Source organism: Oncorhynchus nerka, unplaced genomic scaffold (genome assembly GCF_034236695.1).
Source record: "Oncorhynchus nerka isolate Pitt River unplaced genomic scaffold, Oner_Uvic_2.0 unplaced_scaffold_1067, whole genome shotgun sequence".
NCBI classification, from domain to species: domain Eukaryota; kingdom Metazoa; phylum Chordata; class Actinopteri; order Salmoniformes; family Salmonidae; genus Oncorhynchus; species Oncorhynchus nerka.
In genome coordinates, this window is record NW_027040247.1 from 10,180 (window position 1) to 82,268 (window position 72,089).

The 72,089-nt window shown below is 46.7% G+C and overlaps 2 protein-coding genes and 1 long non-coding RNA gene across 3 annotated transcripts in view; 2 read left to right on the top strand and 1 right to left on the bottom strand.

The window, feature by feature from the left end:
• Positions 1 to 9,098: 9,098 nt before the first annotated feature.
• Positions 9,099 to 35,218, top strand: LOC135570164 (N-acylneuraminate cytidylyltransferase-like; the record flags this gene model as incomplete). The annotated part of the gene is made up of 2 exons (XM_065016240.1): positions 9,099 to 9,264; positions 33,420 to 35,218. Coding segments are annotated over 2 exons (381 nt in total), but the record flags the coding sequence as incomplete, so codon positions are not given.
• Positions 35,219 to 68,394: 33,176 nt separating this feature from the next.
• LOC135570169 (uncharacterized) lies at positions 68,395 to 70,393 on the bottom strand. Its single transcript, XR_010463447.1, has 2 exons — positions 70,109 to 70,393; positions 68,395 to 69,914 (listed from the first exon to the last, which is right to left on the bottom strand). It is a non-coding gene; the product is annotated as an uncharacterized LOC135570169 (long non-coding RNA).
• Positions 70,394 to 70,425: 32 nt separating this feature from the next.
• Positions 70,426 to 72,089, top strand: part of LOC135570167 (GTPase IMAP family member 9-like) — a 1,883-nt gene continuing 219 nt past the window's right edge. Inside the window, exons 1-2 of the mRNA XM_065016242.1 lie at positions 70,426 to 70,515; positions 70,628 to 72,089. The exon at positions 70,628 to 72,089 is cut by the window's right edge and continues 219 nt beyond it. Coding sequence (XP_064872314.1) covers positions 70,494 to 70,515; positions 70,628 to 71,205 — 600 coding nt within the window. The 5' untranslated portion in view covers positions 70,426 to 70,493 and the 3' untranslated portion in view covers positions 71,206 to 72,089. The remainder of the gene's footprint in view (positions 70,516 to 70,627) is intronic.

The window sequence follows — 72,089 nt, forward strand, 5'->3', positions numbered from 1 at the left end:
CAGAGAGAGGGAGTGGAGGTACAGATACTGTACATATAGAACACACACACTGCAGAGAGAGGAGTGGAGGTACAGATACTGTACATATAGAACACACACACTGCAGAGAGAGGGGGAGGAGGTACAGATACTGTACATATAGAACACACACACTGCAGAGAGAGGGGAGTGGAGGTACAGATACTGTACATATAGAACACACACACTGCAGAGAGAGGGAGTGGAGGTACAGATACTGTACATATAGAACACACACACTGCAGAGAGGGAGTGAGGTACAGATACTGTACATATAGAACACACACTGCAGAGAGAGGGAGTGGAGGTACAGATACAGAACATATAGAACACACACACTGCAGAGAGAGGGGAGGAGGTACAGATACTGTACATATAGAACACACACACTGCAGAGAGAGGAGTGGAGGTACAGATACTGTACATATAGAACACACACACTGCAGAGAGAGGGAGTGGAGGTACAGATACTGTACATATAGAACACACACACTGCAGAGAGAGTGGAGGTACAGATACTGTACATATAGAACACACACTGCAGAGAGAGGGAGTGGAGGTACAGATACAGAACATATAGAACACACACTGCAGAGAGGAGTGGAGGTACAGATACAGAACATATAGAACACACACACTGCAGAGAGAGGGAGTGGAGGTACAGATACAGAACATATAGAACACACACACTGCAGAGAGAGGGAGTGGAGGTACAGATACTGTACATATAGAACACACACACTGCAGAGAGGAGTGGAGATACAGATACTGTACATATAGAACACACACACTGCAGAGAGAGAGTGGAGGTACAGATACAGAACATATAGAACACACACACTGCAGAGAGAGGGGGTGGAGGTACAGATACAGAACATATAGAACACACACTGCAGAGAGAGGGAGTGGAGGTACAGATACTGTACATATAGAACACACACACTGCAGAGAGAGGAGTAGAGGTACAGATACAGAACATATAGAACATATAGAACACACACACACTGCAGAGAGAGGGAGTGGAGGTACAGATACAGAACATATAGAACACACACACACTGCAGAGAGAGGGAGTGGAGTTACAGATACAGAACATATAGAACACACACACTGCAGAGAGAGGGAGGAGGTACAGATACAGAACATATAGAACACACACACTGCAGAGAGAGGGAGTGGAGGTACAGATACTGTACATATAGAACACACACACTGCAGAGAGAGGGGGTAGAGGTACAGATACAGAACATATAGAACACACACACACTGCAGAGAGAGGGAGTGGAGGTACAGATACAGAACATATAGAACACACACACTGCAGAGAGAGGGAGTGGAGGTACAGATACAGAACATATAGAACACACACACTGCAGAGAGAGGGAGTGGAGGTACAGATACAGAACATATAGAACACACACACTGCAGAGAGAGGGAGTGGAGGTACAGATACTGTACATATAGAACACACACACTGCAGAGAGAGGGGGTGGAGGTACAGATACTGTACATATAGAACACACACACTGCAGAGAGAGGGGGTGGAGGTACAGATACAGAACATATAGAACATATAGAACACACACACTGCAGAGAGAGGGGGTGGAGGTACAGATACTGTACATATAGAACACACACACTGCAGAGAGAGGGGGTGGAGGTACATATAGAACACACAGAACACACACACTGCAGAGAGGGGGTGAAGGTACAGATACAGAACATATAGAACACACACACTGCAGAGAAAGGGGGTGGAGGTACAGATACTGTACATATAGAACACACACACTGCAGAGAGAGAGGGAGTGGAGGTACATATAGAACATACAGAACACACACACTGCAGAGAGAGGGGGTGGAGGTATAGATACTGTACATATAGAACACACACACTGCAGAGAGAGGGGGTGGAGGTACAGATACTGTGCATATAGAACACACACACTGCAGAGAGAGGGGGTGGAGGTACAGATACTGTACATATAGAACACACACACTGCAGAGAGAGGGGGTGGAGGTACAGATACTGTACATATAGAACACACACACTGCAGAGAGGGGGTGGAGGTACAGATACTGTACATATAGAACACACACACTGCAGAGAGAGGGGGTGGAGGTACATATAGAACACACACACTGCAGAGAGGGGGTGGAGGTACAGATACTGTACATATAGAACACACACACTGCAGAGAGAGGGGGTTGAGGTACAGATACTGTACATATAGAACATACAGAACACACACACTGCAGAGAGGGGGTGGAGGTATAGATACTGTACATATAGAACACACACACTGCAGAGAGAGGGGGTGGAGGTACAGATACTGTACATATAGAACACACACACTGCAGAGAGAGGGGGTGGAGGTACAGATACTGTACATATAGAACACACACACTGCAGAGAGAGGGAGTGGAGGTACATATAGAACATACAGAACACACACACTGCAGAGAGAGGGGGTGGAGGTACAGATACTGTACATATAGAACACACACACTGCAGAGAGAGGGAGTGGAGGTACAGATACTGTACATATAGAACACACACACTGCAGAGAGAGGGAGTGGAGGTACAGATACTGTACATATAGAACACACACACTGCAGAGAGGGAGTGGAGGTACAGATACTGTACATATAGAACACACACACTGCAGAGAGAGGGAGTGGAGGTACAGATACTGTACATATAGAACACACACACTGCAGAGAGAGGGAGTGGAGGTACAGATACTGTACATATAGAACACACACACTGCAGAGAGAGGGAGTGGAGGTACAGATACTGTACATATAGAACACACACTGCAGAGAGAGGGAGTGGAGGTACAGATACAGAACATATAGAACACACACACTGCAGAGAGAGGGAGTGGAGGTACAGATACTGTACATATAGAACACACACACTGCAGAGAGAGGGAGTGGAGGTACAGATACTGTACATATAGAACACACACACTGCAGAGAGAGGGAGTGGAGGTACAGATACTGTACATATAGAACACACACACTGCAGAGAGAGGGAGTGGAGGTACAGATACTGTACATATAGAACACACACTGCAGAGAGAGGGAGTGGAGGTACAGATACAGAACATATAGAACACACACACTGCAGAGAGAGGGAGTGGAGGTACAGATACAGAACATATAGAACACACACACTGCAGAGAGAGGGAGTGGAGGTACAGATACAGAACATATAGAACACACACACTGCAGAGAGAGGGAGTGGAGGTACAGATACTGTACATATAGAACACACACACTGCAGAGAGAGGGAGTGGAGATACAGATACTGTACATATAGAACACACACACTGCAGAGAGAGGGAGTGGAGGTACAGATACAGAACATATAGAACACACACACTGCAGAGAGAGGGGGTGGAGGTACAGATACAGAACATATAGAACACACACACTGCAGAGAGAGGGAGTGGAGGTACAGATACTGTACATATAGAACACACACACTGCAGAGAGAGGGAGTAGAGGTACAGATACAGAACATATAGAACATATAGAACACACACACACTGCAGAGAGAGGGAGTGGAGGTACAGATACAGAACATATAGAACACACACACACTGCAGAGAGAGGGAGTGGAGGTACAGATACAGAACATATAGAACACACACACTGCAGAGAGAGGGAGTGGAGGTACAGATACAGAACATATAGAACACACACACTGCAGAGAGAGGGAGTGGAGGTACAGATACTGTACATATAGAACACACACACTGCAGAGAGAGGGGGTAGAGGTACAGATACAGAACATATAGAACACACACACACTGCAGAGAGAGGGAGTGGAGGTACAGATACAGAACATATAGAACACACACACTGCAGAGAGAGGGAGTGGAGGTACAGATACAGAACATATAGAACACACACACTGCAGAGAGAGGGAGTGGAGGTACAGATACAGAACATATAGAACACACACACTGCAGAGAGAGGGAGTGGAGGTACAGATACTGTACATATAGAACACACACACTGCAGAGAGAGGGGGTGGAGGTACAGATACTGTACATATAGAACACACACACTGCAGAGAGAGGGGGTGGAGGTACAGATACAGAACATATAGAACATATAGAACACACACACTGCAGAGAGAGGGGGTGGAGGTACAGATACTGTACATATAGAACACACACACTGCAGAGAGAGGGGGTGGAGGTACATATAGAACACACAGAACACACACACTGCAGAGAGGGGGTGGAGGTACAGATACTGTACATATAGAACACACACACTGCAGAGAGAGGGGGTGGAGGTACAGATACTGTACATATAGAACATACAGAACACACACACTGCAGAGAGAGGGGGTGGAGGTATAGATACTGTACATATAGAACACACACACTGCAGAGAGAGGGGGTGGAGGTACAGATACTGTACATATAGAACACACACACTGCAGAGAGAGGGGGTGGAGGTACAGATACTGTACATATAGAACACACACACTGCAGAGAGAGGGGGTGAAGGTACAGATACAGAACATATAGAACACACACACTGCAGAGAAAGGGGGTGGAGGTACAGATACTGTACATATAGAACACACACACTGCAGAGAGAGGGAGTGGAGGTACATATAGAACATACAGAACACACACACTGCAGAGAGAGGGGGTGGAGGTATAGATACTGTACATATAGAACACACACTGCAGAGAGAGGGGGTGGAGGTACAGATACTGTGCATATAGAACACACACACTGCAGAGAGAGGGGGTGGAGGTACAGATACTGTACATATAGAACACACACACTGCAGAGAGAGGGGGTGGAGGTACAGATACTGTACATATAGAACACACACACTGCAGAGAGAGGGGGTGGAGGTACAGATACTGTACATATAGAACACACACACTGCAGAGAGAGGGGGTGGAGGTACATATAGAACACACACACTGCAGAGAGGGGGTGGAGGTACAGATACTGTACATATAGAACACACACACTGCAGAGAGAGGGGGTTGAGGTACAGATACTGTACATATAGAACATACAGAACACACACACTGCAGAGAGGGGGTGGAGGTATAGATACTGTACATATAGAACACACACACTGCAGAGAGAGGGGGTGGAGGTACAGATACTGTACATATAGAACACACACACTGCAGAGAGAGGGGGTGGAGGTACAGATACTGTACATATAGAACACACACACTGCAGAGAGAGGGAGTGGAGGTACATATAGAACATATAGAACACACACACTGCAGAGAGAGGGAGTGGAGGTACAGATACTGTACATATAGAACACACACACTGCAGAGAGAGGGAGTGGAGGTACAGATACTGTACATATAGAACACACACACTGCAGAGAGAGGGAGTGGAGGTACAGATACTGTACATATAGAACACACACACTGCAGAGAGAGGGAGTGGAGGTACAGATACTGTACATATAGAACACACACACTGCAGAGAGAGGGAGTGGAGGTACAGATACTGTACATATAGAACACACACACTGCAGAGAGAGGGAGTGGAGGTACAGATACTGTACATATAGAACACACACACTGCAGAGAGAGGGAGTGGAGGTACAGATACTGTACATATAGAACACACACTGCAGAGAGAGGGAGTGGAGGTACAGATACAGAACATATAGAACACACACACTGCAGAGAGAGGGAGTGGAGGTATAGATACTGTACATATAGAACACACACACTGCAGAGAGAGGGAGTAGAGGTACAGATACTGTACATATAGAACACACACTGCAGAGAGGGGGGGTGGAGGTACAGATACTGTACATGTAGAACACACTGCAGAGAGAGGGGGTGGAGGTACAGATACTGTACATGTAGAACACACTGCAGAGAGAGGGAGTGGAGGTACAGATACAGAACATATAGAACACACACACTGCAGAGAGAGGGAGTGGAGATACAGATACAGAACATGTAGAACACACACACTGCAGAGAGAGGGAGTGGAGGTACAGATACAGAACATGTAGAACACACACACTGCAGAGAGAGGGAGTGGAGGTACAGATACTGTACATGTAGAACACACTGCAGAGAGAGGGAGTGGAGGTACAGATACTGTACATATAGAACACACACACTGCAGAGAGAGGGGGTGGAGGTACAGATACAGAACATGTAGAACACACACACTGCAGAGAGAGGGAGTGGAGGTACAGATACTGTACATATAGAACACACACACTACAGAGAGAGGGGGTGGAGGTACAGATACTGTACATATAGAACACACACTGCAGAGAGAGGGAGTGGAGGTACAGATACTGTACATATAGAACACACACACTGCAGAGAGAGGGGGTGGAGGTACAGATACAGAACATATAGAACACACACACTGCAGAGAGAGGGAGTGGAGGTACAGATACAGAACATATAGAACACACACACTGCAGAGAGAGGGGGTGGAGGTACAGATACAGAACATATAGAACACACACACTGCAGAGAGAGGGAGTGGAGGTACAGATACAGAACATATAGAACACACACACTGCAGAGAGAGGGAGTGGAGGTACAGATACAGAACATATAGAACACACACACTGCAGAGAGAGGGGGTGGAGGTACAGATACTGTACATATAGAACATATAGAACACACACACTGCAGAGAGAGGGAGTGGAGGTACAGATACAGAACATATAGAACACACACACTGCAGAGAGAGGGAGTGGAGGTACAGATACTGAACATATAGAACACACACACTGCAGAGAGAGGGGGTGGAGGTACAGATACAGAACATATAGAACACACACACTGCAGAGAGAGGGAGTGGAGATACAAAGGTAATGAGATGACTACTGGTGATTCATTCATTGTGTTTTAAAAGATCAAACAGTGACAGACAGGTGTTACTTTATTTTTTACAACGACTGCTACCACAAATTAATGTAATGTCTATGTTGTATTGTCTAGGTTGTATTGTCTAGGTTGTATTGTCTAGGTTGTATTGTCTAGGTTGTAATGTCTATGTTGTAATGTCTATGTTGTAATGTCTATGTTGTAATGTCTATGTTGTAATGTCTATGGTGTAATATGAATTTCCAGGTGAACAAAAAAGAGAGCAGTCAATCAAAAATCTTTCTGGTTTATTACAAGTTGCAACAGGGAGACAGACCCTTTATATCCTAATCATACAGCACCACATGTTCTGTAAACACCAGCCTCTTGGAGACAGACCCTTTATATCCTAATCATACAGCACCACATGTTCTGTAAACACCAGCCTCTTGGAGACAGACCCTTTATATCCTAATCAGACAGCACCACATGTTCTGTAAACACCAGCCTCTTGGAGACAGACCCTTTATATCCTAATCAGACAGCACCACATGTTCTGTAAACACCAGCCTCTTGGAGACAGACCCTTTATATCCTAATCAGACAGCACCAAATGTTCTGTAAACACCAGCCTCTTGGAGACAGACCCTTTATATCCTAATCAGACAGCACCAAATGTTCTGTAAACACCAGCCTCTTGGAGATGGGCCCTTTATATCCTAATCAGACAGCACCACATGTTCTGTAAACACCAGCCTCTTGGAGACAGGCCCTTTATATCCTAATCAGACAGCACCACATGTTCTGTAAACACCAGCCTCTTGGAGACAGGCCCTTTATATCCTAATCAGACAGCACCACATGTTCTGTAAACACCAGCCTCTTGGAGACAGGCCCTTTATATCCTAATCAGACAGCACCACATGTTCTGTAAACACCAGCATCTTGGAGACAGACCCTTTATATCCTAATCAGACAGCACCAAATGTTCTGTAAACACCAGCCTCTTGGAGACAGACCCTTTATATCCTAATCAGACAGCACCAAATGTTCTGTAAACACCAGCCTCTTGGAGACAGACCCTTTATATCCTAATCAGACAACATCAAATATTCTGTAAACACCAGCCTCTTGGAGACGGGCCCTTTATATCCTAATCAGACAGCATCAAATATTCTGTAAACACCAGCCTCTTGGAGACAGACCCTTTATTTCCTAATCAGACAGCACCACATGTTCTGTAAACACCAGCCTCTTGGAGACAGACCCTTTATTTCCTAATCATACAGCACCAAATGTTCTGTAAACACCAGCCTCTTGGAGACAGACCCTTTATATCCTAATCAGACAGCACCAGATAAACACCAGCCCGGAGGCTTGTAGGAAGACAAAACAAAAGGCAGTGACTTGTCCAGCTGCTACAGAATCAACCGAGTTCACACACAATGGCAATACAATACAACAGTGAATAATCAGTGTGTCCTCAGACCTTGTACATCCAGTCTGGTGTCAATCACTATCAACAGATAAGACAATAATCCATAACATTCACTATCAAGTCTAGTGACCATCAACCTGCACCTTGAATGTCACAAACAGAACACTGGGAATGATTTGTATTACAGAACTCTAAATACTGTATGTTAAACATTGTGTTAATCACTCTGAACTGAATATGAACTGATATTTCCTCCTTACACTCAGTCTGTACAATACATAGAACAGAGCTTCCATAAAGAACAGAGCTTCCATAAAGAACAGAGCTTCCATAAAGAACAGATCTTCCATAAAGAACAGAGCTTCCATACAAAACAGAGCTTCCATACAAAACAGAGCTTCCATACAAAACAGAGCTTCCATACAAAACAGAGCTCTCATACAAAACAGAGCTCTCATACAAAACAGAGCTCCCATACAAAACAGAGCTCCCATACAAAACAGAGCTCCCATACAAAACAGAGCTTCCATACAAAACAGAGCTCCCATACAAAACAGAGCTCCCATACAAAACAGAGCTCCCATACAAAACAGAGCTTCCATACAAAACAGAGCTTCCATACAAAACAGAGCTTCCATACAAAACAGAGCTTCCATACAAAACAGAGCTCCCATACAAAACAGAGCTCCCATACAAAACAGAGCTCCCATACAAAACAGAGCTCCCATACAAAACAGAGCTCCCATACAAAACACAGAGCCTAGACATTTGTTTTATTCTGTCTCCTCCAGGTGATCTTGATCTCGTCCGGTGAGGACCCTGTGACCAAGGCCCTGGCTGACAATCTATCCCAGAGAACAGGCTGCGAGGTCAGGCAGCTGGGTAAGGACATCCAGGGTGAGGTCACAGCCATGATGGACAACAGGGATCTGGACTGGAAGGAGGTCGCCTATATGGGTAAACACACTGTTCTTTTCATTTAACAATTTACTACGACTACTACTACTACTGCTACAACTGCTATTACTAATTCATTTTCACTATTACTAATTCATTTTAGTTTTATAGTACAGTTTGTAATATAGTGGAATCTTAACATTCTATTTTGAGTAATACTTTTGCGTTCATGTCAATCAAAACGTATGAAGTTATTTATTTGGAGCCCTTCTGAGATGGAAATCAAATCAAATGTTATTTTGTCACATCCTCCGAATACAACAGGTGTAACCTTACAGTGGAATTATTACATACATGCCCTTAATCAACTATGCAGTTATAATAAATAAAAATAAGAATAATAAATCAAAGTAACAAATAATTAAAGAACAGCAGTAAAATAACAATAGCGAGGCTATATACAGGGGGTACCGGTACAGAGTCAATGTGCATATAAATAACCTCACACTCAACAAAACTAAGGAGATGATTGTGGACTTCAGGAAACAGCAGAGGGAACACCCCCCTATCCACATCGATGGATCAGTAGTGGAGAGGGTAGCAAGTTTTAAGTTCCTCAGCATACACATCACAGACAAACTGAATTGGTCCACTCACACTGACAGCGTCGTGAAGAAGGCGCAGCAGCGCCTCTTCAACCTCAGGAGGCTGAAGAAATTCGGCTTGTCACCAAAAGCACTCACAAACTTCTACAGATGCACAATCGAGAGCATCCTGGCGGGCTGTATCACCGCCTGGTACGGCAACTGCTCCGCCCTCAACCGTAAGGCTCTCCAGAGGGTAGTGAGGTCTGCACAACGCATCACCGGGGCAAACTACCTGCCCTCCAGGACACCTACACCACCCGATGTTACAGGAAGGCCATAAAGATCATCAAGGACATCAACCACCCGAACCACTGCCTGTTCACCCCGCTATCATCCAGAAGGCGAGGTCAGTACAGGTGCATCAAAGCTGGGACCGAGAGACTGAAAAACAGCTTCTATCTCAAGGCCATCAGACTGTTAAACAGCCACCACTAACATTGAGTGGCTGCTGCCAACACACTGTCATTGACACTGACCCAACTCCAGCCACTTTAATAATGGGAATTGATGGGAAATGATGTAAATATATCACTAGCCACTTTAAACAATGCTACCTTATATAATGTTACTTACCCTACATTATTCATCTCATATGCATATGTATATACTGTACTCTAGATCATCGACTGCATTCTTATGTCACTAGCCACTTTAACTATGCCACTTTGTTTACTTTGTCTACATACTCATCTCATATGTATATACTGTACTCGATACCATCTACTGTATGCTGCTCTGTACCATCACTCATTCATATATCCTTATGTACATATTCCTTATCCCCTTACACTGTGTATAAGACAGTAGTTTTGGAATTGTTAGTTAGATTACTTGTTGGTTATCACTGCATTGTCGGAACTAGAAGCACAAGCATTTCGCTACACTCGCATTAACATCTGCTAACCATGTGTATGTGACAAATAAATTTGATTTGCAGGGGAACTGGTTAGTCGAGGTAATATGTAGATGTAGGTAGAGTTATTAAAGTGACTATACATAGATAATATCAGAGAGTAGCAGCAGTGTAGAAGGGGGGGGGGCAATGCAAATAGTCTGGGTAGCCATTTGATTAGATGTTCAGGAGTCTTATGGTTTAGGAGTAGAAGCTGTTTAGAAGCCTCTTGGACCTAGACTTGGCGCTCCGGTACCGCTTGCCGTGGGGTAGCAGAAAGAACAGTCTATGACTAGGGTGGCTGGAGTGGGTTCATCATGCTCAGGAAACTAATATGTAGAAACACATTCATCTTTATGGAAGCTGCCCCTAGTTTGTAAAAAAAGCAGATAACTTCTCCCAAACTGTTAAATCCCGTTCAACTCCCTTCCTTCCTTCCTTCCTTCCTTCCTTCTCGTTCATCTTGACATAATTAAACTTCACCAGACCATGTTTGGGATGTTTGTATACTTATACCCAAATACAAGAGCTGTGTTTTCATAGGAATTGTTGAGGGAAGTGAAACTTTTGGCCGCTTCATTCAGTAACATTAATGCTGATTTTGTCCAATTTATTTTATACCCGGACAAATGTGGATAATAAAGAGGAGATTGAATTTTTGATAGAGAATATCGTCTGCATATAGTGATATGGTATGAGAGGAGGATGTAATCAGTGTAGGAGAAGCCCCACTACATTCTGCCGTAGATGTTGTGCTAAAGGCTCTAGCGACTAAATGAATAACGTAGGGGATAGGCCGTCTCCTTGTCTACATCCCTGAAAAATAGGGAATGGACTTGAGTGTACGCCATTAGTAGAAACCATGGCAACAGTGTTAGTATATAACACACAAACCATATCAATAAAATTCTTTCCAAAACCAAATTTCTCCAAAACAGCCCACAAGTACTGCCAATCAAGCCTGTCAAAGCCTTCTCAGCATCTAGAGACAGCACAGCACACGGCGTGTTCAGCTGTTGTGCTTCATGTATTACATGCATTCATCGTCTGACATTGTCAGCTGCAAGGAGACCTTTCACAAAACCTGACTGGTCCATGTGTATCAACTTATCCAAATACTTTTAATACTTTTCAATACAATTTTTGGTCCGAATTAATTAAATATATCGGACGATAATTTGCACAGTCTGTGTGATCGTTCCCTTTCCTTGGCAGTAGAGAGATTAATGCAGAGTTAGTATGCTCATGAAAAAAAAACCTGTCGATGGCCTAATGAATTTACTCCAATAATACTGGTCCTAAAATTCCCCCAAAATGTAGTAACAGCTCAGGTGGAATGCCATCCGGCCAGGTGTTTTGTTGTAACAGCTCAGGTAGAATGCCATCAGGGACAGGTGATTTGTTGAAACAGTCCAGGTGGAATGCCATCCGGGCCAGGTGATTTGTAGTAACAGTCCAGGTGGAATGCCATCAGGGACAGGTGATTTGTAGTAACAGCTCAGGTGGAATGCCATCCGGGACAGGTGTTTTGTAGTAACAGCTCAGGTGGAATGCCATCCGGGACAGGTGCTTTGTAGTAACAGCTCAGGTGGAATGCCATCCGGGCCAGGTGATTTGTAGTAACAGCTCAGGTGGAATGCCATCCGGGCCAGGTGATTTGTAGTAACAGCTCAGGTGGAATGCCATCCGGGACAGGTGTTTTGTAGTAACAGCTCAGGTGGAATGCCATCCGGGACAGGTGTTTTGTAGTAACAGTCCAGGTGAAATGCCATCAGGGACAGGTGATTTGTAGTAACAGCTCAGGTGGAATGCCATCTGGGCCAGGTGATTTTTAGTAACAGCTCAGGTGGAATGCCATCCGGGCCAGGTGGTTTGTTGTAACAGCTCAGGTGGAATGCCATCAGGGACAGGTGTTTGTAGTAACAGTTCAGGTGGAATGCCATCCAGGACAGGTGTTTTGTTGTAACAGCTCAGGTGGAATGCGATCCGGGACAGGTGATTTGTAGTAACAGCTCAGGTGGAATGCCATCCGGGACAGGTGTTTTGTAGTAACAGTCCAGGTGAAATGCCATCAGGGACAGGTGATTTGTAGTAACAGCTCAGGTGGAATGCCATCCGGGCCAGGTGATTTGTAGTAACAGTCCAGGTGGAATGCCATCAGGGACAGGTGATGTGTAGTAACAGCTCAGGTGGAATGCCATCCGGGACAGGTGTTTTGTAGTAACAGCTCAGGTGGAATGCCATCCGGCCAGGTGATTTGTAGTAACAGCTCAGGTGGAATGCCATCAGGGACAGGTGATTTGTAGTAACAGTCCAGGTGGAATGCCATCAGGGACAGGTGATTTGTAGTAACAGCTCAGGTGGAATGCCATCCGGGACAGGTGCATTGTAGTAACAGCTCAGGTGGAATGCCATCCGGGCCAGGTGCTTTGTAGTAACAGCTCAGGTGGAATGCCATCCGGGCCAGGTGCTTTGTAGTAATAGCTCAGGTGGAATGCCATCCGGGCCAGGTGATTTGTAGTAACAGCTCAGGTGGAATGCCATCCGGGCCAGGTGCTTTGTAGTAACAGCTCAGGTGGAATGCGATCCGGGACAGGTGATTTGTAGTAACAGTTCAGGTGGAATGCCATCCGGGACAGGTGTTTGTAGTAACAGTTCAGGTGGAATGCCATCCGGGACAGGTGTTTTGTAGTAACAGTCCAGGTGGAATGCCATCCGGGCCAGGTGATTTGTAGTAACAGCTCAGGTGGAATGCCATCCGGGCCAGGTGATTTGTAGTAACAGCTCAGGTGAAATGCCATCCGGGCCAGGTGATTTGTAGTAACAGCTCAGGTGGAATGCCATCCGGGCCAGGTGATTTGTAGTAACAGCTCAGGTGGAATGCCATCCGGGACAGGTGTTTTGTAGTAACAGCTCAGGTGGAATGCCATCCGGGACAGGGGTTTTGTAGTAACAGTCCAGGTGAAATGCCATCAGGGACAGGTGATTTGTAGTAACAGCTCAGGTGGAATGCCATCTGGGCCAGGTGATTTGTAGTAACAGCTCAGGTGGAATGCCATCCGGGCCAGGTGGTTTGTAGTAACAGCTCAGGTGGAATGCCATCCGGGCCAGGTGATTTGTAGTAACAGCTCAGGTGGAATGCCATCCGGGCCAGGTGATTTGTAGTAACAGCTCAGGTGGAATGCCATCCGGGCCAGGTGATTTGTAGTAACAGCTCAGGTGGAATGCCATCCGGGCCAGGTGATTTGTAGTAACAGCTCAGGTGGAATGCGATCCGGGACAGGTGATTTGTAGTAACAGTCCAGGTGGAATGCCATCCTGGACAGGTGATTTGTTGTAACAGCTCAGGTGGAATGCCATCAGGGACAGGTGATTTGTAGTAACAGTCCAGGTGGAATGCCATCAGGGACAGGTGATTTGTAGTAACAGCTCAGGTGGAATGCCATCCGGGACAGGTGCTTTGTAGTAACAGCTCAGGTGGAATGCCATCCGGGACAGGTGCTTTGTAGTAACAGCTCAGGTGGAATGCCATCCGGGCCAGGTGCTTTGTAGTAATAGCTCAGGTGGAATGCCATCCGGGCCAGGTGATTTGTAGTAACAGCTCAGGTGGAATGCCATCCGGCCAGGTGCTTTGTAGTAACAGCTCAGGTGGAATGCGATCCGGGACAGGTGATTTGTAGTAACAGTTCAGGTGGAATGCCATCCGGGACAGGTGTTTTGTAGTAACAGTTCAGGTGGAATGCCATCCGGGACAGGTGTTTTGTAGTAACAGTCCAGGTGGAATGCCATCCGGGACAGGTGTTTTGTAGTAACAGTCCAGGTGGAATGCCATCCGGGCCAGGTGATTTGTAGTAACAGTTCAGGTGAAATGCCATCCGGGCCAGGTGATTTGTAGTAACAGCTCAGGTGGAATGCCATCCGGGCCAGGTGATTTGTAGTAACAGCTCAGGTGGAATGCGATCCGGGACAGGTGATTTGTAGTAACAGTTCAGGTGGAATGCCATCCTGGACAGGTGATTTGTTGTAACAGCTCAGGTGGAATGCCATCAGGGACAGGTGATTTGTAGTAACAGCTCAGGTGGAATGCCATCCGGGACAGGTGCTTTGTAGTAACAGCTCAGGTGGAATGCCATCCGGGCCAGGTGATTTGTAGTAACAGTTCAGGTGGAATGCCATCCGGGACAGGTGTTTTGTAGTAACAGTCCAGGTGGAATGCCATCCGGGACAGGTGTTTTGTAGTAACAGTCCAGGTGGAATGCCATCCGGGCCAGGTGATTTGTAGTAACAGTTCAGGTGAAATGCCATCCGGGCCAGGTGTTTTGTAGTAACAGTCCAGGTGGAATGCCATCCGGGACAGGTGTTTTGTAGTAACAGTCCAGGTGGAATGCCATCCGGGCCAGGTGATTTGTAGTAACAGTTCAGGTGAAATGCCATCCGGGCCAGGTGATTTGTAGTAACAGCTCAGGTGGAATGCCATCAGGGACAGGTGATTTGTAGTAACAGTCCAGGTGGAATGCCATCAGGGACAGGTGATTTGTAGTAACAGCTCAGGTGGAATGCCATCCGGGACAGGTGCTTTGTAGTAACAGCTCAGGTGGAATGCCATCCGGGCCAGGTGCTTTGTAGTAACAGCTCAGGTGGAATGCCATCCGGGCCAGGTGCTTTGTAGTAATAGCTCAGGTGGAATGCCATCCGGGCCAGGTGCTTTGTAGTAACAGCTCAGGTGGAATGCGATCCGGGACAGGTGATTTGTAGTAACAGTTCAGGTGGAATGCCATCCGGGACAGGTGTTTGTAGTAACAGTTCAGGTGGAATGCCATCCGGGACAGGTGTTTTGTAGTAACAGTCCAGGTGGAATGCCATCCGGGCCAGGTGATTTGTAGTAACAGCTCAGGTGGAATGCCATCCGGGCCAGGTGATTTGTAGTAACAGCTCAGGTGAAATGCCATCCGGGCCAGGTGATTTGTAGTAACAGCTCAGGTGGAATGCCATCCGGGCCAGGTGATTTGTAGTAACAGCTCAGGTGGAATGCCATCCGGGACAGGTGTTTTGTAGTAACAGCTCAGGTGGAATGCCATCCGGGACAGGGGTTTTGTAGTAACAGTCCAGGTGAAATGCCATCAGGGACAGGTGATTTGTAGTAACAGCTCAGGTGGAATGCCATCTGGGCCAGGTGATTTGTAGTAACAGCTCAGGTGGAATGCCATCCGGGCCAGGTGGTTTGTAGTAACAGCTCAGGTGGAATGCCATCCGGCCAGGTGATTTGTAGTAACAGCTCAGGTGGAATGCCATCCGGGCCAGGTGATTTGTAGTAACAGCTCAGGTGGAATGCCATCCGGGCCAGGTGATTTGTAGTAACAGCTCAGGTGGAATGCCATCCGGGCCAGGTGATTTGTAGTAACAGCTCAGGTGGAATGCGATCCGGGACAGGTGATTTGTAGTAACAGTCCAGGTGGAATGCCATCCTGGACAGGTGATTTGTTGTAACAGCTCAGGTGGAATGCCATCAGGGACAGGTGATTTGTAGTAACAGTCCAGGTGGAATGCCATCAGGGACAGGTGATTTGTAGTAACAGCTCAGGTGGAATGCCATCCGGGACAGGTGCTTTGTAGTAACAGCTCAGGTGGAATGCCATCCGGGACAGGTGCTTTGTAGTAACAGCTCAGGTGGAATGCCATCCGGGCCAGGTGCTTTGTAGTAATAGCTCAGGTGGAATGCCATCCGGGCCAGGTGATTTGTAGTAACAGCTCAGGTGGAATGCCATCCGGGCCAGGTGCTTTGTAGTAACAGCTCAGGTGGAATGCGATCCGGGACAGGTGATTTGTAGTAACAGTTCAGGTGGAATGCCATCCGGGACAGGTGTTTTGTAGTAACAGTTCAGGTGGAATGCCATCCGGGACAGGTGTTTTGTAGTAACAGTCCAGGTGGAATGCCATCCGGGACAGGTGTTTTGTAGTAACAGTCCAGGTGGAATGCCATCCGGGCCAGGTGATTTGTAGTAACAGTTCAGGTGAAATGCCATCCGGGCCAGGTGATTTGTAGTAACAGCTCAGGTGGAATGCCATCCGGGCCAGGTGATTTGTAGTAACAGCTCAGGTGGAATGCGATCCGGGACAGGTGATTTGTAGTAACAGTTCAGGTGGAATGCCATCCTGGACAGGTGATTTGTTGTAACAGCTCAGGTGGAATGCCATCAGGGACAGGTGATTTGTAGTAACAGCTCAGGTGGAATGCCATCCGGGACAGGTGCTTTGTAGTAACAGCTCAGGTGGAATGCCATCCGGGACCGGTGCTTTGTAGTAATAGCTCAGGTGGAATGCCATCCGGGCCAGGTGATTTGTAGTAACAGTTCAGGTGGAATGCCATCCGGGACAGGTGTTTTGTAGTAACAGTCCACGTGGAATGCCATCCGGGACAGGTGTTTTGTAGTAACAGTCCAGGTGGAATGCCATCCGGGCCAGGTGATTTGTAGTAACAGTTCAGGTGAAATGCCATCCGGGCCAGGTGTTTTGTAGTAACAGTCCAGGTGGAATGCCATCCGGGACAGGTGTTTTGTAGTAACAGTCCAGGTGGAATGCCATCCGGGCCAGGTGATTTGTAGTAACAGTTCAGGTGAAATGCCATCCGGGCCAGGTGATTTGTAGTAACAGCTCAGGTGGAATGCCATCCGGGCCAGGTGATTTGTAGTAACAGCTCAGGTGGAATGCGATCCGGGACAGGTGATTTGTAGTAACAGTTCAGGTGGAATGCCATCCTGGACAGGTGATTTGTTGTAACAGCTCAGGTGGAATGCCATCAGGGACAGGTGATTTGTAGTAACAGCTCAGGTGGAATGCCATCAGGGACAGGTGATTTGTAGTAACAGCTCAGGTGGAATGCCATCCGGGGCAGGTGCTTTGTAGTAACAGCTCAGGTGGAATGCCATCCGGGACAGGTGCTTTGTAGTAACAGCTCATGTGGAATGCCATCCGGGCCAGGTGATTTGTAGTAACAGCTCAGGTGGAATGCCATCCGGGCCAGGTGATTTGTAGTAACAGCTCATGTGGAATGCCATCCGGGCCAGGTGATTTGTAGTAACAGCTCAGGTGGAATGCGATCCGGGACAGGTGATTTGTAGTAACAGCTCAGGTGGAATGCCATCCGGGACAGGTGTTTTGTAGTAACAGTCCAGGTGAAATGCCATCAGGGACAGGTGATTTGTAGTAACAGCTCAGGTGGAATGCCATCCGGGCCAGGTGGTTTGTAGTAACAGCTCAGGTGGAAAGCCATCCGGGACAGGTGTTTTGTAGTAACAGTCCAGGTGAAATGCCATCAGGGACAGGTGATTTGTAGTAACAGCTCAGGTGGAATGCCATCCGGGCCAGGTGATTTGTAGTAACAGCTCAGGTGAAATGCCATCCGGGCCAGGTGATTTGTAGTAACAGCTCAGGTGGAATGCCATCCGGGCCAGGTGCTTTGTAGTAACAGCTCAGGTGGAATGCCATCCGGGACAGGTGCTTTGTAGTAACAGCTCAGGTGGAATGCCATCCGGGCCAGGTGCTTTGTAGTAATAGCTCAGGTGGAATGCCATCCGGGCCAGGTGATTTGTAGTAACAGCTCAGGTGGAATGCCATCCGGGCCAGGTGCTTTGTAGTAACAGCTCAGGTGGAATGCGATCCGGGACAGGTGATTTGTAGTAACAGTTCAGGTGGAATGCCATCCGGGACAGGTGATTTGTAGTAACAGCTCAGGTGGAATGCCATCCGGGACAGGTGTTTTGTAGTAACAGTCCAGGTGGAATGCCATCCGGGACAGGTGTTTTGTAGTAACAGTCCAGGTGGAATGCCATCCGGGCCAGGTGATTTGTAGTAACAGTTCAGGTGGAATGCCATCCGGGCCAGGTATTTTGTAGTAACAGCTCAGGTGGAATGCGATCCGGGACAGGTGTTTTGTAGTAACAGTTCAGGTGGAATGCCATCCGGGACAGGTTATTTGTTGTAACAGCTCAGGTGGAATGCCATCAGGGACAGGTGATTTGTAGTAACAGCTCAGGTGGAATGCGATCCGGGACAGGTGATTTGTAGTAACAGTTCAGGTGGAATGCCATCCGGGACAGGTGTTTGTAGTAACAGTTAAGGTGGAATGCCATCCGGGACAGGTGTTTTGTAGTAACAGTCCAGGTGGAATGCCATCCGGGCCAGGTGATTTGTAGTAACAGCTCAGGTGGAATGCCATCCGGGCCAGGTGATTTGTAGTAACAGCTCAGGTGGAATGCCATCCGGGCCAGGTGCTTTGTAGTAATAGCTCAGGTGGAATGCCATCCGGGCCAGGTGATTTGTAGTAACAGCTCAGGTGGAATGCCATCCGGGCCAGGTGCTTTGTAGTAACAGCTCAGGTGGAATGCCATCCGGGCCAGGTGCTTTGTAGTAATAGCTCAGGTGGAATGCCATCCGGGCCAGGTGATTTGTAGTAACAGCTCAGGTGGAATGCCATCCGGGCCAGGTGCTTTGTAGTAACAGCTCAGGTGGAATGCGATCCGGGACAGGTGATTTGTAGTAACAGTTCAGGTGGAATGCCATCCGGGACAGGTGATTTGTAGTAACAGTTCAGGTGGAATGCCATCCGGGACAGGTGTTTTGTAGTAACAGTCCAGGTGGAATGCCATCCGGGACAGGTGTTTTGTAGTAACAGTCCAGGTGGAATGCCATCCGGGCCAGGTGATTTGTAGTAACAGTCCAGGTGAAATGCCATCCGGGCCAGGTGATTTGTAGTAACAGCTCAGGTGGAATGCCATCCGGGCCAGGTGATTTGTAGTAACAGCTCAGGTGGAATGCGATCCGGGACAGGTGCTTTGTAGTAACAGTTCAGGTGGAATGCCATCCTGGACAGGTGATTTGTTGTAACAGCTCAGGTGGAATGCCATCAGGGACAGGTGATTTGTAGTAACAGCTCAGGTGGAATGCCATCAGGGACAGGTGATTTGTAGTAACAGTTCAGGTGGAATGCCATCCTGGACAGGTGATTTGTTGTAACAGCTCAGGTGGAATGCCATCAGGGACAGGTGATTTGTAGTAACAGCTCAGGTGGAATGCCATCCGGGACAGGTGCTTTGTAGTAACAGCTCAGGTGGAATGCCATCCGGGACAGGTGCTTTGTAGTAATAGCTCAGGTGGAATGCCATCCGGGCCAGGTGATTTGTAGTAACAGCTCAGGTGGAATGCCATCCGGGCCAGGTGATTTGTAGTAACAGCTCATGTGGAATGCCATCCGGGCCAGGTGATTTGTAGTAACAGCTCAGGTGGAATGCGATCCGGGGACAGGTGATTTGTAGTAACAGCTCAGGTGGAATGCCATCCGGGACAGGTGTTTTGTAGTAACAGTCCAGGTGAAATGCCATCAGGGACAGGTGATTTGTAGTAACAGCTCAGGTGGAATGCCATCTGGGCCAGGTGATTTGTAGTAACAGCTCATGTGGAATGCCATCCGGGCCAGGTGATTTGTAGTAACAGCTCAGGTGGAATGCGATCCGGGACAGGTGATTTGTAGTAATAGCTCAGGTGGAATGCCATCCGGGACAGGTGTTTTGTAGTAACAGTCCAGGTGAAATGCATTCAGGGACAGGTGATTTGTAGTAACAGCTCAGGTGGAATGCCATCCGGGCCAGGTGATTTGTAGTAACAGCTCAGGTGAAATGCCATCCGGGCCAGGTGATTTGTAGTAACAGCTCAGGTGGAATGCCATCCGGGCCAGGTGCTTTGTAGTAACAGCTCAGGTGGAATGCCATCCGGGACAGGTGCTTTGTAGTAACAGCTCAGGTGGAATGCCATCCGGGCCAGGTGCTTTGTAGTAATAGCTCAGGTGGAATGCCATCCGGGCCAGGTGATTTGTAGTAACAGCTCAGGTGGAATGCCATCCGGGCCAGGTGCTTTGTAGTAACAGCTCAGGTGGAATGCCATCCGGGACAGGTGCTTTGTAGTAATACCTCAGGTGGAATGCCATCCGGGCCAGGTGATTTGTAGTAACAGCTCAGGTGGAATGCGATCCGGGACAGGTGATTTGTAGTAACAGTTCAGGTGGAATGCCATCCTGGACAGGTGATTTGTTGTAACAGCTCAGGTGGAATGCCATCAGGGACACGTGATTTGTAGTAACAGCTCAGGTGGAATGCCATCCGGGACAGGTGCTTTGTAGTAACAGTCCAGGTGGAATGCCATCAGGGACAGGTGATTTGTTGAAACAGTCCAGGTGGAATGCCATCCGGGCCAGGTGATTTGTAGTAACAGTCCAGGTGGAATGCCATCAGGGACAGGTGATTTGTAGTAACAGCTCAGGTGGAATGCCATCCGGGACAGGTGTTTTGTAGTAACAGCTCAGGTGGAATGCCATCCGGGACAGGTGCTTTGTAGTAACAGCTCAGGTGGAATGCCATCCGGGACAGGTGTTTTGTGGTAACAGTCCAGGTGAAATGCCATCAGGGACAGGTGATTTGTAGTAACAGCTCAGGTGGAATGCCATCCGGGACAGGTGTTTTGTAGTAACAGCTCAGGTGGAATGCCATCCGGGCCAGGTGATTTGTAGTAACAGTCCAGGTGGAATGCCTTCAGGGACAGGTGATGTGTAGTAACAGCTCAGGTGGAATGCCATCCGGGACAGGTGTTTTGTAGTAACAGCTCAGGTGGAATGCCATCTGGCCAGGTGATTTGTAGTAACAGCTCAGGTGGAATGCCATCAGGGACAGGTGATTTGTAGTAACAGTCCAGGTGGAATGCCATCCGGGACAGGTGATTTGTAGTAACAGTTCAGGTGAAATGCCATCCGGGCCAGGTGATTTGTAGTAACAGCTCAGGTGGAATGCCATCCGGGCCAGGTGATTTGTAGTAACAGCTCAGGTGGAATGCGATCCGGGACAGGTGATTTGTAGTAACAGTTCAGGTGGAATGCCATCCTGGACAGGTGATTTGTTGTAACAGCTCAGGTGGAATGCCATCAGGGACAGGTGATTTGTAGTAACAGCTCAGGTGGAATGCCATCCGGGACAGGTGCTTTGTAGTAACAGCTCAGGTGGAATGCCATCCGGGCCAGGTGATTTGTAGTAACAGCTCAGGTGGAATGCCATCCGGGCCAGGTGATTTGTAGTAACAGCTCATGTGGAATGCCATCCGGGCCAGGTGATTTGTAGTAACAGCTCAGGTGAAATGCCATCCGGGCCAGGTGATTTGTAGTAACAGCTCAGGTGGAATGCGATCCGGGACAGGTGATTTGTAGTAATAGCTCAGGTGGAATGCCATCCGGGACAGGTGTTTTGTAGTAACAGTCCAGGTGAAATGCATTCAGGGACAGGTGATTTGTAGTAACAGCTCAGGTGGAATGCCATCCGGGCCAGGTGATTTGTAGTAACAGCTCAGGTGAAATGCCATCCGGGCCAGGTGATTTGTAGTAACAGCTCAGGTGGAATGCCATCCGGGCCAGGTGCTTTGTAGTAACAGCTCAGGTGGAATGCCATCCGGGACAGGTGCTTTGTAGTAACAGCTCAGGTGGAATGCCATCCGGGCCAGGTGCTTTGTAGTAATAGCTCAGGTGGAATGCCATCCGGGCCAGGTGATTTGTAGTAACAGCTCAGGTGGAATGCCATCCGGGCCAGGTGCTTTGTAGTAACAGCTCAGGTGGAATGCCATCCGGGACAGGTGCTTTGTAGTAATAGCTCAGGTGGAATGCCATCCGGGCCAGGTGATTTGTAGTAACAGCTCAGGTGGAATGCGATCCGGGACAGGTGATTTGTAGTAACAGTTCAGGTGGAATGCCATCCTGGACAGGTGATTTGTTGTAACAACTCAGGTGGAATGCCATCAGGGACAGGTGATTTGTAGTAACAGCTCAGGTGGAATGCCATCCGGGACAGGTGCTTTGTAGTAACAGTCCAGGTGGAATGCCATCAGGGACAGGTGATTTGTTGAAACAGTCCAGGTGGCATGCCATCCGGGCCAGGTGATTTGTAGTAACAGTCCAGGTGGAATGCCATCAGGGACAGGTGATTTGTAGTAACAGCTCAGGTGGAATGCCATCCGGGACAGGTGTTTTGTAGTAACAGCTCAGGTGGAATGCCATCCGGGACAGGTGTTTTGTGGTAACAGTCCAGGTGAAATGCCATCAGGGACAGGTGATTTGTAGTAACAACTCAGGTGGAATGCCATCCGGGCCAGGTGATTTGTAGTAACAGTCCAGGTGGAATGCCATCAGGGACAGGTGATGTGTAGTAACAGCTCAGGTGGAATGCCATCCGGGACAGGTGTTTTGTAGTAACAGCTCAGGTGGAATGCCATCTGGCCAGGTGATTTGTAGTAACAGCTCAGGTGGAATGCCATCAGGGACAGGTGATTTGTAGTAACAGTCCAGGTGGAATGCCATCCGGGACAGGTGATTTGTAGTAACAGTTCAGGTGAAATGCCATCCGGGCCAGGTGATTTGTAGTAACAGCTCAGGTGGAATGCCATCCGGGCCAGGTGATTTGTAGTAACAGCTCAGGTGGAATGCGATCCGGGACAGGTGATTTGTAGTAACAGTTCAGGTGGAATGCCATCCTGGACAGGTGATTTGTTGTAATAGCTCAGGTGGAATGCCATCAGGGACAGGTGATTTGTAGTAACAGCTCAGGTGGAATTCCATCCGGGACAGGTGCTTTGTAGTAACAGCTCAGGTGGAATGCCATCCGGGACAGGTGCTTTGTAGTAATAGCTCAGGTGGAATGCCATCCGGGCCAGGTGATTTGTAGTAACAGCTCAGGTGGAATGCCATCCGGGCCAGGTGATTTGTAGTAACAGCTCATGTGGAATGCCATCCGGGCCAGGTGATTTGTAGTAACAGCTCAGGTGGAATGCGATCCGGGACAGGTGATTTGTAGTAACAGCTCAGGTGGAATGCCATCCGGGACAGGTGTTTTGTAGTAACAGTCCAGGTGAAATGCCATCAGGGACAGGTGATTTGTAGTAACAGCTCAGGTGGAATGCCATCTGGGCCAGGTGATTTGTAGTAACAGCTCATGTGGAATGCCATCCGGGCCAGGTGATTTGTAGTAACAGCTCAGGTGGAATGCGATCCGGGACAGGTGATTTGTAGTAATAGCTCAGGTGGAATGCCATCCGGGACAGGTGTTTTGTAGTAACAGTCCAGGTGAAATGCCATCAGGGACAGGTGATTTGTAGTAACAGCTCAGGTGGAATGCCATCCGGGCCAGGTGGTTTGTAGTAACAGCTCAGGTGGAAAGCCATCCGGGACAGGTGTTTTGTAGTAACAGTCCAGGTGAAATGCCATCAGGGACAGGTGATTTGTAGTAACAGCTCAGGTGGAATGCCATCCGGGCCAGGTGATTTGTAGTAACAGCTCAGGTGAAATGCCATCCGGGCCAGGTGATTTGTAGTAACAGCTCAGGTGGAATGCCATCCGGGCCAGGTGCTTTGTAGTAACAGCTCAGGTGGAATGCCATCCGGGACAGGTGCTTTGTAGTAACAGCTCAGGTGGAATGCCATCCGGGCCAGGTGCTTTGTAGTAATAGCTCAGGTGGAATGCCATCCGGGCCAGGTGATTTGTAGTAACAGCTCAGGTGGAATGCCATCCGGGCCAGGTGCTTTGTAGTAACAGCTCAGGTGGAATGCGATCCGGGACAGGTGATTTGTAGTAACAGTTCAGGTGGAATGCCATCCGGGACAGGTGATTTGTAGTAACAGCTCAGGTGGAATGCCATCCGGGACAGGTGTTTTGTAGTAACAGTCCAGGTGGAATGCCATCCGGGACAGGTGTTTTGTAGTAACAGTCCAGGTGGAATGCCATCCGGGCCAGGTGATTTGTAGTAACAGTTCAGGTGGAATGCCATCCGGGCCAGGTGTTTTGTAGTAACAGCTCAGGTGGAATGCGATCCGGGACAGGTGTTTTGTAGTAACAGTTCAGGTGGAATGCCATCCGGGACAGGTGATTTGTTGTAACAGCTCAGGTGGAATGCCATCAGGGACAGGTGATTTGTAGTAACAGCTCAGGTGGAATGCGATCCGGGACAGGTGATTTGTAGTAACAGTTCAGGTGGAATGCCATCCGGGACAGGTGTTTGTAGTAACAGTTCAGGTGGAATGCCATCCGGGACAGGTGTTTTGTAGTAACAGTCCAGGTGGAATGCCATCCGGGACAGGTGTTTGTAGTAACAGTTCAGGTGGAATGCCATCCGGGACAGGTGTTTTGTAGTAACAGTCCAGGTGGAATGCCATCCGGGCCAGGTGATTTGTAGTAACAGCTCAGGTGGAATGCCATCCGGGCCAGGTGATTTGTAGTAACAGCTCAGGTGAAATGCCATCCGGGCCAGGTGATTTGTAGTAACAGCTCAGGTGGAATGCCATCCGGGCCAGGTGCTTTGTAGTAACAGCTCAGGTGGAATGCCATCCGGGACAGGTGCTTTGTAGTAACAGCTCAGGTGGAATGCCATCCGGGCCAGGTGCTTTGTAGTAATAGCTCAGGTGGAATGCCATCCGGGCCAGGTGATTTGTAGTAACAGCTCAGGTGGAATGCCATCCGGGCCAGGTGCTTTGTAGTAACAGCTCAGGTGGAATGCGATCCGGGACAGGTGATTTGTAGTAACAGTTCAGGTGGAATGCCATCCGGGACAGGTGATTTGTAGTAACAGTTCAGGTGGAATGCCATCCGGGACAGGTGTTTTGTAGTAACAGTCCAGGTGGAATGCCATCCGGGACAGGTGTTTTGTAGTAACAGTCCAGGTGGAATGCCATCCGGGCCAGGTGATTTGTAGTAACAGTCCAGGTGAAATGCCATCCGGGCCAGGTGATTTGTAGTAACAGCTCAGGTGGAATGCCATCCGGGCCAGGTGATTTGTAGTAACAGCTCAGGTGGAATGCGATCCGGGACAGGTGATTTGTAGTAACAGTTCAGGTGGAATGCCATCCTGGACAGGTGATTTGTTGTAACAGCTCAGGTGGAATGCCATCAGGGACAGGTGATTTGTAGTAACAGCTCAGGTGGAATGCCATCCGGGACAGGTGCTTTGTAGTAACAGCTCAGGTGGAATGCCATCCGGGACAGGTGCTTTGTAGTAATAGCTCAGGTGGAATGCCATCCGGGCCAGGTGATTTGTAGTAACAGCTCAGGTGGAATGCGATCCGGGACAGGTGATTTGTAGTAACAGTTCAGGTGGAATGCCATCCTGGACAGGTGATTTGTTGTAACAGCTCAGGTGGAATGCCATCAGGGACAGGTGATTTGTAGTAACAGCTCAGGTGGAATGCCATCCGGGACAGGTGCTTTGTAGTAACAGCTCAGGTGGAATGCCATCCGGGACAGGTGCTTTGTAGTAATAGCTCAGGTGGAATGCCATCCGGGCCAGGTGATTTGTAGTAACAGCTCAGGTGGAATGCCATCCGGGCCAGGTGATTTGTAGTAACAGCTCATGTGGAATGCCATCCGGGCCAGGTGATTTGTAGTAACAGCTCAGGTGGAATGCGATCCGGGACAGGTGATTTGTAGTAACAGCTCAGGTGGAATGCCATCCGGGACAGGTGTTTTGTAGTAACAGTCCAGGTGAAATGCCATCAGGGACAGGTGATTTGTAGTAACAGCTCAGGTGGAATGCCATCTGGGCCAGGTGATTTGTAGTAACAACTCATGTGGAATGCCATCCGGGCCAGGTGATTTGTAGTAACAGCTCAGGTGGAATGCGATCCGGGACAGGTGATTTGTAGTAATAGCTCAGGTGGAATGCCATCCGGGACAGGTGTTTTGTAGTAACAGTCCAGGTGAAATGCATTCAGGGACAGGTGATTTGTAGTAACAGCTCAGGTGGAATGCCATCCGGGCCAGGTGATTTGTAGTAACAGCTCAGGTGAAATGCCATCCGGGCCAGGTGATTTGTAGTAACAGCTCAGGTGGAATGCCATCCGGGCCAGGTGTTTTGTAGTAACAGCTCAGGTGGAATGCCATCCGGGACAGGTGCTTTGTAGTAACAGCTCAGGTGGAATGCCATCCGGGCCAGGTGCTTTGTAGTAATAGCTCAGGTGGAATGCCATCCGGGCCAGGTGATTTGTAGTAACAGCTCAGGTGGAATGCCATCCGGGCCAGGTGCTTTGTAGTAACAGCTCAGGTGGAATGCGATCCGGGACAGGTGATTTGTAGTAACAGTTCAGGTGGAATGCCATCCGGGACAGGTGATTTGTAGTAACAGTTCAGGTGGAATGCCATCCGGGACAGGTGTTTTGTAGTAACAGTCCAGGTGGAATGCCATCCGGGACAGGTGTTTTGTAGTAACAGTCCAGGTGGAATGCCATCCGGGCCAGGTGATTTGTAGTAACAGCTCAGGTGGAATGCCATCCGGGCCAGGTGATTTGTAGTAACAGCTCAGGTGGAATGCGATCCGGGACAGGTGATTTGTAGTAACAGTTCAGGTGGAATGCCATCCTGGACAGGTGATTTGTTGTAACAGCTCAGGTGGAATGCCATCAGGGACAGGTGATTTGTAGTAACAGCTCAGGTGGAATGCCATCCGGGACAGGTGCTTTGTAGTAACAGCTCAGGTGGAATGCCATCCGGGACAGGTGCTTTGTAGTAATAGCTCAGGTGGAATGCCATCCGGGCCAGGTGATTTGTAGTAACAGCTCAGGTGGAATGCGATCCGGGACAGGTGATTTGTAGTAACAGTTCAGGTGGAATGCCATCCTGGACAGGTGATTTGTTGTAACAGCTCAGGTGGAATGCCATCAGGGACAGGTGATTTGTAGTAACAGCTCAGGTGGAATTCCATCCGGGATAGGTGCTTTGTAGTAACAGCTCAGGTGGAATGCCATCCGGGACAGGTGCTTTGTAGTAATAGCTCAGGTGGAATGCCATCCGGGCCAGGTGATTTGTAGTAACAGCTCAGGTGGAATGCCATCCGGGCCAGGTGCTTTGTAGTAACAGCTCAGGTGGAATGCGATCCGGGACAGGTGATTTGTAGTAACAGTTCAGGTGGAATGCCATCCGGGACAGGTGATTTGTAGTAACAGTTCAGGTGGAATGCCATCCGGGACAGGTGTTTTGTAGTAACAGTCCAGGTGGAATGCCATCCGGGACAGGTGTTTTGTAGTAACAGTCCAGGTGGAATGCCATCCGGGCCAGGTGATTTGTAGTAACAGCTCAGGTGGAATGCCATCCGGGCCAGGTGATTTGTAGTAACAGCTCAGGTGGAATGCGATCCGGGACAGGTGATTTGTAGTAACAGTTCAGGTGGAATGCCATCCTGGACAGGTGATTTGTTGTAACAGCTCAGGTGGAATGCCATCAGGGACAGGTGATTTGTAGTAACAGCTCAGGTGGAATGCCATCCGGGACAGGTGCTTTGTAGTAACAGCTCAGGTGGAATGCCATCCGGGACAGGTGCTTTGTAGTAATAGCTCAGGTGGAATGCCATCCGGGCCAGGTGATTTGTAGTAACAGCTCAGGTGGAATGCGATCCGGGACAGGTGATTTGTAGTAACAGTTCAGGTGGAATGCCATCCTGGACAGGTGATTTGTTGTAACAGCTCAGGTGGAATGCCATCAGGGACAGGTGATTTGTAGTAACAGCTCAGGTGGAATGCCATCCGGGACAGGTGCTTTGTAGTAACAGCTCAGGTGGAATGCCATCCGGGACAGGTGCTTTGTAGTAATAGCTCAGGTGGAATGCCATCCGGGCCAGGTGATTTGTAGTAACAGCTCAGGTGGAATGCCATCCGGGCCAGGTGATTTGTAGTAACAGCTCATGTGGAATGCCATCCGGGCCAGGTGATTTGTAGTAACAGCTCAGGTGGAATGCGATCCGGGACAGGTGATTTGTAGTAACAGCTCAGGTGGAATGCCATCCGGGACAGGTGTTTTGTAGTAACAGTCCAGGTGAAATGCCATCAGGGGCAGGTGATTTGTAGTAACAGCTCAGGTGGAATGCCATCTGGGCCAGGTGATTTGTAGTAACAGCTCAGGTGGAATTCCATCCGGGATAGGTGCTTTGTAGTAACAGCTCAGGTGGAATTCCATCCGGGATAGGTGCTTTGTAGTAACAGCTCAGGTGGAATGCCATCCGGGACAGGTGCTTTGTAGTAATAGCTCAGGTGGAATGCCATCCGGGCCAGGTGATTTGTAGTAACAGCTCAGGTGGAATGCCATCCGGGCCAGGTGCTTTGTAGTAACAGCTCAGGTGGAATGCGATCCGGGACAGGTGATTTGTAGTAACAGTTCAGGTGGAATGCCATCCGGGACAGGTGATTTGTAGTAACAGTTCAGGTGGAATGCCATCCGGGACAGGTGTTTTGTAGTAACAGTCCAGGTGGAATGCCATCCGGGACAGGTGTTTTGTAGTAACAGTCCAGGTGGAATGCCATCCGGGCCAGGTGATTTGTAGTAACAGCTCAGGTGGAATGCCATCCGGGCCAGGTGATTTGTAGTAACAGCTCAGGTGGAATGCGATCCGGGACAGGTGATTTGTAGTAACAGTTCAGGTGGAATGCCATCCTGGACAGGTGATTTGTTGTAACAGCTCAGGTGGAATGCCATCAGGGACAGGTGATTTGTAGTAACAGCTCAGGTGGAATGCCATCCGGGACAGGTGCTTTGTAGTAACAGCTCAGGTGGAATGCCATCCGGGACAGGTGCTTTGTAGTAATAGCTCAGGTGGAATGCCATCCGGGCCAGGTGATTTGTAGTAACAGCTCAGGTGGAATGCGATCCGGGACAGGTGATTTGTAGTAACAGTTCAGGTGGAATGCCATCCTGGACAGGTGATTTGTTGTAACAGCTCAGGTGGAATGCCATCAGGGACAGGTGATTTGTAGTAACAGCTCAGGTGGAATGCCATCCGGGACAGGTGCTTTGTAGTAACAGCTCAGGTGGAATGCCATCCGGGACAGGTGCTTTGTAGTAATAGCTCAGGTGGAATGCCATCCGGGCCAGGTGATTTGTAGTAACAGCTCAGGTGGAATGCCATCCGGGCCAGGTGATTTGTAGTAACAGCTCATGTGGAATGCCATCCGGGCCAGGTGATTTGTAGTAACAGCTCAGGTGGAATGCGATCCGGGACAGGTGATTTGTAGTAACAGCTCAGGTGGAATGCCATCCGGGACAGGTGTTTTGTAGTAACAGTCCAGGTGAAATGCCATCAGGGGCAGGTGATTTGTAGTAACAGCTCAGGTGGAATGCCATCTGGGCCAGGTGATTTGTAGTAACAGCTCATGTGGAATGCCATCCGGGCCAGGTGATTTGTAGTAACAGCTCAGGTGGAATGCGATCCGGGACAGGTGATTTGTAGTAATAGCTCAGGTGGAATGCCATCCGGGACAGGTGTTTTGTAGTAACAGTCCAGGTGAAATGCCATCAGGGACAGGTGATTTGTAGTAACAGCTCAGGTGGAATGCCATCCGGGCCAGGTGGTTTGTAGTAACAGCTCAGGTGGAATGCCATCCGGGACAGGTGTTTTGTAGTAACAGTCCAGGTGAAATGCCATCAGGGACAGGTGATTTGTAGTAACAGCTCAGGTGGAATGCCATCTGGGCCAGGTGATTTGTAGTAACAGCTCATGTGGAATGCCATCCGGGCCAGGTGGTTTGTAGTAACAGCTCAGGTGGAATGCGATCCGGGACAGGTGATTTGTAGTAATAGCTCAGGTGGAATGCCATCCGGGACAGGTGTTTTGTAGTAACAGTCCAGGTGAAATGCCATCAGGGACAGGTGATTTGTAGTAACAGCTCAGGTGGAATGCCATCCGGGCCAGGTGGTTTGTAGTAACAGCTCAGGTGGAATGCCATCCGGGACAGGTGTTTTGTAGTAACAGTCCAGGTGAAATGTCATCAGGGACAGGTGATTTGTAGTAACAGCTCAGGTGGAATGCCATCTGGGCCAGGTGATTTGTAGTAACAGCTCATGTGGAATGCCATCCGGGCCAGGTGATTTGTAGTAACAGCTCAGGTGGAATGCGATCCGGGACAGGTGATTTGTAGTAACAGCTCAGGTGGAATGCCATCCGGGACAGGTGCTTTGTAGTAACAGCTCAGGTGGAATGCCATCCGGGCCAGGTGATTTGTAGTAACAGCTCAGGTGGAATGCCATCCGGGCCAGGTGATTTGTAGTAACAGCTCAGATGGAATGCCATCCGGGACAGGTTTTTTGTAGTAACAGTCCAGGTGAAATGCCATCAGGGCCAGGTGATTTGTAGTAACAGCTCAGGTGGAATGCCATCCGGGACAGGTGTTTGTTGTAACAGCTCAGGTGGAATGCCATCCGGGACAGGTGATTTCCCCTTTTTAGCACCTTTCAGTGCTGACTCCAGTTCCTCTAATGAGATGGGGCGGCCCAGATCCACAGATTGCTTCTCCACGTGCAAATCAAGATTATCTAAAAACTGCATTTGTCTGGTTCAACCTGGATAGAAGATGTATATAACTCCTGGTAAAAAGACTGAAATGTTGCATTACTTTCCTGTGGATCAGAAAGTAAGCCTTTAACCAGGGATTGAATAGATTCTATAGAAGTACATGATTCACTTCGTTTCAATTTTAATGCTAGAAACCTGCTTGGTTTGCTCCTATTAAAATTATAGTTCTGCCTCACTCTATGCATGATGAACACTGCTCTCCTCCTTGTTTAACCACCCTCAAATCATTGCTGACATTATTTGAGTAATTCCTTTTCAGGTTTTGCTGAAGTGATTTTAAATGTTTTCTCCAATAACTTGATTCTATGATTCCTGGCTTTATTGAGGTGAGATGCATAAGATGTAAAGTCTGTGATAAACCCTGTAGTAGCCATCCATGTAAACCTGGGGTCTTCTAGAGTCCTTGTCTTTTGCTAAGAATGCAAATTGAAATTCAGCCACAGACAATTCTTTTTGAAGAAGGGTCATATTAAAATGCCAACGTTTTGTTTTATTTACCTTAAAGCTCACATCCACTTGGGTAACCAGGGGATTATGATCTGAAAGCATCGCAGGAAATATTTATATTGGCATGACGCACATACTTAGAGAATAGAAAACAATCAATTCTAGAGTATGATTTGTGATATGCAGAAGAACAGGTATAATCTTTGATGCCCGGATTCTGAACTGGCCACACAGAGATACTGAGATGTTCCGTCATTGCATTCAACACTAATGATGCTTTAGTCATCCACACTAATGTGTGAATCTATCAAGGTTGAGATCGAAAGCTGCATTCATATCTGCACCTATGACCAATTCGTACTCTGAAAGTGATAACAATTTATTGGTAAGCCCAGCGAAAAAGCTGTCCTCAAAAACAGCGGGTGCATAGATAGACACAAATGCTACTTTCTTGCCATAGACGTGTAAATGGAAGCTAAGCGGCTTGAAGTATCCTTGCTAGTCTTTTCGATAAATAAAGTTATATTCGTTTTAATCAAAATAACAATGCCTTTGGACTTAGAGGCTCCACTAGTCGAAGCAGCAACGCTACGCTATACACCTTGTCCTGTAAGCGATGAATATTACTCGCAAATGAGATTCATGGATAAATGCAATATCAATATTTTTATGATGCATTAAGTCTAAACATTGAATTTTCTTAATTTTTGCCTACATTCAGGCATAAAAGAGTTGAACTGAAAGTGGTTCAGATTTACCTTCGATAAGTACTGTCCCCCACCCGTCGCCAGACCGCCCCTCTGTTACTGAGAAGCGTGACATCCACACAACGCAGCTCTGTAGGTCTCTAGAACTCAGACCTATTCCTCCTAAATAAAACGTATTCCAATCAGGTTTTCAAAAAATAAAAAGTTGAAAGTAGACAAATTCATTGCGAAATTACACTTGTGAAACAAAACCTGGCTACAGTGGTAATTTCTCTCTCTTCTCAACCCTTCATCTCTCTCCATCTATCTCCTCTCATCCCTGCGTTATCTCTTGCCAGGAAGTGATTGTAAGTTCTTCACTGATTAAATAACTTGCCTGCTCCTGCTCTCCCTCTCGGGCGCCAGACTGCCTTCATTTTGCACACCTGTCACCATCGTTACACACACCTACACTTCACCATCGGTCACCATCACACGCAGCAGCGCATCATTGGACTCACCTGGACTCCTTTCATTTGTTGATTGCCTTCCCTATTTCTGTCTACTTCCCTGTGTGTTCCCTGTATCAGTATTGGTGTTGTTTGGGGTGCCAATGTAAATAGATGAATTGTTCAGCAGTCTTATTGCTTTGGGGTGGAAGCTGTTAAGGAGCCTTTTGGTCCTAGATTTGGCGCTCCGGTACCGCTTGCCGTGCGGTAGCAGAGAGAACAGTCTATGACTTGGGTAACTGGAGTCATTGACAATTTTTGGGCCATTCCTCTTTCCTCTAGTATATAGGTCCTGGATGGCAGGAAGCTTGGGCCCAGTGATGTACTAGGCCGTACGCACTACCCTCTGTAGCACTTTACGTTCAGATGCCAAGCAGGTGCCATACCAGGCGGTGATTAACCGGTCACAATGCACTCGATGGTGCAGCTGTAGAACTTTTTGAGGATCTGGGGACCCATGCTAAATCTTCTTAATGGGGGCCTGTTTGGCCCGCCTTTTCCTGTAGTCCAAGATCAGCTCATTCTTAAAATACTTCCATAACCACCTTATGGACACTTAAATATATTTAAAATAAAATACAAATGAATCTCACACCTCCATTTCATCCCTTCATCTCTCCCTCCTACAGGTAATGATGCACCAGATGTTGACTGTCTGAACCTTGCTGGGCTGAGTGCAGTACCCCGGGACACCCCAGTGGTGGCGATCAACGCTGCTAAATACTCCTGCCACAGTGCTGCAGGCCTGGGGGCTGTGAGGGAGTTTTCTGAACACATCCTGCTGCTCAAGAAGAAGGCCAAGTCTCAGATGGAACAGGACCGCATCCACAGAAATACATTCTGAACTCTAGAATGTGTTCTAAAGTCACAGAAATACATTCTAAACTCTAGAATGTGTTCTAAAGTCACAGAAATACATTCTAAACTCTAGAATGTGTTCTAAAGTCACAGAGATCCATTCTAAACTCTAGAATGTATTCTAAAGTCACAGAGATCCATTCTGAACTGTAGAATGTGTTCTAAAGCAGGCATGGGCAAACTTTTTTGCTTGAGGGCCAAACAGATTTTTTGGGGATCGATTTGTTTGTCCAAATCAATTTCTGGGCCAGAAAAAGTGCAGATATTTTAAAATATATAGGTCCATTATAATGTATATAAATATATAGGTTCATTATAATGTATATAAATATATAGGTCCATTATAATTTCTACATCCTTTCTATCTAGTTTTAGACATTCATGACCTGGAGTGTTTGACCAAGAATAATAATTTCCCGCCAAAAAACACTCATTCTAAGCTTCACATGTAAACTGGAAGAGTTGCATTCTCAATTGCATAGTCCTCGCACCCACTCTCCCGTCTCCTTCTCTTCCCTCTGACCTTCTCCTTCAATTGTTTTTTGAGAAGGAGACGAGGAGAGAGGACTTGAGGAATATGCAATTGAGAACATACCCTTGTCATTCATTGTCATGTAAAAAAAGGAGTTGACAAGAAAGCAGTAACAGACTGACACTCAGGATATTGTATTCTAAACTGCATTCTATCAATCAATCAAACCCTCTGAACTCATGCCTGGGCCAAACATTAGGCAAAGTGACAAAGGTTATTGACATCTCTCTACTTTATCTGGAGTTCTAGAAAGAAGTATATTTACTCACTTTCATGTACTTGGCTCAGACTGAAATGTTTTTTACAGGTTGTCAGGTCAGTGTAGTTTGGATTTTATATCACTACAGGTTGTGTTGACAAATACAGTCAGTACTTTTTAATTGTCTTAGTTTTAATGAAATGAAGTATATACACTGAGTGTACAAAACATTATGAACACCTGCTCTCTCTTTGACATAGACTGACCAGGTGAAAGCTATGATCCCTTATTGATGTCACTTGTTAAATCCATCAGTGTAGATGAAGGGGAGGAAACAGGTTTAAAAGTTTTTAAGCCTTGAGACATTGATTGTGTGTGTGCGCCTTTCAGAGGGTGAATGGGTAAGACAAAACATTAAGTGCCCTTGAACTCTGCTAGCTCTGGTAGTAGCTGCCAAGAGGACTGGTTTGTATTGAGAACTGCAACGCTGCTGGGTTTTTCACACTCAACCATTTCCTGTGTGTATCAAGAATGGTCCATGAACACAACTGTAGGAAGCATTCGAGTCAAAATGGGCCAGCACCCCTGTGGAACGCCTTTGACTCCTTGTAGAGTCCATGTCCTGACAAATTGAGGGTAAGGGGTTTTATACACTCAGTATATATGAGGTCTTTAATCAGATTGTTTTTTAATGTATGTTCTTTATCTGTCTTAGAATGAAGTAGGACATTGGTTTGAGTTGCTTTGACATTCTTGTTGGTTTTATTGTTTACTATTGTACTGTATTTTCCTGCAGTTTGTTTGTTAAATGTTATATGATCTCAAATTAAAATAACTAGATTTAATATATTGTGTTATGGAGTCCTTATCTAATGGGACAGTTGACATATACCTTTTTTACCACCAGAGGGTAGCCTAACGCCTCAGTTGAAGGAAACCCATTAGACAGCCTCACGCCTCAGTTGAAGGAAACCCATTAGACAGCCTAACTCCTCAATTGAAGGAAACCCATTAGACAGCCTAACTCCTCAGTTGAAGGAAACCCATTAGACAGCCTAACGCCTCAGTTGAAGGAAACCCATTGGACAGCCTCAGTTGAAGGAAACCCATTGGACAGCCTAACGTCTCAGTTGAAGGAAACCCATTGGACAGCCTCAGTTGAAGGAAACCCATTAGACAGCCTAACGTCTCAGTTGAAGGAAACCCATTGGACAGCCTCACGCCTCAGTTGAAGGAAACCCATTAGACAGCCTAACGCCTCAGTTGAAGGAAACCCATTAGACAGCCTAACGCCTCAGTTGAAGGAAACCCATTAGACAGCCTAACGCCTCAGTTGAAGGAAACCCATTAGACAGCCTAACGTCTCAGTTGAAGGAAACCCATTGGACAGCCTCACGCCTCAGTTGAAGGAAACCCATTAGACAGCCTAACGCCTCAGTTGAAGGAAACCCATTAGACAGCCTAACGCCTCAGTTGAAGGAAACCCATTAGACAGCCTAACGCCTCAGTTGAAGGAAACCCATTAGACAGCCTAACGCCTCAGTTGAAGGAAACCCATTAGACAGCCTAACGCCTCAGTTGAAGGAAACCCATTAGACAGCCTCACGCCTCAGTTGAAGGAAACCCATTAGACAGCCTAACGCCTCAGTTGAAGGAAACCCATTAGACAGCCTCACGCCTCAGTTGAAGGAAACCCATTAGACAGCCTAACGCCTCAGTAGAAGGAAACCCATTAGACAGCCTAACGCCTCAGTTGAAGGAAACCCATTAGACAGCCTAACGCCTCAGTTGAAGGAAACCCATTAGACAGCCTAACGCCTCAGTTGAAGGAAACCCATTAGACAGCCTAACGCCTCAGTTGAAGGAAACCCATTAGACAGCCTCACGCCTCAGTTGAAGGATACCCATTGGACAGCCTAACGCCTCAGTTTAAGGAAACCCATTAGACAGCCTAACGTCTCAGTTGAAGGAAACCCATTGGACAGCCTCACGCCTCAGTTGAAGGAAACCCATTAGACAGCCTCACGCCTCAGTTGAAGGAAACCCATTAGACAGCCTAACGCCTCAGTTGAAGGAAACCCATTGGACAGCCTCACGCCTCAGTTGAAGGAAACCCATTAGACAGCCTCACGCCTCAGTTGAAGGAAACCCATTGGATTAGAAGCCCATTACAGCCTCAGTTGAAGGAAACCCATTAGACAGCCTAACGCCTCAGTTGAAGGAAACCCATTAGACAGCCTCACGCCTCAGTTGAAGGAAACCCATTGGACAGCCTTAACGCCTCGCCTCAGTTGAAGGAAACCCATTGGACAGCCTCACGCCTCAGTTGAAGGAAACCCATTAGACAGCCTCACGCCTCAGTTGAAGGAAACCCATTAGACAGCCTAACGCCTCAGTTGAAGGAAACCCATTGGACAGCCTCAGTTGAAGGAAACCCATTAGACAGCCTAACGCCTCAGTTGAAGGAAACCCATTAGACAGCCTAACGCCTCAGTTGAAGGAAACCCATTAGACAGCCTCACGCCTCAGTTGAAGGAAACCCATTAGACAGCCTAACGCCTCAGTTGAAGGAAACCCATTGGACAGCCTCAGTTGAAGGAAACCCATTAGACAGCCTAACGCCTCAGTTGAAGGAAACCCATTAGACAGCCTAACGCCTCAGTTGAAGGAAACCCATTAGACAGCCTAACGCCTCAGTTGAAGGAAACCCATTAGACAGCCTAACGCCTCAGTTGAAGGAAACCCATTAGACAGCCTCACGCCTCAGTTGAAGGAAACCCATTAGACAGCCTAACGCCTCAGTTGAAGGAAACCCATTAGACAGCCTAACGCCTCAGTTGAAGGAAACCCATTAGACAGCCTCACGCCTCAGTTGAAGGAAACCCATTAGAAGCCTAACGCCTCAGTTGAAGGAAACCCATTAGACAGCCTAACGCCTCAGTTGAAGGAAACCCATTAGACAGCCTAACGCCTCAGTTGAAGGAAACCCATTAGACAGCCTAACGCCTCAGTTGAAGGAAACCCATTAGACAGCCTCACGCCTCAGTTGAAGGAAACCCATTGACAGCCTAACAGTTGAAGGAAACCCATTAGACAGCCTCACGCCTCAGTTGAAGGAAACCCATTAGACAGCCTCACGCCTCAGTTGAAGGAAACCCATTAGACAGCCTCACGCCTCAGTTGAAGGAAACCCATTGGACAGCCTCAGTTGAAGGAAACCCATTGGACAGCCTAACGTTGAAGGAAACTCAGTTGAAGGAAACCCATTAGACAGCCTCACGCCTCAGTTGAAGGAAACCCATTAGACAGCCTAACGCCTCAGTTGAAGGAAACCCATTAGACAGCCTAACGCCTCAGTTGAAGGAAACCCATTGGACAGCCTCACGCCTCAGTTGAAGGAAACCCATTGGACAGCCTAACGCCTCAGTTGAAGGAAACCCATTGGACAGCCTCAGTTGAAGGAAACCCATTGGACAGCCTCAGTTGAAGGAAACCCATTGGACAGCCTAACGTCTCAGTTGAAGGAAACCCATTAGACAGCCTCACGCCTCAGTTGAAGGAAACCCATTAGACAGCCTCACGCCTCAGTTGAAGGAAACCCATTAGACAGCCTAACGCCTCAGTTGAAGGAAACCCATTAGACAGCCTAACGCCTCAGTTGAAGGAAACCCATTAGACAGCCTTAACGCCTCAGTTGAAGGAAACCCATTGGACAGCCTAACAGTTGAAGGAAACCCATTAGACAGCCTAACGCCTCAGTTGAAGGAAACCCATTAGACAGCCTCACGCCTCAGTTGAAGGAAACCCATTAGACAGCCTAACGCCTCAGTTGAAGGAAACCCATTAGCCGCCTCAGTTGAAGGAAACCCATTAGACAGCCTAACGCCTCAGTTGAAGGAAACCCATTAGACAGCCTAACGCCTCAGTTGAAGGAAACCCATTGGACAGCCTCAGTTGAGTTGAAGGAAACCCATTAGACAGCCTAACGCCTCAGTTGAAGGAAACCCATTAGACAGCCTAACGCCTCAGTTGAAGGAAACCCATTAGACAGCCTAACGCCTCAGTTGAAGGAAACCCATTAGACAGCCTAACGCCTCAGTTGAAGGAAACCCATTAGACAGCCTCACGCCTCAGTTGAAGGAAACCCATTAGACAGCCTAACGCCTCAGTTGAAGGAAACCCATTAGACAGCCTAACGCCTCAGTTGAAGGAAACCCATTGACAGCCTAACGACAGCCTCAGTTGAAGGAAACCCATTAGACAGCCTCACGCCTCAGTTGAAGGAAACCCATTGGACAGCCTCACGCCTCAGTTGAAGGAAACCCATTAGACAGCCTAACGCCTCAGTTGAAGGAAACCCATTAGACAGCCTAACGCCTCAGTTGAAGGAAACCCATTGGACAGCCTCACGCCTCAGTTGAAGGAAACCCATTAGACAGCCTCACGCCTCAGTTGAAGGAAACCCATTAGACAGCCTAACGCCTCAGTTGAAGGAAACCCATTGACAGCCCATTGAAGGAAACCCATTGCAGCCTAACGCCTCAGTTGAAGGAAACCCATTAGACAGCCTAACGCCTCAGTTGAAGGAAACCCATTAGACAGCCTAACGCCTCAGTTGAAGGAAACCCATTAGACAGCCTAACGCCTCAGTTGAAGGAAACCCATTAGACAGCCTCACGCCTCAGTTGAAGGAAACCCATTAGACAGCCTAACGCCTCAGTTGAAGGAAACCCATTAGACAGCCTAACGCCTCAGTTGAAGGAAACCCATTAGACAGCCTCACGCCTCAGTTGAAGGAAACCCATTAGACAGCCTAACGCCTCAGTTGAAGGAAACCCATTAGACAGCCTCACGCCTCAGTTGAAGGAAACCCATTAGACAGCCTAACGTCTCAGTTGAAGGAAACCCATTGGACAGCCTCAGTTGAAGGAAACCCATTAGACAGCCTCACGCCTCAGTTGAAGGAAACCCATTAGACAGCCTCAGCCTCAGTTGAAGGAAACCCATTAGACAGCCTAACGCCTCAGTTGAAGGAAACCCATTGGACAGCCTCAGTTGAAGGAAACCCATTAGACAGCCTCACGCCTCAGTTGAAGGAAACCCATTAGACAGCCTCACGCCTCAGTTGAAGGAAACCCATTAGACAGCCTAACGCCTCAGTTGAAGGAAACCCATTAGACAGCCTAACGTCTCAGTTGAAGGAAACCCATTAGACAGCCTCACGCCTCAGTTGAAGGAAACCCATTAGACAGCCTAACGCCTCAGTTGAAGGAAACCCATTAGACAGCCTAACGCCTCAGTTGAAGGAAACCCATTAGACAGCCTAACGCCTCAGTTGAAGGAAACCCATTAGACAGCCTAACGCCTCAGTTGAAGGAAACCCATTAGACAGCCTAACGCCTAGTTGAAGGAAACCCATTAGACAGCCTCACGCCTCAGTTGAAGGAAACCCATTAGACAGCCTAACGCCTCAGTTGAAGGAAACCCATTAGACAGCCTAACGCCTCAGTTGAAGGAAACCCATTAGACAGCCTCAACGCCTCAGTTGAGGAAACCCATTAGACAGCCTCACGCCTCAGTTGAAGGAAACCCATTAGACAGCCTAACGTTGAAGGAAACCAGCCTAACGCCTCAGTTGAAGGAAACCCATTAGACAGCCTAACGCCTCAGTTGAAGGAAACCCATTGGACAGCCTCACGCCTCAGTTGAAGGAAACCCATTAGACAGCCTCACGCCTCAGTTGAAGGATACCCATTGGACAGCCTAACGCCTCAGTTTAAGGAAACCCATTAGACAGCCTAACGCCTCAGTTGAAGGAAACCCATTAGACAGCCTCACGCCTCAGTTGAAGGAAACCCATTAGACAGCCTAACGCCTCAGTTGAAGGAAACCCATTAGACAGCCTAACGCCTCAGTTGAAGGAAACCCATTAGACAGCCTCACGCCTCAGTTGAAGGAAACCCATTAGACAGCCTAACGCCTCAGTTGAAGGAAACCCATTAGACAGCCTAACGCCTCAGTTGAAGGAAACCCATTAGACAGCCTAACGCCTCAGTTGAAGGAAACCCATTAGACAGCCTCACGCCTCAGTTGAAGGAAACCCATTAGACAGCCTAACGCCTCAGTTGAAGGAAACCCATTGGACAGCCTCAGTTGAAGGAAACCCATTGGACAGCCTAACGCCTCAGTTGAAGGAAACCCAGTTGAAGGAAACCCATTAGACAGCCTAACGCCTCAGTTGAAGGAAACCCATTAGACAGCCTCACGCCTCAGTTGAAGGAAACCCATTAGACAGCCTCACGCCTCAGTTGAAGGAAACCCATTAGACAGCCTAACGCCTCAGTTGAAGGAAACCCATTAGACAGCCTAACGCCTCAGTTGAAGGAAACCCATTAGACAGCCTAACGCCTCAGTTGAAGGAAACCCATTAGACAGCCTAACGCCTCAGTTGAAGGAAACCCATTAGACAGCCTAACGCCTCAGTTGAAGGAAACCCATTAGACAGCCTAACGCCTCAGTTGAAGGAAACCCATTGGACAGCCTAACGCCTCAGTTGAAGGAAACCCATTAGACAGCCTCACGCCTCAGTTGAAGGAAACCCATTAGACAGCCTAACGCCTCAGTTGAAGGAAACCCATTAGACAGCCTAACGCCTCAGTTGAAGGAAACCCATTAGACAGCCTAACGCCTCAGTTGAAGGAAACCCATTAGACAGCCTCAACGCCTCAGTTGAAGGAAACCCATTAGACAGCCTAACGCCTCAGTTGAAGGAAACCCAGTTGAAGGAAACAGCCCTAACGCCTCAGTTGAAGGAAACCCATTAGACAGTCTAACGTCTCAGTTGAAGGAAACCCATTAGACAGCCTAACGCCTCAGTTGAAGGAAACCCATTAGACAGCCTAACGCCTCAGTTGAAGGAAACCCATTAGACAGCCTCACGCCTCAGTTGAAGGAAACCCATTAGACAGCCTAACGCCTCAGTTGAAGGAAACCCATTAGACAGCCTCACGCCTCAGTTGAAGGAAACCCATTAGACAGCCTAACGCCTCAGTTGAAGGAAACCCATTAGACAGCCTAACGCCTCAGTTGAAGGAAACCCATTAGACAGCCTAACGCCTCAGTTGAAGGAAACCCATTGGACAGCCTAACGCCTCAGTTGAAGGAAACCCATTAGACAGCCTCACGCCTCAGTTGAAGGAAACCCATTAGACAGCCTCACGCCTCAGTTGAAGGAAACCCATTAGACAGCCTAACGCCTCAGTTGAAGGAAACCCATTGGACAGCCTAACGCCTCAGTTGAAGGAAACCCATTAGACAGCCTCACGCCTCAGTTGAAGGAAACCCATTAGACAGCCTCACGCCTCAGTTGAAGGAAACCCATTAGACAGCCTCACGCCTCAGTTGAAGGAAACCCATTAGACAGCCTCACGCCTCAGTTGAAGGAAACCCATTAGACAGCCTAACGCCTCAGTTGAAGGAAACCCATTAGACAGCCTCACGCCTCAGTTGAAGGAAACCCATTAGACAGCCTAACGCCTCAGTTGAAGGAAACCCATTAGACAGCCTAACGCCTCAGTTGAAGGAAACCCATTAGACAGCCTAACGCCTCAGTTGAAGGAAACCCATTAGACAGCCTCACGCCTTGAAGGAAACCCAGTTGAAGGAAACCCATTAGACAGCCTAACGCCTCAGTTGAAGGAAACCCATTAGACAGCCTCACGCCTCAGTTGAAGGAAACCCATTTGAAGGAAACCCATTAGACAGCCTCAACGCCTCAGTTGAAGGAAACCCATTAGACAGCCTAACGCCTCAGTTGAAGGAAACCCATTAGACAGCCTCACGCCTCAGTTGAAGGAAACCCATTAGACAGCCTCACGCCTCAGTTGAAGGAAACCCATTAGACAGCCTAACGCCTCAGTTGAAGGAAACCCATTAGACAGCCTAACGCCTCAGTTGAAGGAAACCCATTGGACAGCCTCACGCCTCAGTTGAAGGAAACCCATTAGACAGCCTCAACGCCTCAGTTGAAGGAAACCCATTAGACAGCCTAACGTCTCAGTTGAAGGAAACCCATTGGACAGCCTCAGTTGAAGGAAACCCATTAGACAGCCTAACGTCTCAGTTGAAGGAAACCCATTGGACAGCCTCACGCCTCAGTTGAAGGAAACCCATTAGACAGCCTAACGCCTCAGTTGAAGGAAACCCATTAGACAGCCTCACGCCTCAGTTGAAGGAAACCCATTAGACAGCCTAACGCCTCAGTTGAAGGAAACCCATTAGACAGCCTAACGCCTCAGTTGAAGGAAACCCATTAGACAGCCTAACGCCTCAGTTGAAGGAAACCCATTAGACAGCCTCACGCCTCAGTTGAAGGAAACCCATTAGACAGCCTAACGCCTCAGTTGAAGGAAACCCATTAGACAGCCTAACGCCTCAGTTGAAGGAAACCCATTAGACAGCCTAACGTCTCAGTTGAAGGAAACCCATTAGACAGCCTCACGCCTCAGTTGAAGGAAACCCATTAGACAGCCTCACGCCTCAGTTGAAGGAAACCCATTAGACAGCCTCACGCCTCAGTTGAAGGAAACCCATTAGACAGCCTCAGTTGAAGGAAACCCATTAGACAGCCTAACGTCTCAGTTGAAGGAAACCCATTGGACAGCCTCACGCCTCAGTTGAAGGAAACCCATTAGACAGCCTCACGCCTCAGTTGAAGGAAACCCATTAGACAGCCTAACGCCTCAGTTGAAGGAAACCCATTAGACAGCCTAACGCCTCAGTTGAAGGAAACCCATTAGACAGCCTAACGTCTCAGTTGAAGGAAACCCATTAGACAGCCTAACGTCTCAGTTGAAGGAAACCCATTGGACAGCCTCAGTTGAAGGAAACCCATTAGACAGCCTAACGTCTCAGTTGAAGGAAACCCATCGGACAGCCTCACGCCTCAGTTGAAGGAAACCCATTAGACAGCCTCACGCCTCAGTTGAAGGAAACCGATTAGACAGCCTCATGCCTCAGTTGAAGGAAACCCATTAGACAGCCTAACGTCTCAGTTGAAGGAAACCCATTAGACAGCCTAACGCCTCAGTTGAAGGAAACCCATTAGACAGCCTCACGCCTCAGTTGAAGGAAACCCATTAGACAGCCTAACGTCTCAGTTGAAGGAAACCCATTAGACAGCCTCACGCCTCAGTTGAAGGAAACCCATTAGACAGCCTCACGCCTCAGTTGAAGGAAACCCATTAGACAGCCTAACGTCTCAGTTGAAGGAAACCCATTGGACAGCCTCAGTTGAAGGAAACCCATTAGACAGCCTAACGCCTCAGTTGAAGGAAACCCATTAGACAGCCTAACGCCTCAGTTGAAAACCCATTAGGAAACCCATTAGACAGCCTAACGCCTCAGTTGAAGGAAACCCATTAGACAGCCTAACGCCTTGAAGGAAACCCATTGAAGAAACCCATTAGACAGCCTAACAGTTGAAGGAAACCCATTAGACAGCCTAACGCCTCAGTTGAAGGAAACCCATTAGACAGCCTAACGCCTCAGTTGAAGGAAACCCATTAGACAGCCTAACGCCTCAGTTGAAGGAAACCCATTAGACAGCCTAACGCCTCAGTTGAAGGAAACCCATTAGACAGCCTCACGCCTCAGTTGAAGGAAACCCATTAGACAGCCTCACGCCTCAGTTGAAGGAAACCCATTAGACAGCCTAACGCCTCAGTTGAAGGAAACCCATTAGACAGCCTAACGCCTCAGTTGAAGGAAACCCATTAGACAGCCTCACGCCTCAGTTGAAGGAAACCCATTAGACAGCCTCACGCCTCAGTTGAAGGAAACCCATTAGACAGCCTAACGCCTCAGTTGAAGGAAACCCATTAGACAGCCTAACGCCTCAGTTGAAGGAAACCCATTAGACAGCCTAACGTCTCAGTTGAAGGAAACCCATTAGACAGCCTCACGCCTCAGTTGAAGGAAACCCATTAGACAGCCTCACGCCTCAGTTGAAGGAAACCCATTAGACAGCCTAACGCCCCATTGGACAGCCTCAGTTGAAGGAAACCCATTGGACAGCCTCAACGCCTCAGTTGAAGGAAACCCATTGGACAGCCTCAACGCCTCAGTTGAAGGAAACCCTTGGACAGCCTAACGCCTCAGTTGAAGGAAACCCATTAGACAGCCTAACGCCTCAGTTGAAGGAAACCCATTAGACAGCCTAACGCCTCAGTTGAAGGAAACCCATTAGACAGCCTAACGCCTCAGTTGAAGGAAACCCATTAGACAGCCTAACGCCTCAGAAGGAAACCCATTGACAGCCTCAGGTTGAAAAACCCATTAGACAGCCTTGAAGGAAAAACCCATTAGACAGCCTAACGCCTCAGTTGAAGGAAACCCATTAGACAGCCTAACGCCTCAGTTGAAGGAAACCCATTAGACAGCCTAACGCCTCAGTTGAAGGAAACCCATTGGACAGCCTAACGCCTCAGTTGAAGGAAACCCATTAGACAGCCTCACGCCTCAGTTGAAGGAAACCCATTAGACAGCCTAACGCCTCAGTTGAAGGAAACCCATTAGACAGCCTCACGCCTCAGTTGAAGGAAACCCATTAGACAGCCTCACGCCTCAGTTGAAGGAAACCCATTGGACAGCCTAACGCCTCAGTTGAAGGAAACCCATTAGACAGCCTAACGTCTCAGTTGAAGGAAACCCATTGGACAGCCTCACGCCTCAGTTGAAGGAAACCCATTAGACAGCCTAACGCCTCAGTTGAAGGAAACCCATTAGACAGCCTAACGCCTCAGTTGAAGGAAACCCATTAGACAGCCTAACGCCTCAGTTGAAGGAAACCCATTAGACAGCCTAACGCCTCAGTTGAAGGAAACCCATTAGAAACGCCTCAGTTGAAGGAAACCCATTGGACAGCCTCAGTTGAAGGAAACCCATTGGACAGCCTAACGCCTCAGTTGAAGGAAACCCATTAGACAGCCTCACGCCTCAGTTGAAGGAAACCCATTAGACAGCCTAACGCCTCAGTTGAAGGAAACCCATTGGAAAGCCTCAGTTGAAGGAAACCCATTAGACAGCCTAACGCCTCAGTTGAAGGAAACCCATTAGACAGCCTAACGCCTCAGTTGAAGGAAACCCATTAGACAGCCTAACGCCTCAGTTGAAGGAAACCCATTAGACAGCCTCAACGCCTTTGAAGGAAACCCATTAGACAGCCTAACGCCTTAGTTGAAGGAAACCCATTGGACAGCCTCAGTTGAAGGAAACCCATTAGACAGCCTCAGTTGAAGGAAACCCATTAGACAGCCTAACGCCTCAGTTGAAGGAAACCCATTAGACAGCCTCACGCCTCAGTTGAAGGAAACCCATTAGACAGCCTAACGCCTCAGTTGAAGGAAACCCATTAGACAGCCTAACGCCTCAGTTGAAGGAAACCCATTAGACAGCCTCACGCCTCAGTTGAAGGAAACCCATTAGACAGCCTAACGCCTCAGTTGAAGGAAACCCATTGGACAGCCTCAGTTGAAGGAAACCCATTGGACAGCCTAACGTCTCAGTTGAAGGAAACCCATTAGACAGCCTCACGCCTCAGTTGAAGGAAACCCATTAGACAGCCTCACGCCTCAGTTGAAGGAAACCCATTAGACAGCCTAACGTCTCAGTTGAAGGAAACCCATTGGAAAGCCTCAGTTGAAGGAAACCCATTAGACAGCCTAACGACTCAGTTGAAGGAAACCCATTAGACAGCCTAACGCCTCAGTTGAAGGAAACCCATTAGACAGCCTAACGCCTCAGTTGAAGGAAACCCATTAGACAGCCTAACGCCTCAGTTGAAGGAAACCCATTGACAGCCTAACGCCTCAGTTGAAGGAAACCCATTAGACAGCCTAAACCCATTAGACAGCCTCACGCCTCAGTTGAAGGAAACCCATTAGACAGCCTAACGCCTCAGTTGAAGGAAACCCATTAGACAGCCTAACGTCTCAGTTGAAGGAAACCCATTGGACAGCCTCAGTTGAAGGAAACCCATTAGACAGCCTCACGCCTCAGTTGAAGGAAACCCATTAGACAGCCTAACGCCTCAGTTGAAGGAAACCCATTAGACAGCCTAACGCCTCAGTTGAAGGAAACCCATTAGACAGCCTCACGCCTCAGTTGAAGGAAACCCATTAGACAGCCTAACGCCTCAGTTGAAGGAAACCCATTAGACAGCCTAACGCCTCAGTTGAAGGAAACCCATTAGACAGCCTAACGCCTCAGTTGAAGGAAACCCATTAGACAGCCTCACGCCTCAGTTGAAGGAAACCCATTGGACAGCCTCACGCCTCAGTTGAAGGAAACCCATTAGACAGCCTAACGCCTCAGTTGAAGGAAACCCAGTTTGAAGGAAACCCATTAGACAGCCTCACGCCTCAGTTGAAGGAAACCCATTAGACAGCCTAACGCCTCAGTTGAAGGAAACCCCTATTTGAAGGAAACCCATTAGACAGCCTAACGCCTCAGTTGAAGGAAACCCATTAGACAGCCTCACGCCTCAGTTGAAGGAAACCCATTAGACAGCCTAACGCCTCAGTTGAAGGAAACCCATTAGACAGCCTAACGCCTCAGTTGAAGGAAACCCATTAGACAGCCTAACGCCTCAGTTGAAGGAAACCCATTAGACAGCCTAACGCCTCAGTTGAAGGAAACCCATTAGACAGCCTCACGCCTCAGTTGAAGGAAACCCATTAGACAGCCTAACGCCTCAGTTGAAGGAAACCCATTAGACAGCCTAACGCCTCAGTTGAAGGAAACCCATTAGACAGCCTAACGCCTCAGTTGAAGGAAACCCATTAGACAGCCTCACGCCTCAGTTGAAGGAAACCCATTAGACAGCCTAACACCTCAGTTGAAGGAAACCCATTAGACAGCCTAACGTCTCAGTTGAAGGAAACCCATTGGACAGCCTCAGTTGAAGGAAACCCATTAGACAGCCTCACGCCTCAGTTGAAGGAAACCCATTAGACAGCCTCACGCCTCAGTTGAAGGAAACCCATTAGACAGCCTAACGCCTCAGTTGAAGGAAACCCATTAGACAGCCTAACGCCTCAGTTGAAGGAAACCCATTGACAGCCTCACGCCTCAGTTGAAGGAAACCCATTAGACAGCCTCACGCCTCAGTTGAAGGAAACCCATTAGACAGCCTAACGCCTCAGTTGAAGGAAACCCATTAGACAGCCTAACGCCTCAGTTGAAGGAAACCCATTAGACAGCCTAACGCCTCAGTTGAAGGAAACCCATTAGACAGCCTCACGCCTCAGTTGAAGGAAACCCATTAGACAGCCTAACGCCTCAGTTGAAGGAAACCCATTAGACAGCCTAACGCCTCAGTTGAAGGAAACCCATTAGACAGCCTAACGCCTCAGTTGAAGGAAACCCATTAGACAGCCTAACGCCTCAGTTGAAGGAAACCCATTAGACAGCCTAACGCCTCAGTTGAAGGAAACCCATTAGACAGCCTAACGGAAACCCATTAGACAGCCTGACGCCTCAGTTGAAGGAAACCCATTAGACAGCCTCACGCCTCAGTTGAAGGAAACCCATTAAACAGCCTCACGCCTCAGTTGAAGGAAACCCATTAGACAGCCTCACGCCTCAGTTGAAGGAAACCCATTAGACAGCCTAACGTCTCAGTTGAAGGAAACCCATTAGACAGCCTCACGCCTCAGTTGAAGGAAACCCATTAGACAGCCTCACGCCTCAGTTGAAGGAAACCCATTAGACAGCCTAACGCCTCAGTTGAAGGAAACCCATTAGACAGCCTCACGCCTCAGTTGAAGGAAACCCATTGACAGCCTTTGACAGCCTCACGCCTCAGTTGAAGGAAACCCATTAGACAGCCTAACGCCTCAGTTGAAGGAAACCCATTAGACAGCCTAACGCCTCAGTTGAAGGAAACCCATTAGACAGCCTAACGCCTCAGTTGAAGGAAACCCATTAGACAGCCTAACGCCTCAGTTGAAGGAAACCCATTAGAAGCCTAACGAAGGAAACCCATTGGACAGCCTCACGCCTCAGTTGAAGGAAACCCATTAGACAGCCTAACGCCTCAGTTGAAGGAAACCCATTAGACAGCCTCACGCCTCAGTTGAAGGAAACCCATTAGACAGCCTCACGCCAGTTGAAGGAAACCCATTAGACAGCCTAACGCCTCAGTTGAAGGAAACCCATTAGACAGCCTCAACGCCTCAGTTGAAGGAAACCCATTAGACAGCCTAACGCCTCAGTTGAAGGAAAAACCCATTAGACAGCCTAACGCCTCAGTTGAAGGAAACCCATTAGACAGCCTAACGCCTCAGTTGAAGGAAACCCATTAGACAGCCTCACCTCAGTTGAAGGAAACCCATTAGACAGCCTAACGCCTCAGTTGAAGGAAACCCATTAGACAGCCTAACGCCTCAGTTGAAGAAGAAACCCATTAGACAGCCTCACGCCTCAGTTGAAGGAAACCCATTAGACAGCCTAACGCCTCAGTTGAAGGAAACCCATTAGACAGCCTAACGCCTCAGTTGAAGGAAACCCATTAGACAGCCTAACGCCTCAGTTGAAGGAAACCCATTAGACAGCCTAACGCCTCAGTTGAAGGAAACCCATTAGACAGCCTCACGCCTCAGTTGAAGGAAACCCATTAGACAGCCTAACGCCTCAGTTGAAGGAAACCCATTGGACAGCCTCAGTTGAAGGAAACCCATTAGACAGCCTAACGCCTCAGTTGAAGGAAACCCATTAGACAGCCTAACGCCTCAGTTGAAGGAAACCCATTAGACAGCCTCACGCCTCAGTTGAAGGAAACCCATTAGACAGCCTCACGCCTCAGTTGAAGGAAACCCATTAGACAGCCTCACGCCTCAGTTGAAACCCATTAGACAGCCTAACGCCTCAGTTGAAGGAAACCCATTAGACAGCCTCACGCCTCAGTTGAAGGAAACCCATTAGACAGCCTAACGCCTCAGTTGAAGGAAACCCATTAGACAGCCTCACGTTGAAGGAAACCCATTAGACAGCCTAACGCCTCAGTTGAAGGAAACCCATTAGACAGCCTCACGCCTCAGTTGAAGGAAACCCATTAGACAGCCTAACGCCTCAGTTGAAGGAAACCCATTGACAGCCTAACGCCTCAGTTGAAGGAAACCCATTAAACAGCCTCACGCCTCAGTTGAAGGAAACCCATTAGACAGCCTCACGCCTCAGTTGAAGGAAACCCATTAGACAGCCTAACGCCTCAGTTGAAGGAAACCCATTAGACAGCCTCACGCCTCAGTTGAAGGAAACCCATTAGACAGCCTCAGTTGAAGGAAACCCATTAGACAGCCTAACGCCTCAGTTGAAGGAAACCCATTAGACAGCCTCACGCCTCAGTTGAAGGAAACCCATTAGACAGCCTAACGTCTCAGTTGAAGGAAACCCATTGACAGCCTAGTTGAAGGAAACCCATTAGACAGCCTCAGTTGAAGGAAACCCATTAGACAGCCTCACGCCTCAGTTGAAGGAAACCCATTAGGACAGCCTAACGCCTCAGTTGAAGGAAACCCATTAGACAGCCTCACGCCTCAGTTGAAGGAAACCCATTAGACAGCCTAACGCCTCAGTTGAAGGAAACCCATTAGACAGCCTCACGCCTCAGTTGAAGGAAACCCATTAGACAGCCTAACGCCTCAGTTGAAGGAAACCCATTAGACAGCCTAACGCCTCAGTTGAAGGAAACCCATTAGTTGAAGGAAACCCATTAGACAGCCTCACGCCTCAGTTGAAGGAAACCCATTAGACAGCCTAACGCCTCAGTTGAAGGAAACCCATTAGACAGCCTAACGCCTCAGTTGAAGGAAACCCATTAGACAGCCTAACGCCTCAGTTGAAGGAAACCCATTAGACAGCCTAACGCCTCAGTTGAAGGAAACCCATTAGACAGCCTAACGCCTCAGTTGAAGGAAACCCATTAGACAGCCTAACGCCTCAGTTGAAGGAAACCCATTAGACAGCCTAACGCCTCAGTTGAAGGAAACCCATTGGACAGCCTCAGTTGAAGGAAACCCATTAGACAGCCTCACGCCTCAGTTGAAGGAAACCCATTAGACAGCCTCACGCCTCAGTTGAAGGAAACCCATTAGACAGCCTAACGCCTCAGTTGAAGGAAACCCATTAGACAGCCTAACGCCTCAGTTGAAGGAAACCCATTAGACAGCCTCACGCCTCAGTTGAAGGAAACCCATTAGACAGCCTAACGCCTCAGTTGAAGGAAACCCATTAGACAGCCTCAGCCTCAGTTGAAGGAAACCCATTAGACAGCCTAACAGTTGAAGGAAACCCATTAGACAGCCTAACGCCTCAGTTGAAGGAAACCCATTAGACAGCCTCACGCCTCAGTTGAAGGAAACCCATTAGACAGCCTCAACGCCTCAGTTGAAGGAAACCCATTAGACAGCCTAACGCCTCAGTTGAAGGAAACCCATTAGACAGCCTCACGCCTCAGTTGAAGGAAACCCATTAGACAGCCTAACGCCTCAGTTGAAGGAAACCCATTGGACAGCCTAACGCCTCAGTTGAAGGAAACCCATTAGACAGCCTCACGCCTCAGTTGAAGGAAACCCATTAGACAGCCTAACGACAGCCTCAGTTGAAGGAAACCCATTAGACAGCCTCACGCCTCAGTTGAAGGAAACCCATTAGACAGCCTCACGCCTCAGTTGAAGGAAACCCATTAGACAGCCTAACGCCTCAGTTGAAGGAAACCCATTGAACGTCTCAGTTGAAGGAAACCCATTGACAGCCTAACGCCTCAGTTGAAGGAAACCCATTGGACAGCCTAACGCCTCAGTTGAAGGAAACCCATTAGACAGCCTCACGCCTCAGTTGAAGGAAACCCATTAGACAGCCTCACGCCTCAGTTGAAGGAAACCCATTAGACAGCCTAACGCCTCAGTTGAAGGAAACCCATTAGACAGCCTAACGCCTCAGTTGAAGGAAACCCATTAGACAGCCTAACGCCTCAGTTGAAGGAAACCCATTAGACAGCCTCACGCCTCAGTTGAAGGAAACCCATTAGACAGCCTCACGCCCTCAGTTGAAGGAAACCCATTAGACAGCCCATAACGCCTCAGTTGAAGGAAACCCATTAGACAGCCTCACGCCTCAGTTGAAGGAAACCCATTGACAGCCTAACGCCTCAGTTGAAGGAAACCCATTAGACAGCCTAACGTCTCAGTTGAAGGAAACCCATTGGACAGCCTCACGCCTCAGTTGAAGGAAACCCATTAGACAGCCTCACGCCTCAGTTGAAGGAAACCCATTAGACAGCCTAACGCCTCAGTTGAAGGAAACCCATTAGACAGCCTCACGCCTCAGTTGAAGGAAACCCATTAGACAGCCTAACGTCTCAGTTGAAGGAAACCCATTAGACAGCCTCACGCCTCAGTTGAAGGAAACCCATTAGACAGCCTCAGTTGAAGGAAACCCATTAGACAGCCTAACGCCTCAGTTGAAGGAAACCCATTAGACAGCCTCACGCCTCAGTTGAAGGAAACCCATTGACAGCCTAACGCCTCAGTTGAAGGAAACCCATTAGACAGCCTCAGTTGAAGGAAACCCATTAGACAGTTGTTGAAGGAAACCCATTAGACAGCCTCACGCCTCAGTTGAAGGAAACCCATTAGACAGCCTAACGCCTCAGTTGAAGGAAACCCATTAGACAGCCTAACGCCTCAGTTGAAGGAAACCCATTAGACAGCCTCACGCCTCAGTTGAAGGAAACCCATTAGACAGCCTAACGCCTCAGTTGAAGGAAACCCATTAGACAGCCTAACGCCTCAGTTGAAGGAAACCCATTAGACAGCCTCACGCCTCAGTTGAAGGAAACCCATTAGACAGCCTCACGCCTCAGTTGAAGGAAACCCATTAGACAGCCTCACGCCTCAGTTGAAGGAAACCCATTGGACAGCCTCAGTTGAAGGAAACCCATTGGACAGCCTAACGCCTCAGTTGAAGGAAACCCATTAGACAGCCTCACGCCTCAGTTGAAGGAAACCCATTAGACAGCCTAACGCCTCAGTTGAAGGAAACCCATTAGACAGCCTCACGCCTCAGTTGAAGGAAACCCATTAGACAGCCTAACGCCTCAGTTGAAGGAAACCCATTAGACAGCCTTGAAGGAAACCCATTAGACAGCCTCACGCCTCAGTTGAAGGAAACCCATTAGACAGCCTAACGCCTCAGTTGAAGGAAACCCATTAGACAGCCTAACGCCTCAGTTGAAGGAAACCCATTAGACAGCCTAACGCCTCAGTTGAAGGAAACCCATTAGACAGCCTAACGCCTCAGTTGAAGGAAACCCATTAGACAGCCTAACGCCTCAGTTGAAGGAAACCCATTGGACAGCCTCAGTTGAAGGAAACCCATTAGACAGCCTCACGCCTCAGTTGAAGGAAACCCATTAGACAGCCTCACGCCTCAGTTGAAGGAAACCCATTGGACAGCCTAAAGGAAACCCATTGACAGCCTAACGCCTCAGTTGAAGGAAACCCATTAGACAGCCTAACGCCTCAGTTGAAGGAAACCCATTAGACAGCCTCACGCCTCAGTTGAAGGAAACCCATTAGACAGCCTAACGCCTCAGTTGAAGGAAACCCATTAGACAGCCTCAAAGGAAACCCATTGCAGCCTAGCCTCAGTTGAAGGAAACCCATTGGACAGCCTAACGCCTCAGTTGAAGGAAACCCATTAGACAGCCTCACGCCTCAGTTGAAGGATACCCATTGGACAGCCTAACGCCTCAGTTTAAGGAAACCCATTAGACAGCCTCACGCCTCAGTTGAAGGAAACCCATTAGACAGCCTCACGCCTCAGTTGAAGGAAACCCATTAGACAGCCTAACGCCTCAGTTGAAGGAAACCCATTAGACAGCCTCACGCCTCAGTTGAAGGAAACCCATTAGACAGCCTAACGCCTCAGTTGAAGGAAACCCATTAGACAGCCTAACGCCTCAGTTGAAGGAAACCCATTAGACAGCCTCACGCCTCAGTTGAAGGAAACCCATTAGACAGCCTCACGCCTCAGTTGAAGGAAACCCATTAGACAGCCTAACGCCTCAGTTGAAGGAAACCCATTAGACAGCCTTCAGTTGAAGGAAACCCATTGCAGCCTAACGTCTCAGTTGAAGGAAACCCATTGGACAGCCTTGGACAGCCTCAACGCCTCAGTTGAAGGAAACCCATTAGACAGCCTCACGCCTCAGTTGAAGGAAACCCATTAGACAGCCTCATTGACAGCCTCAGTTGAAGGAAACCCATTGGACAGCCTCAGTTGAAGGAAACCCATTAGACAGCCTCACGCCTCAGTTGAAGGAAACCCATTAGACAGCCTAACGCCTCAGTTGAAGGAAACCCATTAGACAGCCTAACGCCTCAGTTGAAGGAAACCCATTAGACAGCCTAACGCCTCAGTTGAAGGAAACCCATTAGACAGCCTCACGCCTCAGTTGAAGGATACCCATTGGACAGCCTAACGCCTCAGTTGAAGGAAACCCATTAGACAGCCTAACGCCTCAGTTGAAGGAAACCCATTAGACAGCCTCACGCCTCAGTTGAAGGAAACCCATTAGACAGCCTCACGCCTCAGTTGAAGGAAACCCATTAGACAGCCTAACGCCTCAGTTGAAGGAAACCCATTGACAGCCTCACGCCTCAGTTGAAGGAAACCCATTAGTTGACAGCCTAACGCCTCAGTTGAAGGAAACCCATTAGACAGCCTAACGCCTCAGTTGAAGGAAACCCATTAGACAGCCTAACGCCTCAGTTGAAGGAAACCCATTAGACAGCCTAACGCCTCAGTTGAAGGAAACCCATTGGACAGCCTCAGTTGAAGGAAACCCATTAGACAGCCTCACGCCTCAGTTGAAGGAAACCCATTAGACAGCCTAACGCCTCAGTTGAAGGAAACCCATTAGACAGCCTCACGCCTCAGTTGAAGGAAACCCATTAGACAGCCTAACGCCTCAGTTGAAGGAAACCCATTAGACAGCCTAACGCCTCAGTTGAAGGAAACCCATTAGACAGCCTAACGCCTCAGTTGAAGGAAACCCATTAGACAGCCTAACGCCTCAGTTGAAGGAAACCCATTAGACAGCCCCAGTTGAAGGAAACCCATTAGACAGCCTCACGCCTCAGTTGAAGGAAACCCATTAGACAGCCTAACGCCTCAGTTGAAGGAAACCCATTAGACAGCCTAACGCCTCAGTTGAAGGAAACCCATTAGACAGCCTAACGCCTCAGTTGAAGGAAACCCATTAGACAGCCTCACGCTTCAGTTGAAGGATACCCATTGGACAGCCTAACGCCTCAGTTTAAGGAAACCCATTAGACAGCCTCGCCTCAGTTGAAGGAAACCCATTAGACAGCCTCGCCTCAGTTGAAGGAAACCCATTAGACAGCCTAACGCCTCAGTTGAAGGAAACCCATTAGACAGCCTCACGCCTCAGTTGAAACCCATTAGAAGCCCATTGAAGGACAGCCTAACGCCTCAGTTGAAGGAAACCCATTAGACAGCCTAACGCCTCAGTTGAAGGAAACCCATTAGACAGCCTAACGCCTCAGTTGAAGGAAACCCATTAGACAGCCTCACGCCTCAGTTGAAGGAAACCCATTAGACAGCCTAACGCCTCAGTTGAAGGAAACCCATTAGACAGCCTAACGCCTCAGTTGAAGGAAACCCATTGACAGCCTAACCCAGTTGAAGGAAACCCATTAGACAGCCTAACGCCTCAGTTGAAGGAAACCCATTAGACAGCCTCACGCCTCAGTTGAAGGAAACCCATTAGACAGCCTAACGCCTCAGTTGAAGGAAACCCATTAGACAGCCTAACGTCTCAGTTGAAGGAAACCCATTGGACAGCCTCACGCCTCAGTTGAAGGAAACCCATTAGACAGCCTCACGCCTCAGTTGAAGGAAACCCATTAGACAGCCTAACGCCTCAGTTGAAGGAAACCCATTGGACAGCCTCAGTTGAAGGAAACCCATTGGACAGCCTCACGCCTCAGTTGAAGGAAACCCATTAGACAGCCTCACGCCTCAGTTGAAGGAAACCCATTAGACAGCCTAACGCCTCAGTTGAAGGAAACCCATTAGACAGCCTCACGCCTCAGTTGAAGGAAACCCATTAGACAGCCTAACGCCTCAGTTGAAGGAAACCCATTAGACAGCCTAACGCTCAGTTGAAGGAAACCCATTGGACAGCCTAACGCCTCAGTTGAAGGAAACCCATTAGACAGCCTAACGCCTCAGTTGAAGGAAACCCATTGGACAGCCTCACGCCTCAGTTGAAGGAAACCCATTAGACAGCCTCACGCCTCAGTTGAAGGAAACCCATTAGACAGCCTCACGCCTCAGTTGAAGGAAACCCATTAGACAGCCTCACACCTCAGTTGAAAGAAACCCATTAGACAGCCTAACGCCTCAGTTGAAGGAAACCCATTAGACAGCCTAACGCCTCAGTTGAAGGAAACCCATTAGACAGCCTCACGCCTCAGTTGAAGGAAACCCATTAGACAGCCTAACGCCTCAGTTGAAGGAAACCCACCCTAACGCCTCATTGAGACAGCCTAACGCCTCAGTTGAAGGAAACCCATTAGACAGCCTAACGCCTCAGTTGAAGGAAACCCATTAGACAGCCTAACGTCTCAGTTGAAGGAAACCCATTGGACAGCCTCAGTTGAAGGAAACCCATTAGACAGCCTAACGCCTCAGTTGAAGGAAACCCATTAGACAGCCTCACGCCTCAGTTGAAGGAAACCCATTAGACAGCCTAACGCCTCAGTTGAAGGAAACCCATTAGACAGCCTAACGCCTCAGTTGAAGGAAACCCATTAGACAGCCTAACGCCTCAGTTGAAGGAAACCCATTAGACAGCCTAACGCCTCAGTTGAAGGAAACCCATTAGACAGCCTCACGCCTCAGTTGAAGGAAACCCATTAGACAGCCTCACGCCTCAGTTGAAGGAAACCCATTAGACAGCCTAACGCCTCAGTTGAAGGAAACCCATTAGACAGCCTAACGCCTCAGTTGAAGGAAACCCATTAGACAGCCTAACGTCTCAGTTGAAGGAAACCCATTGGACAGCCTCAGTTGAAGGAAACCCATTAGACAGCCTCACGCCTCAGTTGAAGGAAACCCATTAGACAGCCTAACGCCTCAGTTGAAGGAAACCCATTGGACAGCCTCAGTTGAAGGAAACCCATTGGACAGCCTAACGCCTCAGTTGAAGGAAACCCATTAGACAGCCTCACGCCTCAGTTGAAGGAAACCCATTAGACAGCCTCACGCCTCAGTTGAAGGAAACCCATTAGACAGCCTCACGCCTCAGTTGAAGGAAACCCATTACAGCCTCACGCCTCACAGCCTCACGCCTCAGTTGAAGGAAACCCATTAGACAGCCTCACGCCTCAGTTGAAGGAAACCCATTAGACAGCCTCAGCCCATTGGACAGCCTAACGTCTCAGTTGAAGGAAACCCATTGACAGCCTAACGCCTCAGTTGAAGGAAACCCATTAGTTGACAGCCTTGACGCCTCAGTTGAAGGAAACCCATTAGACAGCCTCACGCCTCAGTTGAAGGAAACCCATTAGATTAGACAGCCTAACAGCCTCAGTTGAAGGAAACCCATTAGAAACGCCAGTTGAAGGAAACCCATTAGACAGCCTCACGCCTCAGTTGAAGGAAACCCATTAGACAGCCTAACGCCTCAGTTGAAGGAAACCCATTGACAGCCTAACAGCCCATTGACAGCCTCAGTTGAAGGAAACCCATTAGACAGCCTAACGTCTCAGTTGAAGGAAACCCATTGGACAGCCTCACGCCTCAGTTGAAGGATACCCATTGGACAGCCTAACGCCTCAGTTGAAGGAAACCCATTAGACAGCCTCACGCCTCAGTTGAAGGAAACCCATTAGACAGCCTCACGCCTCAGTTGAAGGAAACCCATTAGACAGCCTAACGCCTCAGTTGAAGGAAACCCATTGGACAGCCTCTCGTCACAGTTGAAGGAAACCCATTGGACAGCCTCACGCCTCAGTTGAAGGAAACCCATTAGACAGCCTAACGCCTCAGTTGAAGGAAACCCATTAGACAGCCTCACGCCTCAGTTGAAGGAAACCCATTAGACAGCCTCACGCCTCAGTTGAAGGAAACCCATTAGACAGCCTCACGCCTCAGTTGAAGGAAACCATTAGACAGCCTCACGCCTCAGTTGAAGGAAACCCATTAGACAGCCTAACGCCTCAGTTGAAGGAAACCCATTAGTTGAAGGAAACAGCAGCCTAACGCCTTGAAGGAAACCCATTAGACAGCCTTGAAGGAAACCCATTAGACAGCCTAACGCCTCAGTTGAAGGAAACCCATTAGACAGCCTAACGCCTCAGTTGAAGGAAACCCATTAGACAGCCTCACGCCTCAGTTGAAGGAAACCCATTAGACAGCCTAACGCCTCAGTTGAAGGAAACCCATTGGACAGCCTAACGCCTCAGTTGAAGGAAACCCATTAGACAGCCTCACGCTCAGTTGAAGGAAACCCATTAGACAGCCTAACGCCAGTTGAAGGAAACCCATTAGACAGCCTAACGCCTCAGTTGAAGGAAACCCATTAGACAGCCTAACGCCTCAGTTGAAGGAAACCCATTAGACAGCCTCACGCCTCAGTTGAAGGAAACCCATTAGACAGCCTAAGTTGAAGGAAACCCATTGCAGCCTCAGTTGAAGGAAACCCATTAGACAGCCTAACGCCTCAGTTGAAGGAAACCCATTAGACAGCCTAACGTTGAAGGAAACCCATTAGACAGCCTAACGCCTCAGTTGAAGGAAACCCATTAGACAGCCTAACGCCTCAGTTGAAGGAAACCCATTAGACAGCCTAACGCCTCAGTTGAAGGAAACCCATTAGACAGCCTAACGCCTCAGTTGAAGGAAACCCATTAGACAGCCTCACGCCTCAGTTGAAGGAAACCCATTAGACAGCCTAACGCCTCAGTTGAAGGAAACCCATTAGACAGCCTAACGCCTCAGTTGAAGGAAACCCATTAGACAGCCTAACGCCTCAGTTGAAGGAAACCCATTAGACAGCCTAACGCCTCAGTTGAAGGAAACCCATTAGACAGCCTAACGCCTCAGTTGAAGGAAACCCATTGGACAGCCTCAGTTGAAGGAAACCCATTGGACAGCCTAACGCCTCAGTTGAAGGAAACCCATTAGACAGCCTCACGCCTCAGTTGAAGGATACCCATTGGACAGCCTAACGCCTCAGTTTAAGGAAACCCATTAGACAGCCTAACGCCTCAGTTGAAGGAAACCCATTGGACAGCCATTTGAAGGAAACCCATTAGCCTAACGCCTCAGTTGAAGGAAACCCATTAGACAGCCTAACGCCTCAGTTGAAGGAAACCCATTAGACAGCCTCACGCCTCAGTTGAAGGAAACCCATTAGACAGCCTAACGCCTCAGTTGAAGGAAACCCATTGGACAGCCTCAGTTGAAGGAAACCCATTAGACCTCAGTTGAAGGAAACCCATTAGACAGCCTCACAGCCTCACGCCTCAGTTGAAGGATACCCATTGGACAGCCTAACGCCTCAGTTTAAGGAAACCCATTAGACAGCCTAACGTCTCAGTTGAAGGAAACCCATTGGACAGCCTCACGCCTCAGTTGAAGGATACCCATTGGACAGCCTAACGCCTCAGTTTAAGGAAACCCATTAGACAGCCTAACGCCTCAGTTGAAGGAAACCCATTAGACAGCCTCACGCCTCAGTTGAAGGAAACCTATTAGACAGCCTAACGCCTCAGTTGAAGGAAACCCATTGGACAGCCATTAAACCCATTAGACAGCCTAACGCCTCAGTTGAAGGAAACCCATTAGACAGCCTAAAGGAAACCCATTGCAGCCTAACAGTTGAAGGAAACCCATTAGACAGCCTCGCCTCAGTTGAAGGAAACCCATTAGACAGCCTAACGCCTCAGTTGAAGGAAACCCATTAGACAGCCTAACGCCTCAGTTGAAGGAAACCCATTGCAGCCTCAGTTGAAGGAAACCCATTAGACAGCCTAACGCCTCAGTTGAAGGAAACCCATTAGACAGCCTAACGCCTCAGTTGAAGGAAACCCATTAGACAGCCTAACGCCTCAGTTGAAGGAAACCCATTAGACAGCCTGGACTGCATTACTCCCTTGATTACCTACCCTTTACATACCACTGTTTTGTTGTCAGTCATCAGGTAGTAGTTTATGTTTCCTTGTCAGAAGCTGCTCTTGTTTTGTATCGTTCCATGTTCGACATTATTAAACTCACTAACTGCATCCTGACTCCCTACGTTACAATATGTAAAGACAAGATTAAATCAAGAATAGTGTGATGGGTGACAATATTAGAATATCACTTGTGAATGACATATTATCACTTGCAGTGGTATAAATTATTTAAGTAAAAATACTTTAAAGCACCTAAGTAGTTTTTTTGGGTATCTGTATTTCAATTACTATTTATATTTAACTTTAACTTTTACTTTACTACATTCCTAAAGAAAATAATGTACTTTTTACTCCTTACATTTGCCCAGACACCCAAAAGTAGTCGTTACATTTTGAATGCTTAACAGGACAGGAAAATGGTTCAAAGCACGCACTTATCAAGAGAACATCCCTGGTCCTCCCTACTGCCTCTGACCTGGCGGACTCACTAAACAGAGAACATCCCTGGTCATCCCTACTGCCTCTGACCTGGCGGACTCACTAAACAGAGAACATCCCTGGTCATCCCTACTGCCTCTGACCTGGCGGACTCACTAAACAGAGAACATCCCTGGTCATCCCTACTGCCTCTGAACTGGTGGACTCACTAAACAGAGAACATCCCTGGTCATCCCTACTGCCTCTGATCTGGTGGACTCACTAAACAGAGAACATCCCTGGTCATCCCTACTGCCTCTGACCTGGCAGACTCACTAAACAGAGAACATCCCTGGTCATCCCTACTGCCTCTGACCTGGCGGACTCACTAAACAGAGAACATCCCTGGTCATCCCTACTGCCTCTGATCTGGCGGACTCACTAAACAGAGAACATCCCTGGTCATCCCTACTGCCTCTGACCTGGCGGACTCACTAAACAGAGAACATCCCTGATCATCCCTACTGCCTCTGACCTGGCGGACTCACTAATCAGAGAACATCCCTGGTCATCCCTACTGCCTCTGACCTGGCGGACTCACTAAACAGAGAACATCCCTGGTCATCCCTACGGCCTCTGACCTGGCGGACTCACTAAACAGAGAACATCCCTGGTCATCCCTACGGCCTCTGACCTGGCGGACTCACTAAACAGAGAACATCCCTGGTCATCCCTACTGCCTCTGACCTGGCGGACTCACTAAACAGAGAACATCCCTGGTCATCCCTACGGCCTCTGACCTGGCGGACTCACTAAACAGAGAACATCCCTGGTCATCCCTACGGCCTCTGACCTGGCGGACTCACTAAACAGAGAACATCCCTGGTCATCCCTACGGCCTCTGACCTGGCGGACTCACTAAACAGAGAACATCCCTGGTCATCCCTACTGCCTCTGATCTGGAGGACTCACTAAACAGAGAACATCCCTGGTCATCCTTACTGCCTCTGACCTGGCGGACTCACTAAACAGAGAACATCCCTGGTCATCCCTACTGCCTCTGACCTGGTGGACTCACTAAACACACATGCTTCGTTTGTAAAGATGTCTGAGTGTTGGAGTGTGCCCCTGGCTGAAAAACAAGAAAATGGTGCAGTTTGGTTTGCTTTATATAAGAAATTTGATATAGGTATATTTTAGCAATTACATTTACTTTTGATACTTGAGTAAATTTAAAACCAAATACTTTTAGACTTTTACTCAAGTAGTAATTTACTGTGTGACTTTCACTTGAGTAAATTTCTATTAAGGTATCTTTACTTTTACTCAAGTATGACAATTGGGTACTTTATCCAACACTGATCCCTTGGGATTGATGCCCAGCTTCAGGCAAACAGCGCATGCTTTTCCTGCGACCATTTCAAAGCATATGTAGCCTAGCCCATAGGCCTATATGTTTTGATAAGGTTTAAATATATATATATAAAAATGCATTATAGACTGAAATACTTGAATATTAATGACGCGCAGGTTGACTCATATCCTGCAGTCGCTGTGGTTATATCCACAGGCATTCGGATGCATTTTTCTCTCTTCAGTTAACCCTCCCAGTTAACCCTCCCGGGTTATATTTATTGACCCTGAATCCGAATGCCTGTGGATATAACCACAGCGACTGCAGGATATGAGTCAACCTGCGCGTCATTAATATTCAAGTATTTCAGTCTATAATGCATTTTTTGACAATAGCCTATATGTCAGTGATGATTGGTTACTCAAAACAAAACCCTCAAAAAAGGTATGTATCTCCTTTTGGATTTCCTCTGGAGATTTCGCTGTATCTAAAATGACTGGTGTGTCCACCACATGTATTTTCCTATTTTCATCAATCTGATCTTTTTCACAAGTGTCAGTCACAGAGTCAAATCTGGCTTCAGATTTAAAAGAGTATTTGCCCAGGATGGTGTTTCCAACAGCACTTTTCCCGACTCCAGTTTTTCCAATCATCACAATTCTCAGGTCAGGGCCTGCCAAGATGATAAACCAGTAGTGACTTATTCATTAAAACATGCAGAGAAAAAAAAGAGACATCTAAAATATCACATTGCTTTGCTTGTGCTGGAAGAATACACATTTGTATTCATGAAATTGACAACAATGATGACAGTGAAAAGAAGAAACAAAACAAAATGAGCTGACATGCAATTTACTAATATCATCAAAGGATACAATTACTGTGTTTGATCAAGTAATATGATGTGATCAGTGAAATATATTAAGAAATATCAACAGTAAATATTTAAACAATGATGACAGTGAAAAGAAGAAACAAAACAAAATGAGCTGACATGCAATTTACTAATATCATCAAAGGATACAATTACTGTGTTTGATCAAGTAATATGATGTGATCAGTGAAATATATTAAGAAATATCAACAGTAAATATTTAAAAAGCAAAAATAGGTTATATGTTTGTGCTAAAAGCACTTGACACATATTTTCATCTTGAGTTTAGAGTGAATAGAAGTTAGATTCTCACCATTAGGAACAGTGGGTGGAGAAATGTGGGGTACAGGAGCAGAGGATTCATTACCCATGGTGTCTTTATTCAGATGTGTTTTCCTGTGCTTTCCTGTTTTATCTATCTAGTTCCCCTTTAAGAACCTCCCACCTTGTAATTCAGTATGACACTCAATATAAAATGAAGACTCAAAACTACTTGCCTCGCTCAAATTATTTGCACCAACCAAATATTGAAGACCTAATTTCTTTACTCGTTTCAAGAAGTGGTACATGTGGCAGAACAAAAAGAGAAGAATGTCTCAAAGTAAGTTTAACTTTTGTATCAGAACTGAATAGTGGACATTTTATAATAATTTTACATACATCATTTCTGAATGTTCTGTTTTTGGGGAATGATATAAGACCTATAGCTGGGGAGGACCAGAGATGTCAAGATAGTAAGGTAGAGAGAGGTTACATTGTGGATATAAGTGTACACATGGTCACTGACATTATTCTTTTTAGATAAATATAATGTTCGTGGGAATTTCCCTGCCAATAGTCAAGGTTTTGCTTCATGTTATTTGTCACACTTCTATTTTTACCAGGTAGTCAACAGACTCCAGGAGACAAATACACCATCATCCTGTTGGGAAAGAATTGGAGCCCAGAAGAGGTGCATAGGAAATAGGATCCTAGGCAATGAGGTTTTTAAAAATCACATAAAGGAATGTGAGCAACAAGTAGGCAGATCAACAGATGTTGTTGTTATCAACACCCCAGACGACTTAATTAATGAATAATTTCCTGTTGCAAACCTGCACATTGTTGACTGTATGACACATTCACACCCAGGCCCTGATTTATTCCTGCTTGTGATTGAGGAAGGGCATGCCACACCAAAAGAGATTAAACCTCAAGTTGATCAGCTGAAGTACACCTTTGGTGAACACATGACAGAAAACATGTTAATTGTGTTACCAGATAGTCGTGATCTCAAAGCTTTTAAAAAAGAAAGCAAACTAAAGTGCTGCACCATTGATGATCTACATGATAACCTCACCAAGCTCAAGAAACATCATCAATACCAGTACAACTACCAGGATTCCATGACTAAAAGACCATCCTTCTTGGAGACTAAGAACAAGTCCCAAATTACATTTATCTTAATTTTTGTATTTTTTCTGACTTTTTGGGGGAACTAAAGATATTATTTCTCATTGATTGTAAACTTCAGAGAGTGTCGTGGACATGCTGACCAAAGGTTACTGGAAGTCCCAGCTCTAACACTGAATATAGCAGAAATGGTAAGCCTAGTTACAGTACATTTAAGTCGTATTCTTCAAAAACCAAGGGAAAGTATACAATACAATATCTATGAAATGTTGGAAAGCACCCCCAACAGTTGACTGGGGCAGCTCTAGAAGGGCAGACATTTGAAGAACTGACTTGTTGGAAAGCACCCCCAACAGTTGACCGGGGCAGCTCTAGAAGGGCAGACATTTGAAGAACTGACTTGTTGGAAAGCACCCCCAACAGTTGACTGGGGCAGCTCTAGAAGGGCAGACATTTGAAGAACTGACTTGTTGGAAAGCACCCCCAACAGTTGACCGGGGCAGCTCTAGAAGGGCAGACATTTGAAGAACTGACTTGTTGGAAAGCACCCCCAACAGTTGACCGGGGCAGCTCTAGAAGGGCAGACATTTGAAGAACTGACTTGTTGGAAAGGTGGCATCCTATGATGGTGCCACGTTGAAAGTTACTGAGCTCTTCAGTAAGGCCATTCTCAGTGGCGATTTTAGCATGTAAATCTTGGTGGGGCAAACTACCCAAACAATATTTAGATGCATGCCAGCAAAGCCACTACACAACACAACACTAAACAATACATTAATTGGACTATAACGGTGACAAACGGTGCCCACAAACTATATAAAGCTGTCCCAACAGCAGAGTCCCAACAGCAGTCCCAACACCTTACCACTGCTATACCTGGCTTTTAGCGGAGCCTAGTCTGCCAGCAAAACAGTTAATGCAGCCTCATTTACTGCCTTTTTAAAACCATAGATGATATGTCTGACTTGCTTAAACAAATGTGGTTTCTACTGACAATTGAGATGTACAAACAAGGACATAAGGGGATGATGAGCAGTTAAAACCTCTTAGAGCTACCCCCTACTTTCGTAACATGTGAGATACTTGTATTTTCATTCATGTTTAATATGACTATTTATGTTGTGATCACCGTGTGTTGTCGAATTTCAGCCCGCTACCGTGTTCCGTGTGCAGAGAGGCTAACTGTAATTTCTCTTCATATGACAAGGATTGTAAAGGATTTGCCAGTAGATTGTTGACTTGATTCATGATGATGACTGCAAGCTTGCTAGCTAAGATTTTGAAAGTTTTTGAACAGTCCAATCAAAGCTACTGTAGATATAATGTGATTTGACGTAATTTGATCTGTGGTCAATGACCTTGAACCTTCTTGGATGGGCACTCTATGGCAGTACCCAAGGGGCTTCAATTTTTCAAGCTCTCCCCATAGATTTTGCAGTGATGTAGTGTCCCCATGAGTGACAGAACACTGAGCCATTCACGGAATTTTGGAGCTGCCTTACTCAAGATAGCAAAGAATAGACTGTTTGTATGCGGCTTTATTAACCCACTTATTTATTTATTTTACATTGTTTGCAAACTGATATGTGACACATATTAATGCCAAAATAACATCCAAAACAAGTGCGCCCCACCTGCCCTGAACAACAGGTCGCCACTGGCCATTCTACAGCCAATGTTTGTCTATGGAAATTGCATGGATGTGTGCTGGATTTTAAACACCTGTCAGCAACAGGTGTGACTGAAATAGCTGAATCCACTACTTTGAAGGGGTGTCCACATACTTTTGTATATTTGGTGTACTTCTGTACATTTTCATTAAGTTCAATGCTTTTTAGATTCAGAGAGATGTTTCTTACCACCAGTGTCATAGTACTCGAGACAGTCAGGTCTCAAGACCACATGTTGAGTGTCTCGGTCTTGTCTTGGTGTCAGATACATTTTTCTCGGTCTTGGACAATGAGGACTCCTAATTTCTTCCTGAGACCAGTGGAGTGAAACATGTGTAATTATCAGCTTATATTCAGTCAGCGCAAATATATACACTCCTTTCATGAAACATGGATATATTATCACCTATTGAAACCCGGGATTCCTACTTTACTCATAACATTATCGTCATTTACATTCATAAAAAAATATATTGACTCGCTAGTAGGGAAGAGTGTGGGAAATTGTTGGAAAGTTGCCGCGCTCACTATTAGTAAAGGAGAGACGGGGGAATTGAAACAGTCTTTAGGTATATTATAGGCATGTTTGCGCAGTACAAACCTATTGGACTTAGACCTTCAGTGTGTGACATGCTCGTGATGGTGAAAGGACAGCAACCCGTAATACCAGCACACTCATGTAGGAGAATGCACTTTTGTAAAACACAAAGGTGTAGTGGAGGCTATACGCAGGTATACGCCCTATACCCACTTTCTTTCAGTGGGCATTGTCTATACTCACTTCTTAATCTCTTATGTTGTGTATTGTAAAGAATTGCTATTATGCAGGAGACCAATCTATTGCTAAATACATGGCTATTGCATTGTTATAACTGAGACAACACATAGCAACGCATTTTTCACAGTAAAGCCTGTGGGGTCCCCTACAGGATAGCTCCCACATTACACACATAATCTCCCTTTTAACCGAACACTGTGTGCCCGAAGAAGATTCTACGATGACGGACAGACAACTGAGCCAATGGCGGAAGACTACAGACTACAACCAGCTGAACCAATCCGGAGATCCGATCTTCCTAGAGTCAACCTACTTTCTGTGACGTATATAAGGGCTGTGCTGACTGTTTACGCGCTCTCTGCCTGCTGTTCCAACACGAACTAACGGAAGAGCCGTATTTACGTGTACCAGATATTCTCCCTCTGAAATAAACTGTCGCTTGTCGTACAATTTTAACACCTGGTCTGAATCGATCCTTAACCGGCTCACCCTTCTAATATCCTTTTATCAACAGTATCAAAATTGTGTAGTGGAGGTATACGACTTATTAATATTGTAACACAATAGAGAATTATTGCACAACGTAGCCTACACAATCGCAAAGCACGTGAAATATATTCACATACACGCAGCACACAGCCTAGTTTCAGCTATATATCATCTGCAGGCGGCAGGTAAGGTAGGTAGGAAAGACGTTTCAACTCATGACATCTACCAGTAAATGTTAACTAAGGCAACAATGGGTATGAAAACCAGGTATTGAACAAGTTTGGTCCTTAGTCTTGGTTAGTTGCTATTTGCAATGTCCAATCCAGTCATCATGCGCATTTGCATTAACATTTCTAAATGCTTTCCCAACAAACTAAAATTAAATGTTGACTACAATTTAGGCCTACCTGACAGAATGATATATAATGATGATTTGTATCAAGGGCATTTGTTTTACTCAATTAAATTAAAGGGCAACTACACCCTATATTTTTCCCAGACCTGGTTTAAGCATTGTTGAGGACTTAGAACATAACTTTTTTGTAGTTTTGTTATTTTAAAAGGTGTGATTTTGAGAGTGGACATCTGAAAAATCTATAGGAAAACATGGGATTTTTTTACACAGGGTGCCTTTCCTTCACACAGGACCCACTTCTCCACTACACCACTGCGTAGGGCCGATGGAAATACAGCAGTCCGTTCACTTGGACATAATAAGCCTGTCGGTCCCAATCACAAGAATATAAAAACACAACCATTAGTCTCAGCATTCCACAATCTAAATGTACTATTTCCTATTATTTCCAATTGCAAAAAAAAATCCTTTTTTTCATCATTCTGAATGTGTAAATAATCCAAATGTTTTTCTGAAATATGAACACAGTATGGACATTTTGAGCTCTCATTATGGTGACGATTTGACAATATTACAGTCATGGTCTTGAACTGGACCTTCATTTTTCTGGTCTGGTCTTGACTCTGTCTCACAGTTAGGGTTAACTTTAGGAGTTAGGTTAAGGTTAGGGGGAAGGGTTAGCAAACATGCTAAGTAGTTGCAAATTAGCTCAAATGTAGTAAGTAGTTGTAAAGTTGCTAGTTAGCTAAAATGCTAACGTTGGCTGTGATGAGACTGCTAGACATCCATGTCATACGCCCACCCATCCACCCTGACCTCCAATCGTTTCTGCCTTAAGTAACCTTTAGTCTTATGTAACCATATCAAACATAATAAATCTTACTAATTTGGTTGTCCCGGATTTCCGTTTACTATGATACGTCTAGTCTATGAGACCAGGATGTCTTGCCAGGCAGTCATTGTTAATCGGAATGTGTTCTTAATTGACCTGCCGGGTAAAATAAAGGTAAAATAAATAAAATAAAATAAAAATCAGCTGAAGAGCTAATCAGATCCCCAACATAAAGCAGTATAGCATCAACTGACTCATCAACCACACTACAAAACTACCTCTAGGGGGTCACATTTACCTTACAAAGTCCTCTGAGATATTGAGCTAATGGCTACATCTAATCCTGTTGTTCACCATTTTCTATTGGTGAATACATTCTTCATGTTTGCTTTCCCTGCCCTGTAAAGTTACCATGGTGCATTTCATTTTCATAGTGAAAATATTGCCTATTAGCTTTAAATGATGCTGCTATACATTCTCATTAACATGTCATAAATCGTCAGGACATCCATTTCAAAAGCATTTTTTAAACAACATTTGTTTTGTATAAATTATCAATACTGAAACAAAGACTCCACTGACTGAATATGTTGCTATCGAAGATTTTAATATGATCAAGTGTCATACACATTATTTGCATGTCTGCTTCACACACCGTAACATAATACATGTTTTCATGTGATAACAACATGTAACAACATGTAAAGCAACATGTGATAGCATGAAACTACCCGTGTGAAAACGTGATCATGTGAAGTGTTCCAAAAATAGTTGAAAAAAAAAGTGAAATCGTTTTTTAATGTGAGGGACATAAGAGATTTCTGGACAGTGTCACTGTTTCCTCTGGCTTACCATGAAACGTCATATTTACAATGAATGTCAGCATTTTATTTCCTTCTCTAACAAATGTGGCTAATTCTTGTGTAATTTATCAGCAGGGCATGAATGTAAGTCATTAGTGAGTATCTTGTTGTTTCCACTATCAACATTGACTTGATTCCTAGAGCACAATAATGTTGTTTTCTTACACCAAAAACACAATTTCAGATAAAAAAAACAAACAAGAGCAATCAAAGTCACAATGTGAACATCTCAGGTCAAATAAGAAAACTAAGCATACATCTCAATATCTGTCAGTGGCTATATACAGTGAAAACAACAGGAATCTAGAAAAAAAATCACATTCATATAACTGGAAAATTAAATAGCACAAGTTTTCCGAAAGAAGTTTAATCCATTTACAATCAGTGTACACAATAAATCAATTTATAACATTTGAGATTTTTCATACAATGATCTTCTTTTTAAGACACAATAATCCAGTAACCTAAAACATTTATTGGTAGCACTCTCATATTTTCCATAAATCTTAAGTCATTGTGCACTTCTATTGAGCATTGCTTGTTTCCCTCTGAGGTATCCACGGTATCCACTTCTGTATAGCAGTGAGCCACCCCTTCGAATCAGGGAACATTTGATCAATGCCCAGCAATCCAGAAATCTTCCCCATCAGCCCCATCACCTGATGACGGTTTTTGTCAGTGTTTCTGAACACATGGTACCTGTTCCCACAGAGCTCAACTATCTGTTTAAGATGAGGGTCTGACTGGATAAACATGTCTATGTTCATGTTTTTCAGGTCCTCTCCATGAGTAAAGAGGACAATAGTTTTATCTTTGCCTTTCATCTTAAAGGCTTTTTCCAATTCATTCAAAGTCCCTCTCTGGCCCTCTGTGAATCGGCCAATTTTAATCACCAACAAGTACACACAAATCCCAGTCTCACAGTAATTACTGCAACGTGTCAGCTCTTCATCTTTTTTAACATATTCATCAAAGAAGTCAGGGGTATCAATGACTCTAACTTTTACTCTTGAAAACTGCTTATTATCGTCCTGGCACTCTCTGGTGACTGGTACAGAGCTTAGACATGATTTAAAAATGTCTTTCCCCAGGATTGTGTTGCCACTTGCACTCTTTCCGGTGCCTGCCTGTCCCAGTAAGACAATGTTCAAAATCTTTTTGGGGCTGCTTTTACTGTTCTCTGGTCCTGGTCCTCCTACTTCTGCTCCACTACCTGGCACCTCACTATCCTGTTGACTTTGACCTGATAAAACAGTAATAGGTACAATGTACTTGGATAGAAACGGGCATTTGATGACAGTATTAACTTGAGATATGTTAGGGGGAAAACATCTATGAAAGGCATTAACCTGTCGTGTAATTTCTTTTCGATAAATATGGCAATAAATTGACATTACATTGTATATGACTTAATCATTTAGAAAAAGTAATACTTACATTGTGACATGTTCCTCCTCTTCCTCCACCTTTGTAGAAAGCCTGAAAATTAAAAAGGGGCAACCTTGAGGAAAAAAATTGGCCTCGGTTTCAGTTAGCAGTAACCTTTTCCGTTGGTTGTTGTATTAATAACGGTGTCAGTTCATTGAAACTTTAGTCTTCCATGCAACACTTCCAATTTCTATGACGATTGCCTGGATTTCAAACGATCATGGTGACCCACAGGGAGGTCTCCAAAATACGGTCTGTGCAAATCTGAAAGGAACCGTTTTGCATCTTCCTTATTGTAGAGACATGAAGCAAGTGGGAGGTTCTAAGAGAGCTTGGTGAATAAATAGTAAGATAACACTGTTTCTCCACATTCACCTTTCATTATCAAGACAATATGGGTAATTCTATGCCTGCAGGTGAGAGTTGAATGATTTCTGTTACTTTTCAATTGAGTATGTTTTTCAAGCCTGGACATTTGTTTACTGGTTTTGAGGGATTTGATAACTTACAATGTATTATGTTTTGCAGGCCGTGACATTAGAATTGTGATGTTTGGAAAAACTGGAGCAGGTAAAAGTGCTACTGGAAACACCATTCTGGGGGAAAAAAAGTTTACATCGATGGAAGTCGCTAAATCGGTGACTGAGAGTTGTGTTAAAGAAAGAGTTCATGCTAATAGATGGATATATGTGGTGGACACACCAGGACTGTTAGACACAGGGAAGACTCCAGTGTATATCGAAGGAGAGATAGTGAGGTGTCTTCAAGAGTCAGCCCCTGGTCCTCATGTCTTCTTGCTGGTGGTGGAGGCAACGACATGGAGAAAGGAGGATCAGAATACCGTGGACGATCTGGAGAGGCTCTTTGGACCAGAGGTCTTCAAGTTCATGATTGTGCTCTTTACTCACAGTGATAAACTTGTGGGTCAAACAATAAACAACTTCATATCTGAAGGCCATGAGGGTGTTCGCGCAATTATAGAACGCTGTTCTGGCAGATTCCATGTTTTCGACAATACAAGTGGAAGTAGAGGTCAAGTTGTTGAGCTGGTCAAAAAGATTGATGAAATGGTGGCAGTAGCTGGAAGAGGGTACTTCACACGGTAGCTACAGGAGGGTCCCCCCAAAAAAGGAAAATAAAATAAGTTTGAAGACATCCTCCAGGAATTGGATTCACAAAAGACAAACATTATAGGCTGACAGACTGATTGAGCTCCTAGGTTGCAGTAACGCACAAATTAAGTTAGGAATAAAAATATAGAATTTGAGCATAATATCACTCTAAAATATCACAATATTTTAATGATATTATTGTTAATATTGTAATATTTAGAAATGAATGAACATGCTATATATAATGTGAGCAAAACATTGATTTGTAAATTCAGAAAGAAAAACAAAGTTTGCTAATCACAACTATGGTTTGTCAATTCATATTTAAGCTACACCTTATCTGAATGACACAAACAGTGAATCTGACAAACATGGCTTTAAAGTTTATTTTGCTGACCAGTAGATGAATAATAATGCACTGATGTTTTATCTTATTACGAAGTAATGTTTTATGCATATCAACCATGACCACAGATTTGACCTATGACCACGAAAATGCTGATACTGCACTCTGCCTTCGTATGACCTTAAACAACTATATGGGTAATGCAGAAACAAAGTACAGTATCTATAATCCAAATGTTGATCCCACTTTCTTGTTTGTGTTTGAGGGAAACAGTTGTAGAGTTCCAACTACATTCCAACTGTATTTAATGGTTTTACATAGTTATGTTTTCATTTTTTGAATGTTGTATTTTCGTAACCCTCAAGCATTTGTTCACCATGAGATAAGATCTATTCATCATGGAGAATGTTTATACTTTTATTGCATTTATTGATTTGCCATGTTTATGCTGGTGATAACTGTATCACTGGCTGTCTCATGGTGTGTGTGTGAGGGTTCGTGTCATGATCAGGATGGCCTGAACTCAGAGCCT